The 70,407-nt window shown below is 49.6% G+C and overlaps 1 protein-coding gene and 1 pseudogene across 2 annotated transcripts; both read left to right on the forward strand.

Annotated features, from left to right (window-relative positions):
• Positions 1-1,829: 1,829 nt before the first annotated feature.
• Positions 1,830-57,994, forward strand: TCF20 (transcription factor 20). 2 transcript variants are annotated; one of them, XM_034987373.1, is made up of 5 exons: positions 1,830-7,747; positions 43,675-43,768; positions 51,178-51,227; positions 52,294-52,421; positions 57,774-57,994. In XM_034987373.1, the coding sequence occupies exons 1-4, from the start codon at positions 2,111-2,113 to the stop codon at positions 52,375-52,377; spliced, it is 5,865 nt and encodes a 1,954-aa protein (XP_034843264.1). In that variant the 5' UTR covers positions 1,830-2,110; the 3' UTR covers positions 52,378-52,421; positions 57,774-57,994. The 2 variants fall into 2 exon arrangements, with proteins under 2 accessions (XP_034843264.1, XP_034843265.1); XM_034987374.1 differs by lacking the exon at positions 52,294-52,421 and having other exon boundaries at positions 57,774-57,993.
• A 4,988-nt stretch (positions 57,995-62,982) lies between these two features.
• On the forward strand, positions 62,983-67,317 carry LOC117998497 (annotated as a pseudogene).
• Positions 67,318-70,407: the final 3,090 nt, after the last annotated feature.

Here is a 70,407-nt window from a genome sequence, read left to right on the forward strand (position 1 = left end):
GTTCTATTTTCTCTTCCTGCAACTCTCTCATCTCCCCGCCACAGCACCACCTCTGAGTAGGTACGTTCTAGCCTAGTTCTCTAAAGCCTAGTTCTTATACCATTTGCTGGTTCACAGAATGCCTGCCGTGTGCTCTTTACCATTTAATGACGTGAGGATTACAGCAAGGCACAAAGTCTCTGGCCTTTAGGAAGTTGGCATTCTAGTGGGGGAAGAGACAGATAGTACACAAGTAGTGTATCTGTGTCTGTTGGGGAAAAGCCCAGCCTCAGGTGTGGAGTTAGCTGTTTTGAATAGGATGGCCAGAAGAGGCCTTACCAGTCCGTTGACATTTGCCCAGAGACTGGAAGGAAGTAAGAGGGGCAAGCCATGCTGCGACAGGAGAAGCACATCGCAGGCTAGAGCAAAATTCCTCTGTAGAAATGCCTCTGGTGGTCGCGGGAGCAGGACCCAGCAGGACTAGAGCAGTGGGCGGCGGGAGAGGAGGTCAGGGAGGTAATGGGGTGGAGATAGGGACCCCCAGAGCAGCTTCACTTGAATGAGATGGGGAGCTCCCACTGGGCTGGGGGATAAGGAATCCAACTTACCTTTTAAAAGGATCACTGACTTTCCTGCCAGGAACTTTACTGTCTACTAGTTCCTGAGCAGGAACTAAGAAACTAGCTTAGTAAGCCATTGTAGGAAAACTTTGTCCTAACTTGCCCTAACCCATAGGTATTTCACAACTTTCTTTTGGGAGGGGGGGGGCGTGAGGGGGAAAGAGAATCTTAAGCAGGCTCCATGCCCAGCTCGGAGCCCAACATGGGGCTCGATCTCATGACCCTGAGATTATGACCTGAGCCGAAACCAAGAGTTGGACACTTAACTGACTGAGCCACACAGGCACCTCTTGCAACTTTGATTTGAAAGACTTTGGAGCAGTTTGGCCTTGTCTTACTCAGCTGACTGGGAGAAGGAGATAGGCCCAGGCAAAAGGCAATTATCTAAGAGGAGTGGTACATTACATGCTAATCACATGAGTGAAGGTAATGCAAGGTGTTGACCCAATCAGATGGCTTTGGGAAGAGTCTAGGTCCGAGCTTGACGGATTTTTATTTTCCTCTGTATCTTGTACTGTCCTCCAAAGTGACCGTTTCAATTCCCTCTTTCACAGTAATGGCCGGTAATAACTCTGTGAATATTAGATTGGGAAATAAAACATGACGTGGGTGTTAGAGGTGCTGGAACTTCTTGCAGACCTCCAAAAGAATCTGGAAGAATGGTCGCTGCTGCTTTGGCTTATGTTGCCTAGTCTTTTGTCCCTGGGAGTTAACGATAGATGGTTGAAGGGAGGAATGCCTTGCACACAGCTACCTGTCAAGAAAGAGATTAAGCCCTGGGTCTGTGCGGGTTGCTGCAGCAATAAGGAATCATATAGTGAGAAGAGTTGAGTGTCCTGGGGTCGCCAGTCATCACAGGTAGTTGGTAATTACAGGAAACCTGCACTAACGTGTATTTGGACATAAGAGACTGATTGCTGTTCTCGGGCCAGTTCTGTTTCTCAAAGTTGGGGAGGGCGGGAACAGCCAGTAGAGGGCTGCCTGGTGCTCATCATTATTTGAGACCTCAGTCCGGCGATCGGGCTAATAAAGGAAAGCAAATAGATGAAAGTGTTTTTTCTCACCCTCCCCAGCATAACTGGAAGACTGACTTAAAAATTGCTGGGTTTTTTTTAATTAACAGTAATAGCACAGCCCCATATTTTAGCCCAGTTGAATGTTGGGGGCTCATTTATGACTTTAATAACGAGGTGGGTTTTTTGTTGTTGTTTTTGTTTTCTGTACCAAATTTGTATTTACCCAGAATGTTTCTTTTCATACTCCGAGAGACTTCTGCCTCACCCTTGAGGCCATTTCTCTGCTTATTGGCATTTTCAGAAGTGGATGGGATAAGAAATAAAAGGAGGTGAAATTCAAGCCAGTTCCCTTCATCTGGGCATCTGAATTATCGAATCCCCTCCATCACCCAGACTTGATTTTCTTGGTGCGGAGGAGACGCGTGTCTGATATTGTTCTCTCTCCTCTTCCATTTCCAGGAGGGCTGTTGGCCTGCTGCCGTGCTGCTGAACAGTATGCAGTCCTTCCGGGAGCAAAGCAGTTACCACGGAGACCAGCAGAGCTACCCACAGGAGGTACACGGCTCATCCCGGATAGAGGAGTTCAGCCCGCGTCAGGCCCAGATGTTCCAGAATTTTGGGGGCACAGGCGGCGGCGGCGGCGGCGGCGGCAGCGGTGGTGGTGGTGGTGGGCGACGGGGAACGGCGGCGGCGGCAGCGATGGCTAGCGAAACCTCCGGCCATCAGGGCTACCAGGGTTTCAGGAAAGAGGCCGGAGACTTCTACTACATGGCAGGCAGCAAAGACCCCGTGACGACAGGAACCCCGCAGCCGCCTCAGCGAAGGCCTTCGGGGCCCGTGCAGAGCTACGGGCCCCCCCAGGGGAGCAGCTTTGGCAATCAGTACGGGAGCGAGGGCCACGTGGGCCAGTTTCAAGCACAGCACTCTGCCCTTGGTGGTGTGTCTCATTACCAGCAGGATTACACGGGCCCTTTCTCTCCAGGGAGCAGTGCTCAGTACCCGCAGCAGGCTTCCAGCCAGCAGCAGCAGCAGGTACAGCAGTTGAGACAGCAGCTTTACCAGTCCCATCAGCCTCTGCCGCAAGCCACCAGCCAGCCGGCGTCTGGGTCGTCCCATCTGCAGCCGATGCCGCGGCCCTCGACGCTGCCATCCTCCGCTGCCGGTTACCAGCTGCGCGTGGGTCAGTTCGGCCAACACTACCAGTCCTCCTCCGCCGCCGCCTCCTCCTCCTTCCCTTCTCCGCAGCGTTTCAGCCAGTCCGGCCAGAGCTACGACGGCAGTTACAGTGTGAACGCAGGCTCCCAGTACGAGGGCCACGGCGTGGGTTCTAACGCCCAGGCCTATGGAACACAGTCCAATTACAGCTATCAGCCTCAGTCTCTGAAAAGTTTCGAGCAGGCGAAGATGCCGCCGGGGCCGCAGCAGGGGCCGCAGCCCGCGCAGCAGCCGCCCCAGCACCCCCCCCAGCATGTGATGCAGTACGCCAACGCTGCCGCCAAGCTGCCCCTGCAGGCCCAGGTGGGGCAGTACAGCCAGCCTGAGGTTCCTGTGAGGTCCCCCATGCAGTTCCACCAGAACTTCAGCCCCATCTCGAACCCTTCCCCAGCGGCCTCTGTGGTTCAGTCTCCAAGCTGTAGCTCCACCCCGTCTCCTCTCATGCAGGGTGGGGAGAACCTCCAGTGTGGGCAAGGCAGCGTGCCCCTGGGCTCCAGGAACAGAATTTTACAGTTGATGCCCCAGCTCAGCCCGACCCCCTCAATGATGCCCAGTCCTAATTCTCATGCTGCGGGCTTCAAAGGGTTTGGACTAGAAGGAGTGCCGGAAAAGCGACTGACGGATCCCGGGCTGAGTAGTTTGAGCGCCCTGAGTACTCAAGTGGCCAATCTTCCAAATACTGTGCAGCACATGCTACTCTCCGATGCCCTGACCCCTCAGAAGAAGACCTCCAAGAGGCCCTCCTCCTCTTCTAAGAAAGCAGACAGCTGCACAAACTCCGAAGGCTCCTCACAGCCTGAAGAACAACTGAAGTCCCCCATGGCCGAGTCGCTGGATGGAGGCTGCTCCAGCAGCTCCGAGGACCAAGGCGAGCGGGTGAGGCAGTTAAGTGGCCAGAGCACCAGCTCCGACACCACGTACAAGGGCGGGGCCTCCGAGAAAGCTGGCTCCTCCCCGGCACAAGGCACTCAGAACGAAGCCCCTAGACTCAACGCCAGTCCCGCGGCCAGAGAAGAGGCTGCCTCGCCCGGTGCTAAGGACACACCGCTGTCGTCCGAGAGCAACCCCAAAGTCAATGAGAAGACCGTTGGGGTGATTGTCTCCCGGGAAGCCATGACAGGTCGGGTAGAAAAGCCTGGTGGGCAAGAGAAAGGCTCCCAAGAGGATGATCCCTCAGCCGCTCAGAGGCCCCCCAGCACTGGAGGGGCAAAGGAAACCAGTCACCCGTCAGTCCCACAGCAAGAGCCCCCCGGGGGAGGGAGCAAAGGAAACAAGAATGTAGATAATAACTCCAACCACAATGGAGAGGGAAACGGCCAGGGCGGGCACTCTGCGATGGGCCCCGGTTTTATAGGCAGGAGTGAGCCTAGCAAATCTCCTGGAAGCCTGCGCTATAGTTACAAAGATAGTTTCGGCTCAGCCGTGCCGAGAAACGTCAGTAGCTTTCCTCAGTATCCTACAGGACAAGATAAGGGGGATTTCTCTGGCCACGGGGAGCGAAAGGGGAGAAATGAGAAGTTCCCCAGCCTGCTGCAGGAAGTGCTTCAGGGTTACCACCACCATCCTGACCGGAGATATTCTAGGAGTACTCAGGAGCATCAGGGCATGGCTGGTGGCCTGGAAGGAGCCACGAGGCCTAACGTCTTGGTCAGTCAAACCAATGAGTTAGCTAGCAGGGGCCTTTTGAACAAAAGCATCGGGTCCCTATTAGAAAACCCACACTGGGGCCCTTGGGAGAGGAAGTCAAGCGGCACGGCTCCCGAAATGAAACAGATCAATTTGGCTGACTATCCAATTCCCAGAAAGTTTGAAATAGAGCCTCAGTCGTCGGCCCATGAGCCCGGGGGTTCCCTCTCTGAAAGAAGATCAGTGATCTGTGATATTTCTCCACTAAGACAGATTGTCAGGGACCCGGGGGCTCACTCACTGGGACACATGGGTGCCGACACCAGACTTGGGAGGAGTGAACGGCTCAATCCAAGTTTAAGTCAGTCAGTCATTCTTCCAGGTGGGTTGGTATCCATGGAAACAAAGCTGAAATCCCAGAGCGGGCAGATAAAAGAGGAAGACTTTGAACAATCCAAATCGCAAGCTAGTTTCAACAACAAGAAATCTGGAGACCACTGCCATCCTGCTGGCATCAAGCACGAGTCTTACCGAGGCAATGCTAGCCCTGGGGCAGCCCACGATTCCGTCTCAGACTATGGCCCCCAAGACAGCAGACCCACGCCAATGCGGCGGGCCCCTGGCAGAGTCAGTGGTCGGGAGGGCATGAGGGGTCGGTCCCCTTCGCAGTATCATGACTTCTCAGAAAAACTGAAGATGTCTCCTGGAAGGAGCAGAGGCCCAGGCGGAGACCCTCATCACATGAACCCGCACATGACCTTTTCAGAGAGGGCCAACCGGAGTTCTTTACACGCTCCCTTCTCTCCCAACTCGGAAAGCCTGGCCTCTGCTTACCACACCAACACTCGGGCTCATGCTTATGGGGACCCCAGTGCAGGCTTGAACTCTCAGCTCCATTACAAGAGACAGATGTACCAGCAGCAGCAAGAGGAATATAAAGACTGGAGCAGCAGTTCTGCTCAGGGAGTGATTGCCGCAGCACAGCACAGGCAGGAGGGACCGCGGAAGAGCCCAAGGCAGCAGCAGTTTCTTGACAGAGTGCGGAGCCCCCTGAAAAATGACAAAGATGGTATGATGTATGGCCCACCGATGGGCACTTACCATGACCCCAGCGGTCAGGAAGGGGGGCGCTGCCTCATGTCTAGTGATGGTCTGTCTAACAAAGGCATCGAATTGAAGCATGGCTCCCAGAAGTTGCAACAAGAATCTTGTTGGGATCTTTCTCGGCAGACTTCTCCAGCCAAAAGCAGCGGTCCTCCGGGAATGTCCAATCAGAAGAGGTATGGGCCGCCCCACGAGGCTGACGGACATGGGCTTACCGACATGCCACAGTCATCCAAACCCAGTAATGTTATGCTCAGGCTTCCAGGCCAAGAGGATCATTCGTCTCAAAACCCCTTAATCATGCGGAGGCGGGTGCGTTCCTTTATCTCTCCCATTCCCAGCAAGAGGCAGTCACAAGATGTGAAGAACAGTAACACCGAAGATAAAGGGCGCCTCCTTCACCCACCAAAAGAAGGCGCCGATAGAGCATTCAATTCCTATGCGCATCTTTCTCACAGTCAGGATGTCAAATCTGTCCCTAAGAGAGAATCCGCCAAGGACCTTCCAAGTCCAGATAGTAGAAACTGCCCCGCTGTTACCCTTACAAGTCCTGCTAAGACCAAAATACTGCCCCCCCGGAAAGGCCGGGGGTTGAAATTAGAAGCTATAGTTCAGAAGATCACATCCCCCAATATTAGGAGGAGTGCATCCTCGAACAGCGCAGAGGCTGGGGGAGACACGGTCACTCTCGATGACATACTGTCTTTGAAGAGCGGCCCTCCCGAAGGCGGGAGCGTTGCTGTTCAGGATGCCGAGATGGAGAAGAGAAAAGGTGAGCTGGTGTCTGACCTAGTGTGTCCAACAAGCCAGGAGTTGAACATTGAAAAGCCCCTGCCAAGGTCTGCAGAGGAGTGGCGCGGCAGTGGGGACGACAAAGTGAAGACAGAGACACACCCAGACACGGTCACTGCTGGAAAGGACCCCCCTGGCACCATGACATCTGCGACCTCACAGAAGCCTGGGAGTAACCAAGGGAGACCAGATGGTTCCCTTGGTGGGACTGCACCTTTAATCTTTCCTGACTCAAAGAATGTACCTCCCGCGGGCGTATCGGCCCCTGAGGCAAATCCCAAGGCTGAAGAGAAAGATGACACAGTGACGATTTCCCCCAAACAAGAGGGTTTCCCCCCGAAGGGGTACTTCCCCTCAGGAAAGAAGAAGGGGCGACCCATTGGTAGCGTGAATAAGCAAAAGAAGCAGCAACCACCGCCTCCACCCCCGCAGCCCCCCCAGATACCAGAGGCTTCCGCAGATGGAGAGCCAAAGCCAAAAAAGCAGAGGCAGAGGCGGGAGAGAAGGAAGCCTGGGGCGCAGCCGAGGAAGCGGAAAACCAAACAGGCAGTCCCCATCGTGGAGCCCCAAGAACCGGAGATCAAACTGAAGTATGCCACCCAGCCACTGGATAAAACCGATGCCAAGAACAAGTCTTTTTTCCCTTATATCCATGTAGTAAATAAGTGTGAACTTGGGGCCGTTTGTACAATCATCAATGCCGAAGAGGAAGAACAGACCAAATTGGTGAGGGGCCGGAAGGGGCAGAGGTCTCTGACCCCGCCACCCAGCAGCACTGAAAGCAAGGCGCTCCCAGCTTCGTCCTTCGTGCTGCAGGGCCCTGTTGTGACCGAGTCTTCTGTTATGGGGCACCTGGTTTGCTGTCTCTGTGGCAAGTGGGCCAGTTACCGGAACATGGGCGACCTCTTTGGACCCTTTTATCCGCAAGATTATGCAGCCACTCTCCCGAAGAACCCGCCTGCCAAGCGGGCCACAGAGATGCAGAGCAAAGTGAAGGTACGGCACAAAAGCGCTTCGAATGGCTGCAAGACGGACACTGAGGAGGAGGAGGAGCAGCTTCAGAAGGAGCAGAGGAGCCTGGCCGCCCACCCCAGGTTTAAGCGGCGACACCGCTCGGAAGACTGCGGCGGAGGCCCTCGGGCCCTGTCCCGGGGGCTCCCTTGTAAGAAAGCCACCGCCGAGGGCAGCAGCGAAAAGACTGCTTTGGACTCAAAGCCCTCCGTGCCCACCACTTCAGAAGGTGGCCCCGAGCTGGAGTTACAAATCCCTGAACTACCTCTTGACAGCAATGAATTTTGGGTCCATGAGGGTTGTATTCTCTGGGCCAATGGAATCTACCTGGTCTGCGGCCGGCTCTACGGCCTGCAGGAGGCGCTGGAAATAGCCAGAGAGATGGTGAGTATGGCGCCCCCTGCCGGGCTCGCTCTGCCTGTTTCTTCCTCCTTTACTCCGCCCAGCCTTGCTGTTTATTCTTCGCCATCACATGGTAATTCCTCCAGATTAGAGCCCCTGGGCCCACACGATGGACAGAAAATGGGGTAATTTGTATGATTTGTTTAACTTTGATTTTTATCGGGAATACGGGTCCCTAGGTTACAGAGTCGTGTTTGGGCAGCACCGCGTAGCAGAGCGAGCGTCCCTGCTCTACCCCTCCTCCAGCCTGCCTGCCGACTGCTCTGCTGCCGTCCTCGCTTTCTACACAATGAGCTTTTACTGCTCTTTGTTTTGTTTATTGATCCTTTCCCCCCATTTTTCAACATCTGACTCTGTAATGCTCACAAAGTGTGCTGTGATTCTATTGCCTTTCTTCTGAAACTCTTCATTTCCCTAGAATTATTAATTCATGTCGTTATGGCTTTTCTTGGACCACATCTCTCTAATCCAAACTTGACAACAGAATGTTCATTCTTTAGGTCGGTTTCATAACTGTTATCCTGGGGTGTTTGTTATCATTGTCACTCCCTTCTTTCCTCCAGCGAATGCTGTTTCCTGTACCCCGTGTCTCTGCCTTTCTTAGTCTGCGCCCTCATTTAACGCAGTGCATCATCCCCGAGGAGTTTCCCGGGATCTTGGCTTGTATGAGAATATGTCTCTATCCCATCCTCATGTTTACTTGAGGGTTGGTTGGGTATAGAATTCTAGATTTGAAACAGTTTTCTCTCACTGTCTTGGAGTCCTGGTTCCTGACTTGTCCTCGAGCTTCTGGCACAGCATTGGAGGGGACGGGAGCCGTGTGTGGTTTTCAGTCCTTAGTGTGAGTGTGTGTACCGCCTTTCTCCTCTGGAGGGTTAGAGGATCTTCTCGGTTTCCCTTGGGGTGGGTCTCTTCACTCGCTGTGCTGCTCCACTGGGAGATCTTGCCGTCTGTAAACTCCTGTCTCCCACTTGGCGAAGTTTGTCATGTGTTGTTTCTTGGATAATTTCCTTCCCTCTGTTTTCTCTGTTCTTTCTGGAATCCTGTGAATTAGGTACCTCCTGGATCGATCCTCTGGCTTTACCTTTTCTCTCCTGGGTTCTCTCTCTCTCTCTCTGCCTTTTTGTTCTAATTTCTCCATGCTCTCTTCAGCTGTACCATCTAACTATTTATTTATTTATCTTCATTTCTGATATTCTCAAAACATCTTTCTTCTCTGAACATCCGTGTTGTGGGGACTGCTAACTGCTTGAATTGGGCTGGGTTAAGGACCTAACTCCTCTTAAAATTTTGAGCTAATGACCTGGTTTCTGGCCCCACTTTCTGAGATACCTGCTTCCCAGGCTCTGTGCCACTCAGTGGCTGCTGTTCTTTTTTTTTTTTTTTTTTTTTTGCTGGTGTTCTTTCTAGTGGCCCCTCTCCTGCGCTCATTCCTCTCTGTGCCGTTCACACCGCTGGGTTGCGCCCTCTTTGTCTGATTGCCAGCGTCCGGAAATGGGGACATCTCTCGTGTGTGTTCCCTTTCCCGTTCTTGGTTGTCCTCGTGAAGTTGTCGTATAAGTTTATCCCTTTATCTTTGTGGGAAGGGAAAAGATGTGGAAATGTGTGTTCAGTCTATGATACTTAATTACGTAAGAATTTTTGTATTAATTTATATTTAGAATATACCATACTTGACAAATATACTGATGATTTTCAATTACAGTGAATAAGGATTGTATCAGCCTGGATCATGGTATTCTTGGATACTTTATACTGTTCTTTTGCTCGCCCCCTATACTTCCCCCCCCCCCAAAAGGCACTATATTTTATCATTGCCTTGTCTCCAGAATTTATAAGAGTGTCTGATAAAAAGGAAGTCAAGGCTATAAACTACAGTAAAAAATGTAGTTAATATGAAGTTTACATATATATTTTTTTATATTAGAACATTCTAATTCAGTCACACGAGGAGCTTGCTTTCCCTCTAAGACCCTCCCCCACCACGTGAGGTTTTTTCCTCCCTTCTTCCCTCTCCATCACTATGGTCACTCCCAATCCCCAGGTTTGGAATAGATTTGCTTCTTAGAGGGTGCCTGGGTGGCTCAGTTGGTTGAGCGACTGCCTTCGGCTCGGATCATGATCCCAGGGTCCTGGGATCGAGTCCCGCATCGGGCTCCCTGCTCTGCGGGGAGCCTGCTTCTCCCTCTCCCACTCCCCCTGCTTGTGTTCCCTCTCTCGCTGTGTCTCTCTCTGTCAAATAAATAAATAAAATCTTTAAAAAAAAAAAAAAAAAAAGATTTGCTTCTTAGACACGGTGACATTTTACAAGACGAAAGTCTTAAAGGGACATAACATTTAAGACCCTAAAGCACAAAATTCTTTAAATAGTCAATTTTGAGTACTCCCTAGTCTATCAGTCATCGTCTTGCCTCATTTGGTGGCCTGCCTGCCATATTTAGTGGTTTGTTTTGTTTGGTTTGTTATATTAGGTGTGTGTCCCTGCCCATCTGTCAGTGTTTTCTTTATTTCAACATAGAATATTATTAATATCTCTCAGAGTAACTTCTGTGTATAAACTGTTGAACATTCTGTAGCAGTAATTGGTAATCAGTAATCAGCAGGTTAACTTCTGCCCAGCAGATCCCTAAATCCTGTGTCTCAATCCAGGTCTAGTTTATAGAAAGTAGAAGGCACCTGAGAATGATATGACCACCCTAAGCCACAGGTGGTCCCTCTGTCCCAGAAAGGTTGATGACCCGCAGGCCTGCCTTTTAAAATTCCTAATCGGGAATCCGTGTCTTTAGAAAGTGACAATTTAGCTTACTACTTTTCAGCTTTGATCCCAAAGTAAAATCAGGCATGTTATATAATTAGAACAGATATGCTGAATATGATAAATCATTCTCTCTTGCCCATCCCCCCCCCCATCGTCCACTAGGTGGTTAAGATAACATGAAGCAATTTAGGTAGAGAATATTGAAAGTGTTTTTTGTTTTTTAAAATATTAATTTCAGCCTCAGCTATTTCAGAAGTACTTCAAATTAATCATATGTTCTAAGGGATAAAAGTTGGAATGCCTCATTTAAAGGTAAAAGGCATAAAAGCAGGTATTTTTGTCCCTAGGCTGCTTCTATATAGTAGAGGTTCTCTGGTTGGCTCCACCAGGGCTGCAAATGCCACCATCTCTTTTAATAACGGGTTTCAGAACCCAAACAGTGGACCAGTCTTTTTTTTTCAATTGAGATATAATTGACCTGTAACGTTATATTAGTTTCACGACAGATCTTAAATAAATCTGAGACTATAGCTTTATGCTTATTTCCTTATATTGTACTCACACAATGCCAGGGTCCTTTAAAAATACTAAACTTTTGGGGCACCTGGGTGGCTCAGTCCTTGGGCATCTGCCTTCGGCTCAGGTCATGATCCCAGGGTCCCGGGATCGAGCCCCTTCTTGGGCTCCCTGCTTCTCCCTCTCCCACTCCCCCTGCTTGTGTTCCCTCTCTCGCTGTCTCTGTCAAATAAATAAGTAAAATCTTTAAAAAAAAAAAAAAAAAAAAAAGGAATGCTTTAAGAAAAAAAATACTAGACTTTTCCCTCAATTCCATTTTGTTTATGTAACATCCCTGTTTTAGAATAGATGCTAGCTTTGTGTATTGAATTTAATTTCTCAGTACACTTCCACATCTGTTTTATTCCCACAAGCCACCCAGTGAGATGGGAAGGGAGACGGTACCATCCCATTACCCTCAAAATGAAGGATGACTTGGCTTTAGCGATACACGCTCGGGTGGTATAGCCCAGGGATGCGCTGATTTTAAAAATGGTTAAAAAAAAAAGTGCTGCTTTGGCTTTTTGAGCTGACTGATGTTCCACTATGACTACAAGATCTTTTTCTGTTTTATTTGCCCCCTTTATATTCTCCTTTTCCTGATGTACTTGAGAACAAATTAGAATTACACTAACTTGCCTTCTCTTATTTAATTTGATAGATGCTGTTTCAATTTGTCAAGGCCACTCTGACTCTGGTTTTGTCTTAGGTTTTAGCAGATGCTTTCAATTTCAGTCCGCTTAACAGGCATGCTCCCAATCCTATCATGTTGAGATAAGGCCACATATATTTCATTAGAGATCCATTTTGGCCCATGTATTTATCAGGTGTTTTGACAAGCATGATATTATAACAAAATAATATGAAGTCCTCGAGAGACAGTAGCTCCCTCCCTGTAAGTGTCATACTGTGAAAATTGTGGAAAACTGGAACATTCCTGTTCCAGCAGATGGCCTTCACTCCCCTTCCTTTTCTGAGGGTGGAACTTACTCCATTCATTTCTGCAAGTCCTCTTTGGTTTTGTCTGACTTTGACCTCTGCCTATTTATCTTGGTCTGATTGTATATGTGAGCCCACAGTGACCTCTGGTCTGATGTGGATGGTGATAGAGGCACTTGCCTCTTAAACAGACATACGTATAACTTGGTATATAAAAGTCATGTTTGCTACATTTAGGAATGTGAAGGCCTTCAGGGTTCAGGATTATGGCGGCAGACAGGGATCTCTAGTGTCCTCTGCTCTCAGGAGAGCTGGCCTGTGTTTATTCCTTTCCCTTCTTTCTACCACCACCTGGGCTGACAGCTCCCCTTCCAAACAGATTCTTTTTTTTTTTAAAGATTTTATTTATTTATCTGAGACAGAGAGAATGAGAGAAACAGAGAGCACATGAGAGGGGGGAGGGTCAGAGGGAGAAGCAGGCTCCCCGCGGAGCAGGGAGCCCGATGCGGGACTCGATCCCGGGACTCCAGGATCATGACCTGAGCCGAAGGCAGTCGCTTAACCAACTGAGCCACCCACGCGCCCCTTCCAAACAGATTCTTAACAGCCTCTGTGGGAATTTGTGTATGTTAACTGGATTTGGGTTAATTTTCTTTTGATCAGTATATTAAGGATTATATATAAAGGTTTTTTTTTTTTCAAGTTTTATTTATGTAATCTCTGCACCCAACGTGGGGCTCGAACTCACGACCCCTGAGATCAAGAGCCACATGCTCTTCTGACTGAGCCAGCCAGGTGCCCCTGAAGTTTGTTTGTTTGTTTGTTTGTTTGTTTGTTTGTTTGTTTAATAAAGATTTTCTTTATTTATTTGACAGGGAGAGACACAGCGAGAGAGTGAACACAAGCAGGGGGAATGGGAGAGGGAGAAGCAGGCTTCCCGCTGAGCAGGGAGCCTGATACGGGGCTTGATCCCAGGACCCTTGGGACCATGACCTGAGCCGAAGGCAGACGCTTAACGACTAAGCCCCCAGGCGCCCCCCTGAAGTTTATTTTTAACACAAGTTTAAGTAGATCCGTCTTCCATCTCTAATTTACTTTAGACTGTGACAAAAAACCTGATTTGGCAAGTGTAAAAGTATTAATATATCTATGACATTATAAAAATGTAACTGCATGTTAAAACATCAAAAACAGATCAGTTAGCCTCTCTGGTTATGTGTGAAATAAAGGCGTTATCCTATATGCTCCCTGAATTTCCATCTGTGCTCCCTAAGTTAGTAGTGGGCTGCCACCCACCCAAGGATGCTGCCACCCACCGAGGTCCTGCTGAAGCCTTCCCACGGAAACTCCTGGTCTCTGCTTTTGACTCTCCAGACACATGCCCCACAGTGACTGACCCTCCCCTGTACCCTCTCAAAAGCAGAGACCGACCCTCCCCTGTACCCTCTCCTCATCCTCCCTCCCTTTCCCCCTCCCCTGGCTTCCTTATGCTCTTTCCTTTCCTCTCCTGTCCCCTCTGGAAGCTGTCACTTGATCTTTGTTGCCGCAGCTCACACTGCTTTCCCAGCCTGACTGTATTAACACATTCAGGCACCAGGGTTCATTCATCCCTCTGTTCCTCTTTCAAAGTTGTATGATTATCTTATTACCTGTTTTTCTTTGTACTACCTGTGTGCTCTCTCTTTTATATCACATAGTGATGACCTTGAGACTAAACATGAAAAGGGTCATTTTGTCTCAGGATTTGGTTTTTCTAAGTCTAAAGAATATCATGAAATTTGCAGTTTTGGAATTTTATTGCTTATATAATGTTACAGAATAAATTGTGACAAATTGAAAGAGTTTTCCTACAGTCTATTTCTTTATTTCTTTTAGGGATGGAAGGATGATGAGAGAAGCTTTATACCTGATTTAAAAATAAAACTTATAGGAATGCATGGGTAGTACAGTCGGTTAAGCGTCTGACTCGATTTCGGCTCAGGTCATGATCTCAGGGTCTGAGGTCTCATGATCTCATGCTGGGCTGGGAATGGAGCCTGCTTAGGATTCTCTCTCTCCATCTCCTTCTGCACCTCTACCTCCCTCTTTCCCCATGCTCTCAAAATAAATAAATAAATAAAATGTATAAAGGATAGATTATTTGAAATGCTAAAGGGAAAGGACCATAAACAAGAACGTTGACAGGTTACTATATATACCAGGCCAAATAATTCATCCCTGAGATGTTATACTAGTTACTGATAATGTGTTAAAAGAGCTCACGTGATCAAATTGCATGCAAAAGTAGGTATTCATTTCAATTCAACAGCTGTCTGAGTCCTTGCTAGAAAACCACTACAAATCTGAAGTTAGAATGCTGTAAGGGCCCTTAGCTCCCTTCACAGGTCGGGGAGCCTTGGCCCCAAGTCCCACGGTTGTTGGCGTGTGAGGAACAGCACTTGGCAGCAAGGCTCCAGGACCTTGTCAGGAAGGTTTATGCGATTCACACAGAAAGTGATGCCTTGCCACACAGTTCCCGCATGAGAGCTTGAATTTTCCAGGACATACAGCTTCCTTTATTCCATACTGTTAAGAAAAGTTGAGCTTCCCCCCGCCCCCTGGCCTAACCTCTTACCCCAGTCCAAGGCCAATTTTGTAGGACCCTGAAGGCCACCAACTGCAGGCCCATTTTTTCCCCATCTTCCCATTTATTGAAAAGAAGTCCGATAAGGGGAAATCCATTCAGCTTAATCGTGCCCTCAGAGATCCTCCTCACCTTTCTGCCTTGGCCATTCTGCTCAGCAGCTGGGGAGGTGGGGGTTAGGTGAGAGTCCTGGAGTCACATTGCTTCATGTGAATTCCAGCACTTGGCATTTCCTAGCTGGTCACTTGCTCACGGTGCTTAGCCTCTGTGCTTCACTTTCTTGATCTATAAAATATGGAAACTGATAGTGCCTGTTGTAAAGAAGGTTGTCAGGAACATGAGTGACTCTTTGGAAGGTACATAGAGAAATGTTGGGCCAGTGCTGTGGGCCAGCATCTGTCCTAGGGTGGTGTCCTTATGTGTTCTAGTGAAGATGTGTTCCTGTTCGCCCACTTAGCTGTAGTTCAGGTAGCGTTCCAGGCCAGCATAACTAGCGCTTCTTCCAGGGAAGGGAAGTTGCCCTGCATAGGAAACGGCCATTTTCTTTGCATTTTTACTCTTGTGGGAACTCGGGTTTGTGGGGAGCAGGGTGTGTGGTATTTAGGGTGCAGTGTTAATTAGTATCTTATGATCTAGCAGCAACCCACACAGACGTTCTCGGGAGTTAGATCGTTCAAAGGAGAGGAGGCAGAAGGAAGGGAGTAAAATCTGCCTTGCACGTTAAGTAAAAGCATTAGTGTTCTTGGGAGTTGGTCATTTTTTGATAGTGATTACCTAAGGCCAAAGTAAAGAGTCTACCCAGTAATAAAGTTATTTTTTTAAGTAAACATTTCTGATGGGTCAGCGCTGTAAGGGAGGTCCAAAATAATTAAGAATTCATAGAATGATTCAGAGCAAGCACACTCCACCTCCCCCCTCACCCCCCTAAATAGCTAATACGTATATGAGGACTGCAGAGGGCTGTGTTGTAGCCTAAGGGTTGAGCCTTTAATTTATGGGCAGTGGGAAGCCACCAGCAGTGCTGGTGATCACAGGATCACGTTTGTGGCTTATAAAGGCAACTCGGGAGAAACGCGTCGGAGGGAAGAAGCAGGTCCACTGGTTGAGAGGCTGTGGCATTGATCTCTCTAGAGATGCTAAGGGCTGAAGAAGGGGCAGAGAAGGGAACCGGAAGGAGTGGACACATACTAGGATCGTTTTGGAATTTAAAGTGGATAGAATCCAGAAACCGATTAGGTGTGGCAGGTAAAGGGAAGTGAGGGATAAAGCTGAGGTTTCCCATTCAGCAGGCAGGTTGGCCGATGGGGTGGGCTGGGTAAGACACCAGTAACTGCAAAGAGGGGATTGAGGTCAAGGGAAGGGAGACCTTTATTTTGTAGCTAATGTGGAGCAGGCAGAAGAAACTACTAGGTGTGAAAGCAGTCCAACCAAATCTGCACGTTCAGGTCGTCGGCACTCTGGGTCTCTAGTACAGTACTTTTCATAAGGACTGGCTGGTTTTCATTTAGCTTTTTGCATAAATGTAAAACCAGGAAACTTAATCCGGGTTGCAAGAAAGTAGGAGGAAATAGGAAATCATGAGATCTTTTTTTTTTTTTTAGTCCCACATAGAGAACTCTGAAAAGCTATCAGAGACATCAAGCTACCATTATAATTATTGCCTGTAATATGGTTGGGAACGGGAGGGGGTACAGAAGAGGTCATTTGCTACTTTTGGCTTTCTAATAATTTTTCAAGACATTGACATTATTGACAACACAGTGGAATACGAAATTGCATTTAATTATGGTGAGAGAGCTGATATGAAACATTTACTTTCTGGGGCCTGGAAAAAGCTCTCTTGTGCATGGTAGCACCCCATTTTCTCGGAGTTTCAGGATGTAGCTTCAGGCCTCTCTGTGTTGAACTGAGACTACACAAAGTGCATGCACTTTACTTTGAGGTCAGATGGGTTCTGAGGTTCAGATTGTCACTATGCACGGATACTTATTTTTGGAGGGTCTGAGACAGTTCCACTCACACAAAGCAACAGGAAAGGACAGAAGAGCAGGCTTAACAGGCTGGCCACAGGGTTTAGAGGGGGCGCTGGGCACGTCCGTGGGCTGAGGCACAGTCTTAACTCCTGAGTCCTGAAAAGGTAAAATACCTTTTATGAGAGAATTACGTATTATTTACATAAGAGTAAATGATAACAATGTTACTCATACTGTAAAACTACTAGAACTATAGGTAGAAGAAAGCCACAATCCTGATAACCCAATAAATTTGCCTCTTTTCTAGATTTTGTCCATGTACTTGTTTTACTAGATATAGTAATAGTGTAGTAACAACTGCTAACATGAATTGAGTGCTTTCCAAGCACTGTGCGTGAATTCTCACATTTAAACCTCAAAGCAGCCCTCTGAGGTGGGCTTCCTCCTGGATGAAACTGAGTCAGGATCCAGACCCAGAGTCTCTGCCATTAACTAGAGACACAAGGCTGTATTGCTTTTTTCACTTAATTTTGTAATTTTAACCTGCATAGTAACTTACGGTATTTTGTTTTAACACGTATGTAATTTAGCCAAGTACTCCTGCACTGTTAGACATTGAGACTTCTGGTTACTATTTTTTATGCAGCAGTAGATATTTCTATTCATGGAGTTTAAGTTGAGGGGAAAATCTCCAGATGTTAAACTGCTAAGTCAGAAAGTGTGAATATTTTATGGGTTTTGATAGGCATTGTCTTGTGGTTTAACCAAAAAGGATCATACTGAGCTGCGATCATCCACAGATACATACAAGCCCATTATAACCTCAGCAACATTAGATATTTTTTAATTTTTAATTTCTTCCTTTAAATTTTATTTCTTGTATTAGTGATATTGCTGTTGTTCCCTATTAATTTTAATGTCCGTTGATCATTAATTGTTGTTCCCTATTAATTTTAATGTCCATTGATCATTAATTTGGAATTTTAATGTTTCCTTTCAATTTGTCATTTTTCTGTGCATAACTTCCCAAGTCTGAAAACTCAGTTATCTGGAAAGTGTGGATGTATGGAAGCCCTTTCTTCAGGAGTGTAACCTAAGTGAGGCATTTGGAGAGCTCTTAGATAAAGTTTTCTCATCTATAAATAGGATGGTGACAGAGGACTGTTAGGGGTAAAATTAACTTTGCTGGAGCTCAGGTAGCTTCCTTGGTGGACACTAAACGATTCCTAGAGGCTTTTGAGCTGAGGTGGTTTTAAAGGACGTAAGTGCTGTGAGCTGGTGTCGGTCCTGGAAGGTGTTCTCACTTGTTGTTTTAGTGGAGATGCGTCCCTGTCATTAAGCTCACTGGGTAGAAATCAAGCTGACGAGAAAGAAAGCAAGCCCCGGATGACCCCGTCCCGGTAAGCCAGGTACAGGGGAGTGATTTTGGCTGTGTGCGCTTCTGAGCTGACACTTGCATCCGAGTATGTTGGCAGCAGACTGCTGTCCAGGAATGTGCCTTGTGAGAATAGCACTGAAGAGCTGCCACATAAGCAGATGCATGGGACCAAGGTCAACACAATGACACGTTTCCGTCTGAAAGAACAAACTTCAAGATGGGAGTGGGACCCAGCTGCAGCGACATCAACTCTGGAGGCATTTCATTTCTTACTGGTTTTCACCAAGCGGCCCCTGGAAGACTTTCTAGTAAAATGTCTGTGTTCATTTAACTTGCAGGCGTACTCCTTGTGACTGGCCCCCGTGAGGTGCTGGCTGGTTCTAGACTTTGAAAATTGTGTCTGTGAGGTTTAAATCTTGGTTGAGACGTGTCAGGTCTCAGGTATAAGGCTTTGGTTCACTTGCAAGTTGTTTTTGTTGTTCAAAAACTACTTAAAGCTGGACACCTGGGTGGCTCAGATGGTTAAGCATCTGCCTTCAACTCAGGTCATGATCCCAGGGTCCTGGGATCGAATCCCGCGTCGAGCTCCCCGCTCAGCAGGGAACTTGCTTCTCCCTCTGCCTCTCTCGCTCTCTGTCTCTTATGAATAAATAAATAAAATCTTTAAAGATTTTATTTATTTATTTATTTGAGAGAGAGAAACACCATGAGAGGGGATAGGGTCAGAGGGAGAAGCAGGCTCCCTGCCGAGCCGGGAGCCTGATGCGGGACTCGATCCCAGGACTCTGGGATCATGACCTGAGCCGAAGGCAGTCGCCCAACCAACTGAGCCACCCAGGCGCCCAATAAATAAAATCTTTAAAAAAAAAAACTACTTAAAGCTGAGTTGGTGGGATAATAGTTCATTAACATAAGCAGCAGGAGAGTTGCCAGTTGGTTCTCTATGCTTGTTTCCTAGGTAGAGTTCCTTCTTTAAGAAATCAGAATGTATTAATGCTTTGAAAAGGCAGCGCCTCAAAAATGATCTATTTGTTTGCCAAAACAAGACTTTGCACCTCCCAGCAGGCCTGGGCATTTTAAACTGTTGTTCATGAAAAGCACATTTAAAACAAACCAGCTCACCTGTCACCTGGTTCCCCAGACAGCAAGTCCCCAGCACTCCCCTTACCCCAATTGTGCCACTTAGCACCGTGTATTGTGACTGTATTCCTGACTGAGCCACCGTAATGCCTGACACATGGCTGCTCAGTGCAGTGCGGGGTGAACCTGTAGCCAGCAGGCTCTCTTAAGAGATACGTAATGAGCAACAGATGTTTAGTGGTAGGACCTGGGCCTTTGGATACCACTTAAAGTACTTGTTTTAAAACATAAAATTAAGGGGTGCCTGAGTGGCTCAGTCGTTAAGCGCCTGCCTTCGGCTCAGGTCATGGTCCCAGGGTCCTGGGATCGAGCCCCGCATCAGGCTCCCTGCTCCGCGGGAAGCCTGCTTCTCCCTCTCCCGCTCCCTCTGCTTGTGTTCCCTCTTTCGCTGTGTCTCTCTCTGTCAAATACATAAATAAAATCTTAAATAAATAAATAAAACATAAAAGTGAAAATCAGTTATGAAAATACTGGTTAGAATTTTAACTTTGCATAAAAGAATTGAAGAGAGGAGTGAAAATGTGTTTTGGTAATGAGACTGAGTGACGGCTTTGTTCCATCCGCTACTTTATATCGTTTCTGGGAGAACATTAATGGGTGAGAGATGGATGGCCAGTCTGAATTGCTTGCCCCAGTAGCTCCTCATGGGGTGCGGTGTGCTGGGGGGACCATAGCCACGGGCTCTGCCCTCGGTAGAGGGCGTCGTGCATATGTCTCCGTGTGGGTGCCTCCTGAGACAAACACGCGACCTCCAGAGGGCAGTCACCTCGCGGTCCTGCCACTGGTGTTGCTTAGCCCAGCCCGACCGTCTAAAGGACAGCCTCCACTTCGAGAAGGGAGAATGCTTTCTGAATGCGAACATCACCTAATGGCACTTAGAACTCAGGTTTGAGAGCTGTCTATCCACCTGCCAGTGTCCTCACTCTAAACCAAAATATACAGACACCAGTGTCCCCTCACTGGTTCCATGCTGTCTTCTGCCCCAAACAGAAACCTTGGAGCCATACCAGACTCCCCTCCCCCCCCCTCCCCTCCCCTGTTACTCCCGTCCAGGCACTCCCTATATCCTGTTGTTTTTATTAACTAAGTCATTCAGATCTCTCTCGTATCTTCATTGTCACCACCTCCCTGCCCCGTCCAGACCATCATCTTTTCTCCAGTAGCATCATGATTGGTCTTGCTACCCTTTGGTCTGTCCTGTGCTCTGAAGTGATGTTTCTGAAACCCAAGTGTGGCCATGCCAGTGTGGGCTTCCAGCCCTAGTTACCGGCACCTTCCCCTTGTCCATTCGACCAGTATTAGTTGGTATCTGTTAGGTGCCAGCAACAAATCCATGCACGTAGTTAAAATAAGACAGTGTGATAGACAGTGATTGGGTAGCTGCGTTGTTGTTGTTATTATCATTATTATTATTTTAGAGTGTGCAAGTGGAGGGGGAGGCGCAGAGGGAGACGGAGAGAAAGAATCTTAAGCAGGCTCCGCACCTGGTGCGGAGCCCGACACGGGGCTCAGTGTTGCGACCCTGAGATCATGACCTGAGCCGAAATCAAAAGGCGGACGCTTCACTGGCTGAGTCACCCAGCCCCCTGGGGAGCTGCTTTAGATTGGGGATCCTGGGAAACTTCCCTGGGGGCTGAGGTGGGAGTGGTATGACCAGCCAGCCTTTGAGATCAGAGGGCATTTTAGACAGAGCGTACGGGGGCTGTCGGGGGCGGGGGGAACCAAGTCTGGTGGATGTGAGGAACAGAAGAAGCGGAGTGGCTACGGGGGGAGGGTAATGAGGTTGGGGAGGTGGGCAGGAGCGAGCTCCTATGGCCTGCGGGAGCGGGGTGGCAAAAGAGCAGTGAGATGAATGCGGCGCCATTTCTTGAAACTGGAAAGCCTGGAGGAGGAACAGGTTTGGTGGGGGAAGTCAGGTGTATTGTGTTCACATTAAGTCTGAGACGCCGCCTAGACATCCAAGTGAAGTGGGACCATTTCAGAATTAAGGAATTCTGCTCTTAGCTTCGCTGGCATTAGCACTCGTGTCAAGTGCTGTGAGGGTTGCAGGCTGTGTAGGCACCAAGAAGCTGCACCTGACCTGAGTCAGGGAGGCTCATGGTATGCCCGGACCTGCCAGTAGGTCAGAGTGACTCGGGGAATTTCAAGAGTGAGTGGGAGAGAAGTAGGCACAAATCAAGATCCACACCTTCCTCCTTTCCCGGGCCCTTTCCTCATGCCCTCAGAAACCCACGGTCCACTAGGCACACACTCTTCATTCTCTTCTCTGAGCAGCCCCTTCACTCAGCTCTCCTCCCTCATCTCGTCTCACGCTCCTGCCCCTCACAGGTGGCCACAGGCAGTAATTAGTGTTTAGCACACTCACCGTGGGCCGGACACCGTCCAAGAGAAGACTGTCTCCTCTGGGGTGACATGTCAGGCCAGGGTTGTATGCTAAGCATCCACAGTAGAGGTGGCAGAGCACTGTGCGAGGCAGCCATATGGTTGTGGGGAGGTATCTTTATAAACTGCTATTGCTTCGCCTCCCAGCAGGGCGAGGCTTTACAGTGCTGCGGACACCCTTTCTTCATGAAAGCAAGTCACTCCCAGTGTATTCTCTCTCCGCAAGGGCATTCCATTCTCCCAGACCCGCTGTATCCCACCCCCTCCTCTGGAAAAAAGTTCCATTTATAGTGAATATGCCAATAAGATTTTGTTGGTGAGTTTTAGGAGACTCTACATTCAGAATTAACTTCCAGATTAACTCTAGGGAACCCCAGGAAATCACACACACACACACACACACACCCCTACTTGGGCCCTCAAAGGCTCTGAGACCACCAGCAAACACCAGTTGTTGCCTTTAGCTCTTTGACTTGGGAATTCTGAAATGCCATAGTCATATATTTTCAAACAGTTTAAATAATTTTGCCAACACCATCCTGTGTGTGTCACCTTTGTATTCTTACTCCTGAAGGAGAACAACCCATGTGATGGAGCCACCTTTTATCGCATAACCACTGTGCACTGACCAGGCTGCCTAGAGCAAAAGGACCACAAGAAGAGCAAAAGGGGCTCTTGCATTTACCCAACAGAAGGTCTTTGAAAGGGGTCATGATTACCAACTCTTGTAGGTCTCATTTTATCCTTGAATTATTCATAAGAATTGGCTATTTGGAAAATTGTAATGGTAGACAAGTCATTGAGCCTCTCCTGGCCTAAATTTTTAACCCTTAAAATGGAGATAATAACTGGACTACCCTATCAGGTTGTTTTAAGGGATAAAATGAGATCAGTCTTAACAGTCAGTTGTCGTTTAAAAATGGGAGGTGGAGGAGGTACTTGTTGAATTTAGTCAGGATCTCTAATCTTGGTCATGTCAGTTACAAGTTTCCATTTTCGTCCTCTCTCAAAGTTAAGATTAGCCTTTTTGCTGAGCATCTTCTACTCTGGGATTAAGCTTCTAAAATCGAAAATAAAGAAGAAAATGTCCATATCCATGAAGCTGGATTGAGCCAATAGTTCTTAAACTTTCTTGGGGATATGAAACACCTGGGATGCTGCACGTTCAGTCTTTCTGGGTCGTGGCTATAGTCTGCATTGTTAACACATGCTTCGGGTGCCAGACTAAAATCGACTCCGAAAACTCGGAGTTTTTAGCTAGTCCACTAAAGCTAGGTTGAGAGCTAGTCAGTCAATTTTGGTAGCAGTTTCCACACTAGGTTTGGACCAACTTTTTCCTACCAGTGTAAGGTTTCCGGGAAGAAAGGCATGAGGGTTCAGTGAGGTGTCTCACACATGATCACCATATGAAGTGACCCCATAAAGCCCCCAGAGAGGGTTGTTGGGATCTGGCAGCCGGGTTTAGGGTGTGGGGACCCGCAGCCTGTGGAGAGTTGCATTGACGATAGTTTAAATATGCCAAAACCACCTCTTTCTTTCAGGTTCCTTTTTGCTGGAGCTCTGCCCCTGTATAAAAGTGCCTCCTCTGTCCCTTTTCAGGCTGGCCCTGCCCTTGAAGAACTTGCCACTTCAGGAGTGGGGCGGCTTTGCCCATAGGACTGGGACTTGTAACTACTTAGTCGTTCAGTTGAGAAGATGCCGGTGAGGACTGGCCAGGTGGAGGTCCGTCCGGGCAGGAAAGGATAAAGCAAACCAAGTGGGAAGAGAGGCAGGAAGAATAGGGAAGAAGGCCTCCAGAGCCAGGAGTTTGGAACTTCTGCAGAGATGGAAGTTCTGGCGTAGGCTGTGTGGGTTTGAGATCCCGTTAAAGGGGGCCTGTTGGGGCAGCACATTTGTCATCTCTGCCACTGAAATCGCCAACAGTTACGTGTAAGCATCTTGTGAACGAGCGGCTCCCCGTAACTGGCTTTCTGGAAGCATAAACTCAACTCCTGGGATGAGCCATGGAGAGGAGGAGGATTATACGGGGAGTCGCTTTCCTGGCAGGCAATTTTTTTTAAAAAGATGCCTTTCTAAACACAAAAGGTAATCATTTCTCCTTATAATCCAATCCAATGTTTGAGCCAAGGGGAAAATAAAATTAAGCTAGTACGTAGTCTTGTGCAACTTTAATTTCAGTGTTTCCAACTCTGTCCATAAGCATTTACCTCTATACTTCAAGAAAAGGCTATTCTCTTTCTTCTCGCTGGGCTGCTGGGGTTCCTGCTCCTGCTGGGTGCGGCCTTTTCTCAGGTTCTCAGCTGCCCTTCAGAGCAGAGGTGCTAATTACTGCTTTAAAAAACCTCCCGGACCTAAGCCCCTCCTTTCTAACTTCTTAAAGGGCACAAATCTCATTTCTTTTCAAAAGATTTGTGTAAAAATTCCCCTGAACAAAATATATAATGTTTTATCAAAGTCACGCTCTCTTCTCTGGCCATAAAAGAAACGCTCTGATTAGAATTATTTTAGTGGAGTATATGTACTTGTAGGTAAGATAAAATGGAAACTGTGTGTAGGATAAGATTGCAGAGTGGGGGAAACCAAGGTCTGGTTAGCCCAAAGAGGAATCCTTAGCAAAACCTGTGCAGACTTTTTGTTAAGTGGAATTAAGAAGAATATATATTAATATACATTTTGTGTAAGAGAAAAACAAACCAAACCTTTTTCCATAACACTTTAACATTCTAGAAAAGGGAAGGGATGGAGATTGGTTTTAACTTAAATTGTTGCAAGTGGTTGCATTTTATTAGGGAAATTGCTTTGTTTTGCCTGTATGTATTTATTATTGCTGAACCTGAAGACTGTAAACCCAGGAGAACTAGGGAATTACAGAACATTTATAACACACAGCAGGTGGCCAGTGTCTGCACCCGCCACATCCATAGTTGAGGTTCATTCCATGTGTGATCATTATAAACTGTCTCAGCTTTGTGGGCTCCCTGGCAGAAATAATCACTAGTACCTGTATTAGTGTTAGTACACGTTTAGAGAACATTATCATCAGTTAAGTGTTTATATTTAAGACACATAGTTGAGGGTGGGAATAAATAGGGGGTAAGTACCGTGCCTGACCTGTTGAAAATGTTGCAGTAAAAAGATAAATGTTCAGAACAAGTGTGCATAAGTAGCAACGTAGCTCTGTTGAAGTTTAATGGCTAGAGGTGGATTGTTTTAAAAGCCAGCCCTTCCCGGATGTCTGTGCTACTGCCCACCTCCAGCTTCCCGCGGCCTCTTGCACATGAGCCCAGAAGACTGGTTGTTCAGGGGGCCATCCACTCCATGTGGGATCACTGCTGGGACTTTTTTCCTTCCGTCTGTATACAGGGTGTCTTAGGAATACCCTACATGTCATTTCAAAAATACTCTTTTCCTTCATTATCAAACACATTCAGGATTTTGTTTGATTTAGGAATCCCCCCACCCCAATCCGTTTTCTTAAAAGATTCTCCACCCCCTTCCGCTTTTCCCCAGGGGTGTTTTATCCCCGATTTACTGTTGAGAAAATCGAGGCTTAAATGAATTATCGGGGCCGAGCTCATCTGGCTGGTGAGAGGCCGGGCCAGGGGTCAGTCTCCTGTCCTGTGCAGCCCCTGCTACAGTTCCCCCTCCATCTCCACATGAAGAACTACAAGGGTCTTTTCTCCACCCCGGCTTTCTCTCCATTTTTCTCATGTCACGTCTTTATTTCTTTTTAGACTTGCCAGTATTTGAGGCAGGAACCAAGATTCTCCACTGAATACAAGGAAGGCCAGTTGAGGAGATGCCAGCTAACTGGAACAGGTCTTTAAGTGGAATGTTCTTGTTTTCTCCTCCACTTTAAAATAAGAAAATGATAAGGAGGAACGCTTGCTAGCAGAGATTTATTTTTATTTTATTATTTTTTTTAAAGATTTATTTATTTGAGAGAGAGAGAGAGAGAGCACAAGCAGGGGGAGCGGCAGGCAGAGAGAGAAGCAGGCTCCCTGAGGAGCAGGGAGCCCGATGCGGGGCTCGATCCCAGGACCCTGGGATCATGACCTGAGCCGAAGCAGACACTCAACCAACTGAGCCACCCACGCGTCCCACAGAGATTTATTTTTAAAAGCAAATTTTAAGTTCTATCTTGGGGTCACTTTGATAAAGCCTAGTCTTTACCTAGTAGCTTCCAAGAATATTCCTAATAATGGAATCATCACTCTGAGGCAATAGAGATAATCAGTTTAATTCAGAACAGTGTAGACTAATGGGTTCCAGAAAGGGTTTCTAGCTTTACCTCCAGTTACCCCAGAAAGTGTCTTTTGAAATTAAACCCATTCCTGGTTATTCTAGTTGGGATTTTGCTCTAGGTCCAAAACATTCTATTCTGTAAATGGAACGTTTTAAAGAGTAAATAGCTTTTAGAGCTGGGGCTATGTGTGTCTTCTGCTCCTCAGAATCTTGCTGTGCACTGATGCCCAAAGGGCCCCCCTTCCACTTTGCCCACCCAGTGAAGGCACCACTTACACCACCACATACCAGGCCTCGCCGAGACACGGCTCACAGACCCCGTGTCTGTAGCTCATCACCACGCCCTACCTGTTCTCTCTCTGAGGTGTCTCTAAGTGCATCCTCTTGTATGCATTTCCCACACCCTCCTACACAAACATCCATGACATCCCTAAGCCGGCAATGATGTTGTCGGCCCCACCTTCCTGCTCCTGCCCCTTCAGGATCCTGCTCCGCCACATGCACCCTCTACACCCTGAGCGCTCGTTCTTACAAGGTGGTTTGCTCCCTCTGCTGTGGAAGGCTCCCCTGCCCGCTTTGCCTGAGTGGCTCCTACGCTTTCACAACTGCTCAAGCAGTACTCCCTCAAGAATGCCTTCCTGACCTTAAAGAGATTGGCATACTATCTCTAACCCTAGAGTCTTACATCATAACACATCACAGACTGTTCTGGACGTTCCCTGAGGGCAGACACCACCTGGACTTTGGATCCTCAGTTTGGGGCCCCTTTGCCTTGCCCATAGGCATGTAATAAAAATATGTTGAATGAGCAATAAAAAAGAATGATCTTTACATTTCTGAAGTTGATAGCATTTAAGAAAACCAAAATACCAAGCCAAGTCCCCTGAGGATCAAAGGCCCCTTGATCACAGGGTCTCTTCCAACCTTTAGAGAAACCAGTATGGTTATGTTCGAGGGAAGGTAAGGAGCAGAGAAAACAGCCCATAGAGACCAAGCAGATCCAGTTCCTTTTTTTTTTTTAATTTTTTTTTTTTAAAGATTTTATTTATTTATTTGAGAGAGAGAGAATGAGAGAGAGCACATGAGAGGGGGGAGGGTCGGAGGGAGAAGCAGACTCCCTGCAGAGCAGGGAGCCTGATGCGGGACTCGATCCAGGGACTCCAGGATCATGACCTGAGCCGAAGGCAGTCGCTTAACCAACTGAGCCACCCAGGCGCCCACAGATCCAGTTCTTAACTCATTTTCCTCCAACCCTTGTTTCCAGTTTCTGGACTTCGCGGTTTTGTGCTGTAGACTCAGAATGGACATACTAATGAGGCAAATTAAAAGTCCCAAGAACAGCTCATCAGGAATTCAAAGTCCTTTCTTCATATTCAGTAGAATAACTTGCATTGTGTGATCCTGTAAAGAAGCACCAGTCTGACTCTTCACCTTTTGGCCCATAGTTACCTTTCCATCTGATGGAGAGAAACAGATGTACCTTGTTTCCAGCACACTGACGTGTGAAAATCTGGATTTATCAAAGAACAACAACAAAAAAAGTATATATGATAGTGTCTTCTAGAGAAAAGACACCCTTGCCCAGTTGCCTATGAGACCTAATTTTACATTATTGGTTTGCTGAATGATAAAATGAACAAATCCGTTGTTTAGAAGCATGTGTACTCTAAATCTGTTCTTCATGTGCTCAAGGTTGTGGCTAAATCCTGGCCTCCTCTGTTTGGCAGATGAAGTGCAGAAAGACAGGGAAGGACATTGTTAATGAAGAGAAAAGAGTCCTTGAATCAGAAGCCCTCTGGCCTAATTCAAAGCATCATAACGTTACTGTAAATCCATCTGCAGGTACAAAGGCAGTAGGAGGGGTATTCAGGGAACAGACTCTCCTCGTGGATCAGGGATGTAACTAGGAGACTGCCAGAACAGCTGCATGTTGACTTTGACCTTGGTTGTGCTGTCCTGCATTTTGCTCCACCTCCAGGGCCAGCCACCCCTCAACCCTGATTCGGCCACAGAGACACTTAGTATAGGTTTATAGTGTGGTTTGAAAAGCTTTCCCAAAGAAACTAATAATTTCAGGGTCAGCAGCAGAACCACTTTTTGATTGGGGATTTTATGGGATGGAAGTGGGGGTCTAAATGGATACTTTTAATTCTAGATTCTTTTTATATCTGAAAGATAGTGATCAGATTAAGGAAGATTGTGCATGTGTGTTTTTTCTCCTGGTTTTGGTGGGAAGCAGATGATTGTCCCAGGGGACAGAGGTGAGCTCTTAGGCTCTAAGTGTTGGGAGGGTCGGTATCACCTTAGCTAGGCCTTAGCCCCTTGTGGCAGCAGGGGATCCAGAAGCAGCAGCAGAAATTATTCTAGATCATTCTAACGTGAGTGAGTGGGGATAGGCTGGGAGAACCGGGGCCAGGAGCACTGGCAGGCAGCCTAAGCCTGCTGTCCACAGAACAGGCAGCAGGGGGAAGGAGCTGCCGACATAGCCGACTGGCCTGCAGGGCACTTGTTCTCATCCTGGTTGTGCCTTTTTTGGGGTAGTTTTCAATGCTTTTGAGCTCCTGCAAGTGTTTAATTAGTACTTGATTGTGTGTAGTTTTATTCCTCCTCGTTTATTTAGTACCTTCCAGTGCAAAAGTGCTTCACAAAACACTGAAAATAATTGCCATTTTTTAAACATTTTTTTTAATTCTTATGTTAATCCCCATACATTACATCATTAGTTTTAGATGTAGTGTTCCGTGATTCACTGTTTGTGCATAACACCCAGTGCTCCATGCAGAATGTGCCCTCCTCAATACCCATCACCAGGCTAACCCATCCTCCCACCCCCCTCCCCTCTAGAACCCTCAGTTTATTTTTCAGAGTCCATCATCTCTCATGGTTCGTCTACCCCTCCGATTTCCCCCCCTTCATTCTTCCCCTCCTGCTAACTTCTTCTTCTTTTTTTTCTTAATATATATTAATTGCCATTATTTATAGCCAAAAGCTGAACATAACACACCCTCGGAAGTTGCGATGAGACCATGTGACAGATGTTCAGGCCCACCTAGGGTCTGCTTGTTTCAGGCAGGATTCTAAGGGGAACAATTTCAAAAAATAATTGTTTAACTTAGTTCGTCTTAATTTAATAGACTGTACTTGGTTTATGTTGGGTCTAATTTTGACATCAATAACTGCCAAAAATATGATGCGTTGTAGATGAAGATACATTTTATATATTTTTATAAGTCCTAATAATTACATAACTCTAAGACATTGCATACAGCAGCTTTATGAGGAAGGCCAATCAAATATTGTTGTCCCCATTTTACAGATGATAAAATTGATGTGCTGACTTATTTGGCTTTTATACAAGAGCTGACACCCTCAGGTTCTTTTTTCACTGGCCCTTGTATTGCTCCAGAGCTGGATAATATTGAAATTAAGCCATCCACATTTTTTCTGAAAAGCCAGTTCCAACCTGAAACTTTGTTTTCAGGTACACACAGTCTTTAGCCAGTGAGTGCTGCTAACATGACTGACTGGCATTTAAACTGGTATCATAATTTATTAAGAGGTGTATTTCATGGATTCAGTTTCTGCAATTGAGGAGTTTGCTAGAAAAGCTACAGGACACAAATGTACCTTTCAAACCCATTCACTACACCTCCTGCAGTGCCAGAGAACTAGGCATCTTTCTGGCCCTCCAGGGTTGGCTTTGAAACCTTGGTGCTCTGGGCTGTGGTGTGGGTTCCAGAGGCTGTTGCCAAGCCCATCCCTGGAATCTGAGAATGGCAAGCAGCGGCAAAATGCTCTGGCTGGTCACACGAGCTTTCGTGAGGGAACATAAGGAGATTATCTAGCTCTGAAGAAGCAAGGACCCAAAACATATAGGGTTCTATATGGATTGCTTTGGCCGACACCTTGAAGTGCTCTTGAAAGAAAATTGATGGGATGCAGAGTTGCATCAAAGAAAGATGCTTCGAGAGCCTTAAAGGGTAGCTCTTTGTACGTCAACCATGTCACTGCCACATAGCTAGAGTAGATTGGTGGCAGAGGCTTCTGTCCTAGATACAGGAGGCATAATTAAAAGGGGGAGAAAAGCTCTTGCTGGTGGCCAAAAATCAGCACATACCTTGTTCCACATTCTCCAGGCTCTACCAGCATCAGCCGTGTAATTCCTGTTGAAGAGTGGCCTTGTTAGTCTTCTCAAGCGCTTGATTTGTCAGACATTGTGTTCACTCCGTCAGCCCACGTTTACAGTTCCTACGGTGTGCTGGGCTCTGGGGACACAAGAGCAAGTCTCACAGTTTAGGGGAGGTGGACAAACATGAATAAGTAACTAACATGAGCATAAGCAGAAGTGTGTGCGTGCTAGATAAAAGCCATCTCAGACACAGTAGAGGCAGCGCGTGTGATCGTCAAGCCTCGAACAGAACTGATCATCATCAACACTAATAATACTCTGACCCAAATGCTTCGGCGCTCTGAGGCTACTTCAAGATGCTCCTTAAACAGAGCGATTATTCAGGTCGCTGATACATCTCAGAGGAAAGAGCCTTTCTGTGAATGAAGAGGCATGCAAAATTCTCCCTCGGAGCTTCCGTCAGATGTGGATTAAACTGCTCTTAGGTGATTTAGCTCTCGCGATTTGCCACCTCCAGTCAGCGAGCCCTGCCTCTGGGACAGTAACAAGGGCTGGTGAAAGGATCAGGGTGGGTGGGCAGCCACTTTCTGTTGTTTAAACATCTCTAAAAAGTAAGAATACATTTTATAATCAATTTCCCAAGATTACACTATCAGAAATGTCAGATTTCTTTTTTTTTTTTTTAAGGTTTTATTTATTTGTCAGAGAGCAAGCACAAATGGGGAGCGGCAAGCAGAGGGAGAAGCAGGCTCCCTGCTGAGCAAGGAGCCCGAAGCAGGACTCGATCCCAGAACCCTGGGATCATGACCTGAGCCGAAGGCAGACACTTAACCGACTGAGCCACCCAGGCGTCCCAAATGTCAGATTTCTTAAAAATAATCTATATTCCCTTCAATAATAAATGAAAATTTTACTGTTTAGAAGATCAGGCTATTGCTTGTTTGAAAAACATGCCTTGATTTAGAAGCCATGATTGAAGTCCCACTCTGTCTCATTTGTGTGGGGAGCAGTATTATGTGGACTTAACCTCAACTAACAGCAGTGTGGTCAAAAACAAAGGACATGTAGCTGTGCAGTGACTTTATTATATTATTAGCATTATAGGAGAATGATAGTGTAGTTTCTTCAGGTAAAAAGTAAACAAAAATCCAGTTGGAAATGGTATTAGCCTGGGTACTGATTTGGGGGTTAGAAGGGGAAAATAGAAACAGAATAGAGATAAGTTTTTATATTCTGTCTTTGGCACCTGCCATGTAGGAAGTACTTTTCAAATGTTGGATAGTTGAGTGAATGACGGGGACTAGCAGGCCATGTGGTCCGGTACAAAGGTCAAGCTTGGGGTGCGTCGAAGTGCTGGTACTTCTAGTTACGAGCTCTCCAGCAGGCCACGTTGCTTCTGTCTGTTTCCTGAACTTTCACAAGGGCACTGATGACAGACCCAGTGTCCCTTCTAGTTCCACTGTGACTGATGATGCCAGGACTTGCCTAATAAAGTGAGTAAAATTGTGGGTGTTTCCAGGAGGGAGAAATTTGTTACATTGAAGAATGTAAAAGGAAAATGTGAGATTTTCACAGGAAATCCACCCCCCACCCCCCCCCACTAGTCTCCCATCACTGCTGTAACACATACTATGAACTGGGTAGCTTAAAGCGCAAACTTGTTACCTTACAGTTCTGTCGGTCTCAGGTCCGCACAGGTCTCACTAGGCTCAGGCTGAGGTGTCAGCAGGGCTGAGTTCCTTTCTGGAGGTTCCAAGGAAGAATTTGGTTTCTTGTCTCATCCAGCTTCTAAAGGCCGTCCCCATTCTTGGCTCGTGGCCCCTTCTTCCATCTTCAAAACCAATGTTGCATCTCTCTGACCCAGCCCCCATCACCACATCTCCCTAAAAGCCCTCAACTCTCACTATCCCTGGGAGGGCCCATGTGACTGGATGGGAGCCACCTGGATAATCCAGTGTACTCTCTCCATCCTAGGGTCCTTGACTTAGTCATATCTGCAGAGTCCCTTTACCATGTAAGGTGGCAGGTCTTGGGGATGAGGTTGGACATCTTTGACATTTTGAGGGGCAGTTCTGCCTACCATGCCCTGTAATCTACATTGGTTAGTTGGGGACAGAAGTATAGGGAAGAAAGCAGTAAATCGCTCCCAGGACACCCGAAATCCTTGCTCAGCCAGTTGTTGTGTGTCTCTGGGTCTTTGTTTTCCTCACCTAAAAAGTTGGGGAGTTGAGATTGAACCAATGGTTCTCAAATTGTGTCATGCCTCAGAATTGCCTGGACACTTGTTACGGCACAGATTGAGATGGGCCTTGAGAATTTGCATTTCTTTCTTTTTTTATTGTGGTAAAATACACTTAACATGAAATTTACCACCTTAACCATTTTTTTAAGTACAAAGTTCAGTAATAGTAGATACATTCACATTGTTGTGTAAGTATCAACCACCATCCTTCTCCAGAACTCTTCATCTTGCAAAACTGAAACTATATACCCATGAGACACTCCCCGCTTTCTCCTCCACCCCAGATCAGGGCAACTACCCTTATGCTTTCTGTGTTTTAACTGTTCGAAGTACCTCACATAAGTGGACTAATCAGTATTTGTCTTTTTCGGACTGGCTTCATTCACGTAGCATAATGGCCTCCACAGGGTTCCCCTCTCGTAGCCGCTGGCCGACTTTCCTTCTTTTTAAGGTTGAATGGTATTCCATTGTATGTATGTGCCACATTTTGCTTATCTATTCATCTGTCAACGTACACTTGAGTTGCTTCCACATTTTAGCTTTTGTAACTAATGCTGCTGTAAACACAGGTGTGCAAATGAGACCCTGCTTTCATTTCTGGGAATATATAATGTTTTGAGGAACTGCCATCCTGTTTTCCTCAGTGGCTATACATTTTACATTCACACCAACGGTGCCCAAGGATTCCAGTTCCTCCACATCCTTATCATACTTGTTGTTTTAGGGGTTTTTTTTGTAGCAGCTATTCTATTGGGTATGAGGTGGTATCTCATTGTAGTTTTGAATTGCATTTCCCTAGTGATGAGTGATGTTGAGCATCCCTTCAGGTGCTCATTGGCCATTTGTATGTATGTCTTCAGGAGAAATGTCTATTCAGGGCCTGAAACAGGTTGTTTTGTTGTTGAGTTTTATTTATTTACTTATTCTGTATAAGATTTGCAAATATTTTCTCCCATTCTGTAAATCACCTTTTTACTCTGTCCATGGTGTCTTTTGGTGCACAAAATATTTTAATTTTCATGAAGTCCAGTTTGTCTCTTTTTTCTTTTGTTTCAAGTGGGCCTTGGGTGTCATAACCCAAAAATCACTGCCAAACCCAGTGTCATGAAGCCTGCTTGCTTGCTTGCTTGCTTGCTTTCTCTTTCTTTCTTCTTTTTCTTCCTTCCTTCCTCTCTTTCTTTCTTTCTTTCTTTCTTTCTTCTTTCTTTCTTTCTTTCTTTCCTCTCTCTCCCTTCCTTCCTTCCTTTCTTTTTTAAATTAACATATACTGTATTATTTGTTTCACGGGTACAGGTCTGTGATTCATCAGTCTTAACACAATTCACAGTGCTCACCATAGCACATACCCTCCCCAAAGTCTATCACCCAGTCACCCCATCCCTCCCACCCCCCTCGACTCCAGCAACCTTCGGTTTGTTTCCTGAGATTAAGAGAGTGTCTTATGGTTTGTCTCCCTCTCTGGTTTCATCTTGTTTCATTTTTCCCTCCCTTCCCCTATGATCCTCTGTCTTGTTTCTCAAATTCCTCATATCAGTGAGATCATATGATAATTGTCTTTCTCTGATTGACTTATTTCGCTTAGCATAATACCTTCTAGTTCCATCCACGTCGTTGCAAATGTCAAGATTTTGGGGGTTTTTGATGGCTGCATAATATTCCATTGTGTATATGAACCACATCTTTATCCATTCATCTGTTGATGGACATCTAGGCTCTTTCCATAGTATTGGCTATTGTGGACATTAATGCTATAAACATTGGGGTGCATGTGCCCCTTCGGATCACTACATTTGTATCTTTGGGGTAAATACCCAATAGTGCAATTGCCTGGTTGTAGGGTAGCTCTATTTTCAACTTTCTGAGGAACCTCCATACTGTTTTCCAGAGTGAAGAGTTTGATTGTTTTGGTCTTATGTTTAGGTTCTTGATCCATTTAAGTTAATTTTTGTAAATGGTGTTAGGAAGGGCTCAACTTCATTCTTTTGCATGTTGATATTTAATTTTCCTGACACCATTTGTTGAAGAGACTGTCCTTTCCTCCACTGAAGAATAGTCTTGGCACCCTTGTCAAAAATCATTTGACTATAGATGTAAGAGTTTACTTCTGGGCTCTCTGTTCTATTCTCTTGGTCTGTATCCCTGTTTTTATGCCAGGACCACACTGTCGATTACTATAGGTTTGTAGTAAGTTTTGAAATCGGGAAATATGAATCTTCCAGTTTTCTTCTTTTCCAAGATTATTTTGGCTCTTTGTGGTCCCTTAAGATTCCAAATGAATATCAGGATTGGTGTTTCTATTTCTGTAAAAAAAAAAAAAAAAAAAGTTATTGGGGTTTTGATAGTGACTGCATTGAATATGTACGTCACTTTGCATAGTATTCGTACCTTAATATTAAGTCTTCTAATCCATGAAAATGGGATGGGTTTCCATGTTTCCATTTATTCGTGTCATCTTTAATTTCTTTCAGCAGTGTTTTGTAGTTTTGTAGTTTGTAGTATTTGTAGTTGTAAAGATTGCACAAGTCTTTCACTTCCTTAGTTAATTCCTAAATATTTTATTCTGTTTGATGCTATTGAAAATCAAAAGTATTTGTGTAATTTCCTTTTCACATTGTTTATTGTTTGTATATAGAAGTGCAACTGGTATTTTGTGTAGTGATTTTGTATCTTGCTATTTAGCTGAATTCATTTATTAGTTCTAACAGGTTTTTGGTGGACTCCTGAGGGTTTTCTACGTATAAGATCGTATCATCTACAAACAGATAATTTTACTTCTTCCTTTTCAGTTTGGACTTACTTCTTTTTTCTTTCCTAATTGTTCTGGTTAGAACTTCCTCTAATATATTGAATAGAAGTGGTGAAAGCCAGCATCCTTACCTTGTTCCTCATCTTAGAGGAGAGGAAGTGCTTTCATCTTTCACCATTAGGTATGATAATCCCTGTGGGTTTTTCATATATGTCTTTTGTTATGTTATGTTGAAGTAGCTTCTTTCTTTTCCTAGTTTGTTGAATGTTTTTATCATAAAAAGAGTGTTGAATTTTGTTGGATCCTTTTTCTGCCTCAATTGAGATGACCATCTGGTTATTTCCTTCATACTGTTGAGGTAATGTATTACACTGAGCATTTTTCTTGTGTTGAACCATCCTTGCATTCCAGAAATAAATCCCACTTGGTCATGGCATGCAATCCTTTTAATGTGCTGCTGAATTCTGTTGGCTAGTATTTATGTTAAGGATTCTTCTATCAGTATTCATAAAGAATATTGGTAGTTTTTTTTTTTTTTTTTCTTGTAGTGTCTTTGTCTGACTTTGGTATCAAGTAATTTTGGCCTCAGAATAATTTTGGGAAATGTTCCCTCCTCTAATTTGGGGGGAAGTTTCACAAGGATTGGTATTAGTTCAAATAGTTCAGTCAGTGTTCAAATAGTTCAGATGTTTGGTAGAATTCACCAGTGAAGCCATCAGGTCCAGGGCTTTTCTTTTGGGGGGAGATTTTTTACTACTGATTCAATTTCCTTAGTAGTTATAGGTGTATTCAGATATTTTATTTCTTCATGATTTAATCTTGGTAGGTTTTGTGTTTCTGCAATGGGTCCATGTCACCTAGATTATCCAACTTGTTGGTGTATGGTTGCTCATAGTACTCTCTTATCCCTTTTATTTCTTTTATTTTTAAAAAGATTTTATTTGAGAGGCAGCTGGTTGGCTGTCTACCTTTGGCTCAGGTCATGATCACCGAGTCCTGGAATGGAGCCCCACATTGGGCTCCCTGCTCAGCAGAAGGTCTGCTTCTCCCTCTACCTCTGCTTCTCCCCCTGCTCATGCTCTTTCTCTCTAGCTCTCTTTCTCAAGTAAATAAATAAAATCTTTAAAAAAAAATTATTTTTAATTTATTTAGAGGGAGAGAGAAAGAGAGTGAGTGCACAAGCAGGGGGAGGGGCAGAGGGAGACAGAGAAGCAGACTCTCCCATGAGCAGGGAGCCTGAGGCAGGGCTCAATCCCAGGACCCTAGGATCATGACTTGAGCCAAAAGCAGAAGCTTAACCAACTGAGCCACCCAGGCACCCTTAGTCCTTTTTATTTCTGTAGAATCAATAGTAATGCCCCATTTTCATTTCTGATTCTAGTAATTTGAGTCTTCTGTCTTTCCTTTTTTCTTCTTTCCATCCATCTAAAAGTTTGTTGATTTTGTTGAACTTTGCAAAGAACCAACTTTTGGGTTCACTGATTTTTTTCTCTACTCCTTGCCTATTCTCGGTTTCACTTATCTCCACTTGAATCCTTTTTATTTCCTTCCTTCCACTAGCTTTGGGTTTAGTTTGTTCTTCTTTCTGTAGTTCCTTAAGTTGTAAAGTTAGGTTGTTGCTTTGAGATCCTTCTTATTTTTAATGTAAGTGTTTATAGCTATAAATTTTCCCTTTAGCACAACTTTTATTGCATCCCAAAAGTTTTGGTATATTGTGGTTTTCTTTTCATCCATCTCTAAATATTTTTTATTTCCCTTGTGATTTCTTCTTTGATCCATTTTTTGTTTCAAAGTATGTTGTTTAGGGATGCCTACATGGCACAGTTGGTTAAGCATGAGACTCTTGGTTTCAGCTCAGGTCATGATCTCAGGGTCATGAGATTGAGCCCCATATCAGGCTCCCTGCTCAGCACAGAGTCTGCTTGAATCTCTGTCTCCCTTTCCCCCTGCGTGCACATGCATGCATATGCAGGCGCCCTCTCTCTCTAAAATGAATAAATAAATCATAAAAAAAAAAAAAGGATGTTGTTTAGATGCACCTGGGTGGCTCAGTCGATTGGTGGGGAGTCTCCTTGGGATTCTCTCTCTCCCTCTGTCCCTCTCCCCCACTCGCTCACACTCTCTCTCAAATAAATAAATCTTTTTTTTAAAGTATGTTGTTTAATTTCCACAGTTTTGTGAATTTTCTACTTTTCCTTTGGTTACTCATTTCTGACTTTATCTCATTGTTGTCAAAGAAGATACTTTGTATGGTATCTTCTTAAATCTATTGAGACTTAATTTGTGGCCTAACATGTAGTCTGTCCTGGAAGATGTCCATGTACACTTGAAAGAATATGTACTCTGTTGTTGGGTGGTATGTTCTGTATATGTCTGTTAGACGGGTTGCTTTGTAGTATAAAATCCTCTATTTCCTTCCTTCTGTTTTTTTTTATCCATAAAGTCTATTTTTTCTGGTATTAGGATAGCCACTCCTCTCTTCTGGTTACTATTTGCATGGAATATCTCTTTCTGTCCTTTCACTTTGTCTATTTGTGTTTAATGTAAATCTCTTGTACATAACATATAGCTGAATCATAAGTTTGTATCCATTCTGCCAGTCACCGTTTTTTGATTGGAGAGTTTAATCCATTTACATTTAAAGTAATTATGATAATGGGCACCTTCTGTCATTTCGCTATTTTGTTTCTAGATGTCTTTTAAAGTTTTCTATCCCTCATTTCCTGCATTACTGTCTTTTTCTGTGTTCAGTTAACTTTTTATAGGGAAAAGTTTAAATTCCTTTCTCATTTCTTTTTCTATATATTTAATAGTGATTTTCTTTATGGTCACCATGGGGCTGTAACATCTTAACATTATAACACCTTAATTTGAATGTATACCAACTTAATTTCAGTAACATACAAAAACTCTGCTCCTTTGCAGCTCCAACCTTTCAGGTGTTGATGTCACAAAATTACATCTTCATACATTGTGTACCCCAAAACCTAAGCTAATAACGTTTTAAATGTAGTGTTCTCTTAAATTATGTAGAAAACAAGATTTGTAGTCACAAACCAAAGTTATAGTAATACTAGCTTTTACACTAATAATTGTTCTTTTTAATTTAATGTATTAGTCTTAAATCATGTAGAAAACAAAAAATGCATTTATGGGGGCACCTGGGTGGCTCAGTTGGTTAAGCAACTGCCTTTGGCTCAGGTCATGATCCTGGAGTCCCGGGATCGAGTCCTGCATCGGGCTCCCTGCTCAGCGGGGAGTCTGCTTCTCCCTCTGACCCTCCCCCCTCTCATGCTCTATCTCATTCTCTTTCTCAAATAAATAAAATCTTTAAAAATAAAAATAAATAAATAAAAACAGTAGTATTAAATTCAAAAATAAAACCCAAATGGCAACTAGGTCAGCATCTCTACCCAGCCCCTTGTAAACGCCATCAGCTCCGGGGGAGAGGGGGAGAGGGATGGGGTATTTGGGCCGGGCTGGGGTGGGGGTGCCCACCAGGGGAGGGGTGTTAGGTCTCCCTGATGGAAAACTGATGTTTGAATACAAAATGGCTTTCAGAGAAACAGTTACGGGAACATTAAGGAGAGCTATTTGCCACAGGGCGCCTGGGTGGCTCAGTTGTTAAACGTCTGCCTTTGGCTCGGGTCATGATCCCAGGGTCCTGAGATCGAGCCCCGCATCGGGCTCCCTGCTCAGCGGGGAGCCTGCTTCTCCCTCCGCCCTCTTCCCTCTCCTGCTCTCTGTCTCTCATTCTCTCTCTCTCAAAAAAAAAAAAAAAAAAAGCATTTATGAGCCATTGCTACAATAGCACTTGCTTTTCTAACTGCCCATGTGTTTACCTTTATTAAGATTTTTATTTCTCTGTATAGCTTCACCTGCAGACTCCCTTGAGCATATTTGCAGAGGAAGTCTAGTGGTCATGAACTCCCTCAGCTTTGGTTTGTTTGGCAATGTCTTAATTTCTCCTTCATTCTTAAAGCACAGCTTTGTCGGGTATAGGATTCTTGGTTCATAGTTTTTTCTTTTAGCCCTTTGAATATGTCAACCCACTGTTTGCTGTCCCCAAAGTTTCTGATGAGAAACCTGCAAATAATCTTTTTTTTTTTTTTTAAGATTTTATTTATTTGTTAGCGAGAGAGAGCACAAGCAGGGGGAGCAGCAGACAGAGGGACAAGCAGGCTCCCCGCTGAGCAGGGAGCCCGATGCGGGGCTCAATCCCAGAACCTTGGGCTCATGAGCTGAGCCGAAGGCAGACACTTAACCGACTGAGCCACCCAGGCGCCCAAACCTGCAAATAATCTTATAGAGAGGACTGCTTGTGACAATTCACTTCTCCCAACATTCTCTCTTTGGCTTTGGAAAATTTGGGTATAATGTGTCTCACTGCAAATCTCTGAATTCATCTTTCTTGGAGTTCATTGAGCTTCTTGGATGTTTATATTCTTGTCTTTCATCAAAGTTAGGAAGTTTTCAGCCATTCCAAAATTGTCTCTGCCCCTTTCTCTCTCTTCTCCTTCTGGGACTCCCCCAGTGCATATGTTGGTCTACTTAATGGTTTCACTTAGGCTCTGTTCACTTTTCTTTGGCTTTTTTTTTTTTTCCCCTATTCCTCAGACTCAATAATTTCCATTGCCCTGTCTTCATTGATTCTTTCTCCAGCTTGATCCAGTCTCTTTGAATCCCTTTAATGAATTTTAAAATTTCAGTTATTTAAGAATTTCTTTTGGTATCTTTTTAGGTTTTCTTTTCTTCTTTAATGGTATTTTTATTTGTTCACACATTGTGTTCTTGACTATCTGCATCTCTCTTTAATTCTTTGAGCATTTTTAAGACAGTTCTTTTAAAGTTTTTGTCTAGTGTACCTGCCGTTAGGTCTTTTTCAGGGAAGGTTTCTGCTGATTTCTTTATTTCCTTTGAATAGGCCATGCTTTCCTGTCTCTGCATATGCCTTGTGAGTCTTTGTTAAACACTAGAAATTTGAATTTAATAATGTGATAACTCTTGGGGCGCCTGGATGGCTCATTAAGTGTCTGACTTTTGGTTTTGGCTCAGGTCATGAGCTCAGGCTCCTGAGATCAAGTACTCTGTCAGGCTCAGTGTGAAGTCTGTTTGAGATTCTCTCCCTCCCCCTGCTCGTGCGTGCGTGCTCTCTCTTTCTCTCTCATGTAAATGAATGAATGAATGAATGAATGAATGAATGAATAATAGGATAACTCTGAAAATTAGATTCTCCTCCTTCCCCAAGCATTGCTTTTTGGGGGGTTGGGTTTTGTGTTGTTGTGTTTTTTGTTTTTGTTTTTACTCTTGTATGCTGTCTCTGTGCCTAGGATCAGCTTGAGGTGTCAACTTGAAGTCTTCTCAGGTCTTTTCTGAGTCTTTCCCCACGATGGGGACATGGGTCACTTTCTTATTGTACCCATATACGTAGTTGTTTTTTTAACATCCTACTCTTTAATGTCTAGCTCTCAAAAGAGAAAAAAGCAGAAAGTGGTGGGGAGAGGGTGCCAGCCTTTTAAATTCCCCAGAAGTCATTTCAAAGCTTGAGGGGGAGGGGCTTGCAGCAGTGGGGGCAGGTACAACAGCAGTGGCTGCCCACTGGGTTTGCACCTCTGTGATCAGAAGCAATAATCAGCAGTCAGAGCAGAGATCCCTCCCGATACCTGGAGGACAGGGTTCTCTTTGCCCACCCTGGCTCCCACAAGCCGTGTGCAGGCTGCTCCAGGAGCGCGTGCGCAGCTGCTGGCACTTGGCTGGGAGTGGGAGATGGGTAGCTGCTATTGTGCTCCTAGGAGCTGAAATTGACCAGATTAGCTGCCGTTTACCACCCAAGTCTTCCCCTGGAAGTTGCACACCTACAACAGGTTCCAGAGTTCCAGAATAGTTGTATCAGACAGATTATGCCAATGCAGTTGTTGTCCAGGAGGGGGACAGATTCCTGGTACTGCCTACTCCCCCATCTTCCCAGAATCCCAAAATTTCCATTTCTAATGAGTTCCAAGGTGATGCTGGTGTTGCTGGTCCAAGGATTGCACTGTGAGAACCACTGAACTGAATTCTTTAATGTCCTTTCTCCAAGACCCGAGTATACCATACAGGGTCTTTCTCCTCTGGATGCAGTATAGTAAATTAATTGTGCTTTTTAACTGAAAGAAGCAAGCATTATTTTATTGTGATGTAATTTCTTGGTGAGGGGTGAGTTTGCTTTCTTTATGCAAAAGATGGGACCTTTGGCCTGTGGGCTGGTTCAGGGCAGGGAGCATTAAGAAGCCCTGCAGGGGACAAAGGCATGTGTTGAGGTAGGAAGGAAATGGACCTTGTTCAGATCTGAGCTTGGTTGTTTCTCTTTCCTGTCTGTGAACTTAGGTGATGACAAGGCCCTGCTCTGCAGGTTGTTTTTCATAGGTGGTCTGTGTCACATTTACCGAGCGCTTTTGATCCAGACACTGTCTTAAGCCTGGATTCACACGTTTAACCCTCACAACATCTCTGTGAGGTAGATAGTACTGTTAGTTAGGTTCATGTTTGCAGGTTAAGGAAACAAAGGTTAGGAATTGGCCAAGAACACATATAGGACACAGTGGGAGCATTTACCAGGGAGTTATTTAGGTTCCAGAGCCTACACACTTGACCTTATACTGCAGTGCCTCAAATATTAGGTCCCTTTGTATATCAGTTGTGACTGTGAGTTACAAAATTAAGAAGTGATTTTTTTTTTTTAAGTGTCCTCTCGCTTAACAGTCTGGAGATGGGGTGGTCCAGGACCTGGTTAATACAGTCCTCAGCAGTGTCACAGAGGGTCCAGGTTCCCTCTGTCCTGTCACTCTGCTGTCCTCAACAGCTTGGGCTTTGTCTTCAGAGCTCATGGTGATAAGGGGATTGCAACAGATCTCACCATCCCACCCCAACCAGCTGAGTGAGCAAGCCCGTTCCTGCCTCTCGTCCCTTTTGAAGAGGGGTGAAACTTTCCCAGAAGCTCCTTAACCTGTGGACTTTCCTGCCGGGAATGCTTGCTACACCCCTTCGTAAATGGCCACCATTGATAGGTAGGCCCCCCACCCCGGGGGCGCAGAGGGCTTGCAGCACAAGCCCTGGGGGGTCGCCTACCGGGCTCCTTTGTAAGAAGGGCCTCCAGCAGGAACTGGAGGGTAGGCTACTGACAGATCAGCCACAGGCGTCCCCTCCAGTTAGCATCTAGACCTTGGTTCTGAACGGGCTCTGCTGCAGTGACAAGGTAGGTACGGCCTGGGGCTCCTCAGAATGCTGCCAGCGGTCCTTGGTTTACTCCAGGCCACGTAATCTTTTGTTTCTTGGCAAGGTAAACGTTTGCTGAGCCTCAGCACCCAGAAGGATGTTGGTCTTCTGAGAGGAAGGCAGAGCTCTCCACGGACCTGGCTTACAGCCCCATTCCTGCCCCATTGTCTTTGGCGGCTGCAGGGGTGGTCAGTTCAGATCAGCTCTGACTGCAGCAAGTACTTCCCCTTCTGGTGCCTGAGGCACCTCACCTGTGGAGTGGGAAGGTGACGGGACTGAATGAGTGGGCATATGTCTGGGGCAGACACCTGTTGCACGGTGAAGCCCCGAGGCAGTGCTGTGGCTGGTACTGGTGTGATTTTAGCCTCGGCACTAGGGAAACTGGATCGATCCAGCTCCCTGTCATCCTGTGCGCCCTGCCTCTGTGTGTTGGGGTGTCCTTCCATTCCGTGGCACCATCCAGGTGAGCTTCACTCCCACTGGCATTCCTGACTGCAGATCTGTAACCACTGACTCCTGAGAGGCTGCCACCTGGGGTCTGCCTTTGCAGGAGAAAAGGGGGAGAAGGGCACCCTTTAGTCACTTTGTCCCCAGGAGAGTGCCACCCTGTCCCACGTGGGGAGGCATTCTCCACAAGTGTAACTGCTGAGGGTACACTTTCATGTTATTTTTCCTAGAATCAGGAACCAGTAAGTGTCTGTATCATTCAGGTAGCCTCATCCGGGTGTGCCTTGGCCACCAGAAGAATCAGCATCTTTCCTCAGTAGGGCCAGTTTGGTTGAATTTTACAAATAATGATTATTGTTGCTAGGTCACATTTCATATGCCGACAGGATTGAGTGATCACAGGGATGATAGAGATGTGCCCCACTTTAAGAAAACCTGCCCATATAAGGAGGAGCATCTCAATTACAGAATAATGTCTCACTTAGCCAGAAATTTGTGGCAGGTTTCCTAGTGCATTTAAAATAGGATTTGTGTATAAAAATACCATTTGCACACAGGAACCCATCTTTTTTGAAAAGAGAAATATACTTGTATTGGGCATTTGGGATAAGTAGAATAAAAATAAAATCTTACAAATACAAGAACTAGAAACCAAATTCCACTTTTAATTCTAAAAGGTTTATATATAACTCTACTATCCTACCCTCTCTTCCTACCCCAGGCTTCCACAGCAGAAATAAACAGGCAAGAGTTGACATTTTAAGATGCGGGAGGAATGAGGAAAGGACGGGCAAGCATGTGTGTGGGCGGGTGGACAACAGGAGCACCAGGGACAACTCTGGGTGCCCCACCCCACCCCACTGCCTTGTTCTGTTTGATCTGTTTGTGGACGTTTATGAGGCCTGGCCTAACACGTCACTGCTGGATCCTTTCCACGGTGCAGTCGGTGAGTGGCGGTTAGCAACTGACCGGCCCAGCCTCCCACCACCGACCTGTAACCACAGAGATGAGCTGAGGTATGACAGATGGGGCTTAGGGAAGGCCTGGATGAGCGGGGTGAATCTGGGATGCTGACATGCTCAACTTCTTTCTTTTCAGAAATGTTCCCACTGCCAGGAGGCAGGTGCCACCTTGGGCTGTTACAACAAAGGCTGCTCCTTCCGATATCACTACCCGTGTGCCATTGACGCAGGTAAGATGGGACCACAGCCCTTGTCCAGAGCATCTGAAGGCTTTGACGGACACTTTGATTCTCTGCCTTCTTTCCTTTCTTTGTTGTTCTTTTTGTCTCTTCTGACCCTGTTCTGTTTGTAAATTCTAAAAGAATGCAGAAAGGATAATAAAAAGGAGTGCAACAGGGTCATAATAACAGTTTTATTCATATAATTCACCCATGATTCACTATTTAAGTGTACAATTCAGGGGTTTTTAGTATACTCACAGAGTTGTGCAACCATCATCACAGTCAATTTTAGGACATTTTCATCACCTCGTAAATTCCTGCCCCTTAGTGGTCACTCCCCTCCACCCACCCTAGCCCCTGGCAACCACTGATCTACTTTCTATCTTGATGGATTTGCCTATTCTGGACATTTTATATAAGTGGACTCATACAATATGTGCTCTTTATAACTGACGTCTGTCACTTAGCGTAGTGTTTTTCAGGTTTATCCATGTTAAAGCATGTATCAGTATTTCATTTTTATTGCCAAACCATATCTTTAGGATATGCCATATTTTGTCGTTCATCAGTTGATGCGCATTTAGATTGTTTTCCACTTTTTGATTATTATGAATAATGCTGCAGTGAACACTCACAAGTCTTCATGTAGATTTAATGTTTTCACTTCTCTTGGATTTAAACCTAGGAGTGGAATTACTGGATTATATGGTAACTCTACATTTAGCCTTTGGAAGGACGGTCAGACTTCTCCAAAGTGGCTAAATCCTTTTACACCCTTCCAGCACTATATGAGGGCTTCAGTTTCTCCATACCCTCACTGACCCTTGTTGTTATCTGCCTGTTGTATTCTAGCCATCCCAGTGGGTAGGAAGCGGCATCTCATTGTGATTTTGAGCATTTCCCTGATGGCTAATGATGTCTAACATCTTCATGAAGTTCAGTTTGTCCATTTTTTCTTTTGTTCGTTTTGCTTTTTGTGGCTTGTTCTTTTTTCTTCTAAGAAACTGTTGCCTAATCCAGAATCACAAAGATTTATGCCTATGTTTTCTCCTAAGAATTTAGCTCTTACACAGGTCTTTGATCCACTTTGAGTTAATTTTTATATATGACGTGAAGTAGGAGTCCAGTTCACTCTTTTGTGTGTGGATTCCAGTTGTCTTAGCGCCATTTGTAGAAAAGACTGTGATTTCCTCGGTGAATGATCTTGGTACCTTTGTCGAAAACCAGTTGACCATAGCTATATGGGCTTATTTCTGGACTTTCTCCAGTCCCACACTGTCTTGATTAACTTTGTAGTAGATTCTGAAATTGGGAAGTATGAGTCCTCTGATTATTCCTTTTTTCAAGAATGTTTTGGCTATTCTGGGTCCTTGGCTACTTGATACGAATTTTAAGATGAGCTGGTTTATTTTTATTTAAAAAAAAAAAAAAACAGCCATTAAAACTCTAATGATTGCAACTGAATCTGCAGGTACAGCTGGGGAGTTTTGCCATCTTAACAATAGTGTCTTCCAACCCATGGCCAGGCAATGTCTCTGCATTTGTCTCATTCTTCAGTTTCTATCAATGGTGTTTTGTAGTTTTCAGAGTATACGTTTTTATTGTTGTTGTTGTTGTTTTAAAGGTTTTATTTGTTTACTTGACAGAGAGAGACGCAGAGAGAGAGGGAACATAAGCAGGGGGAGTGGGAGAGGGAGAAGCAGGCTTCCCGCAGAGCAAGGAGCCCGATGGTGAGCTTGATCCCGACCCTGAGATCATGACCTGAGCCGAAGGCAGACGCTTAACAACTGAGCCACCCAGGCGCCCCTAGAGTATAAGTTTTGCACTTGTTTGTTAAATTTATTCCTAAGTATTTTATTATTTTTAGTGTGACTGTAAATGCAGTTGTTTTCCTAATTTAATTTTCAGATTGTTTGTTGTGAACATATAGAAACACAATTGATTTTGTATATTGATCTTGTATCCTGCAACTTTGCGCAGCTCATCGATTAGCTCTAATAGTTTTTTTTAATGGATTTCTATGTACAAGATATGTCATCTGCAGATGGGTAGTTTTACTTCTTCCTTTCCAGTCAGATGCCTTTTATTTCTTTCTCTTGCCTGATTGCCCTGGCTAGAACTTCTAGCAGAATGTGGGGTAAGAGTGGCAAGAGCTGACATCCTTGCCTTGTTTCTGACCCATTAAGTGTGATGATAGCTGTAGGGTTTTCATAGATGTTCTTGACGCAGCTGAGGAAGTTCCCTTGTATTCCTAGTTTGTTGAGTGTTTTTATCACTCAGCAAGGGATTTTGCATTTTACCATTTTTTCCGTGTCTGTTGAGATGATCAGAGTAGTGTTTTGCAGTGTCATAACTGTTGAAAGAAGGGGGAACTTTAGTCCATGAAGTTCCATCCAGTGAGTGATGCAGGAGCCTTAAATTTTGACTCTGAACTTTAGCCTGGGAAAGTCCTCTCTCTTCATCTAGACCCTTGTCCTTTCAGTGGACGTTTCACCAGTTACTTTCTGAGCATATGTCTAAGACCTTCCCCTCACCAGCCCTCATAGGGCTTTCATTCGGGATGGAGGGGGAGAAAAATGGGAAGATCAGCGAGGGTGCGGCAAGTGGCAGGGTGCTGGTTATCTCTGCGTGCTTGAGAGGGAGGAGGGGAGGGCATGGCTGACCAGGTGGTGGAAGCAGGCACAGGGACATGAAGCAGAGTGGGATCTGACCGGTGTGGGGAGGAGTCCAAGCTCATCTGGACCACCCTTCCTTCCCCGGAAGTTGTTTGAGCTACATGCCCCCTACCTTGCAGGTCCTTCTTATCCTCTTTTCCCTCCCTCAAGTTTCCATAGGAGGCACAGCTGAAGAACCAGAAAGATACAGAAGGATAATGTTTATTATGCCACAGTTAGATTCTCATAAAAATGTGTGTTTGCACTTGCTGAAAGGTGGCCAGTGGCCAGGGCACTGTTTGACCAGAGGGAGTAAGAAGAGAGCCTTGAAATGTCAGTTCAGGGAGTTTGGGTTTTAGTCTGTCCCTTTCCGTTCTCTTTCTTCCCTTACATGTTTCTGTGTTGAGTCTGAGCTGTAATTCACCCTGAGTCGTAGTCTGGCACATTCCATAGTAAAGCCTCTTAGTCCTCTCTCTCTCTCAAGAGCCAGCCGTTGCCGTTTCTCATTTTCATGATATTGCCCCTAAATTCTTTTTTCTAGTTTAAGCTTCATGATTTTTAAATGAAGATGTTTAAGTATTAAGTTTATGGCAGTTACTTATAATTTTATGCGGGGAGTACTGTATTGCAAGACTTGGTTCTCCCAGTCAGTGGCCTGGTAAGAGGTGGTCTCCTTTGCTTAGAAACATCCAGTGAGCAGCAGGCAGGTGACCTCATCTCATGCACACACCCCCCCCCCCCCCCCCGGCATGAGTGTACCCCCTGTCTGCATGCTGGGGCACCAGCCAAGTTAGGGACCAGGCTCCTGGCAGTTTCTTGAGGGATTAAGCAGGGCTGCTCAGGAGGACTTTCTGACATGATGGGAATGTTCTAGATCTGCACTCTCCAGCACAGTAGCCACAAGCCTTATGTACCACTGAGTGCTGAAAATGTGGCTAGTTGGGAACGAGGGACTGGATTTTTATTTGACTTCATTGTATTTAAACTTAAATTTATGTGTCCATGCGTGGCTAGCAGCTGGAAAGCACCGGCTTAGCCTGGCCTTGGTCAAGCTCAGGTGGTAGGGTTGGGGTTCTCTGGGAAGTGCACAGGGCTCGTCCTCCTCTCCAGAGGAGGCTTGCTCAGTCATCTGCCCTGCGGCGAAGCTGGGGTTGCTTTACCAGCTGAGGGTTAGGAAGTAAATGATTTTGGTCACTGTCTGTTTGAGCCTGTCTTGTGTGGCCGGCCCAGAGAAGTTGGTAACATGTATTCGGCAGAAGTTGGTGGCTACATATCCAGTGAGAGGGAGGCTGCCTGGGTCGGGGTGGCCCAGGTGCGGCCTTGACCCCCGGGCTTTGCTTTTCCAGCTGCCACATGCTCTGCTGCTCCATATAGAGATCTAGGACCAAAGAAGCAGCATCACAAGGTGACCGTGTCTATCTTTTGATGACCTGAGTCAGTGACCCAGCAGCCTGTACTGCTCTGTGGGGATGGATGCTTATGTTTATCCCACAGGGTCTGCTCGGGAATTCCGTTCTCTATGTGATGGATCTTTGTGTCCAGGAAAGGCGTTCATTGATTGACTTCCTTAAAAAATGAATAAATGAGTCCCTGAGTTGGAGAGTTCCTCATCTCTGCATGAGTAAAGAACAGATTAACACTTTCATCTTTGCTTTCCTGTTAACCACCCAAACCTCACAGAGCTGTTCATGTCTTCGGGAGAGCTTTGATTGCTGGGGACGTCTCCACTGAAACAGAATCTTTTTTTGCGGAGGGTCTGTGGCTGCTGCAGCTTCCCCCCACCTGTTGTTGGTCCTGCACCTGTGACGTCATGGTTAGCGGTCCTGAGCTGCTTGTTGGGTCACAGGTGCAGGCTGAGGCTCCAGGGGCTGCAGTAACAAGAACATGAACACTGGTTTAAAGAAAGTAATGTCTCACTGCAATGAGCTGCAACCACTAAGACCAAAGGAGAAAAGAGCTGCATTAGCACATTAGCAGCTACTGTGCATAAAGGCCGGAGGGGGTTTTCCTCTTACCCGGCAGGAGGAGGCCCAGCTGGGACGTGCTGTCTGCAGCCAGCCCTGCAGCAGACTCTGGTCTTGACGCAGTGGGCTCAGGCCCCCGGTGGTTATGAAAGGACTGGTGTCTGGCCCTTCCCCGGAGAGACCCTGCTCTGCACCCCAGAACCAGTGCCAGGGCTTGCCCTGCCCCGACAGTCCCGTCCTCGGGCCCAGGAGCCCCTCAGCAAGGCGGGTGAGGCTGGCAGCTCCCTGAGTCCCAGGCTGATTGGGCCAATCTGAGCACCAGCTGTAGCTCTGAGGGAGATTGCGGCCAAGCTGGAGATGACGTCGGGGGGCTGCCAGATCCGAATGACAGCAGCCCTCCCCTCTCCTTTTCCCCCTCTTCAGGTTTAGAGTCTTCGGCCGGGGTGGATGTGGCCGCACGTGGGTGCAGGTAGCTCCAAGTAGCTTGTTGTGAGGAGCTCAGTAAAGTCCACTCTGCATTTAAACTAAGTGTAGAGAGAAGTGAAAGCGGATCCTCTTCTGGGGCGTCGTGTTTGTGTCTGGAAGCCATCTTGTTGACTGGACAACCTTGTGAGTCTTTTCCAGCGTGTGTGATGATCCGGCACGCCATTTACTTTGACTTCACTGTGTGGAAGTGCTGACCAGGCCCTCTGGCCAGTGTGGGAAATTGCCAGGGGCTTAAGGAAAACAAATTGAGAGGCTGGCTGGCCATTTAGGGCGGGTGCCTGTTGAGACACCCCAGCAGGGGCCCCACCGAACCTCTCACCTGGCTCTTTGCTCTCCTCGCAGCAGGGGCTGGGTCAAGGCAGCCAAGAAGAGGCTCCCTGGGCCCTTGGGGGTGGCTAAGCTCTCTGGCCGTGGTTCTCGTCCCTGCCAGGAGCGTGGATTGCGGTTCCTGATGGCCTGTGCACACTACAAGGACAGATGAGAGCATTTGTCTGCAGTCTTCCTGCATGGGAGGCATTGCCAAAGGTGGACGTGGTCTCTGGCAGATTTGTGTAGGAGACTCCCGTTTCCAGAAGTACCTGACATTAGCTCCAGTTGCCTTCAGTGTGTACTTACATTGTCTTATTTCTTTTCTGCTTTTTAACTTAGAGGGCATGTTTCCTAACTTCAGACATGTTTTACTAATGGTCTGTCACAGCTGGTGACTCCTCCATGGCTGGGAGGGGGAGTGAGCCGCCGCTGCCTTTCTGATGGCACCTTTTCCAGCTAATATGGTCCCCCTTCCTCATTTCTCTAAACTCCTGTGGCATAAAGGTGGCCGAGCCCCACGGGGGCTATGCTGTTTCTCTGGCCCAAACTAGAGACTGCCAGCAAGCAGTGCTGCCAAAGCCCAGGTAAGGAGAAAGTGCTTCCCCTGAGCCCCAGTTGTCTGTCTCCTCCTGTTCCTAAGCTCTCTGGCAGATTGGAGCAGCAGGGGCCTTGGTCACGCCATGTATTTGTGGGCTTTAAATTAACACATTTCATTTACTGCCATGCTATTTGCTTGCAGGGGGAGGGCTCGGAGGTTAGCCGGACTTGCTGAGCTGTGCCCGGAGGCTGGCTCCGGGAGCAGAGGGGCTGCCTGCCCACTCCTGGGTATTCAGGGGCTCCAGAGGGAGGCAGTGATGGGACAGGCCCAGCCCAATTATGAAAGAGTCTTTTTCTGTTTGTTTAAGATACAAAGGACCTTAGAAGTTTTCGTTTGTGTGTTCCCTTGCGTATTATTATTTCATGTGAAATCTGTGGGTACACAGGCTGCTAATCTGGACCTCAGTTTAAACTTGAGTTAAATCATACATTTAACAAGGCTAAGTACCATGGCTGCTTCCTGCCACGGTGCCCGGGAGCTCTCTGAGAATGTGTGATCAATATTTATTAACATTCTGCCACCGCATCTTGCACCAGTGACCTGGCTGTCGGTCTCCGGGAGCTGTGGTGTGCAGAGTGAATTCATTAATTAGATTTCCTCGCCCTGCTCCACACACTACCCTTGTGCCTCGGAGCTCAACTCACCTGGAGGCAAATGCGTGTCCTTGCTGTCAGCGAGGATGCTGTCAGCATGTTAAAAGTTGGAATGAATCATTTTCCTCCAAGGATTAGTAACCCCCTCGTGGGATTTCACTTTCCCCTGAAGCATTTAGTGTGGATTATGTGGCTCGTGTCGGGAACTTCTCCTGTGTCTCCGTGGGTTGTGCGGCAAAGGTGATAGCAGGGCTCTGGACAGGGGAGAAGGGTGCCTCCCGATTGGCGGTGTCTTCACGAGGAAGCTTTGGCTTGGGCCTGTTGGAATGGGCTTAGCCTAGAATGAGGGATTTTAAAAATAACGTTTATTGGAGATTGTTTCTGATTATGAAAATAATGTAATTGTGGAAATACATTAAAAAAATAAAATCACCTATAGTCTTGCTACCCAAAGAGAACCACTGTTACATTTTGGTAAGTTTCCTTTGTCTTGTTTTTAATGCATATGACACATTTTGATAAAATTAGGATTGTACTTCTATATTTACGTATCCTGGTTTTTCAAGCCATTTTGTGTCATGAGTGTGTCCCCGTACCATTAACTGTTTTGAAACATTAAAATTTTAAGTGGCTGATACTCCACCATGTTGCGGTCCCATAGTTTATTTGGGGGTGTCTCTAATGTTTCAGAAATCACAGTGTGGGGACCACTTATCTCCGTGTCTGGCACTGTCAGTCCTGGCTAGTGTGCCCCCACTTACCCTGGGCTGTACCACCCGCTGGCTCGGTCTGACTGTCCCTTTCTGTCTTGTAGATTGTTTGCTACATGAGGAGAACTTCTCGGTGAGGTGCCCCAAGCACAAGGTGAGTCAGAGCGTGTGCCCCCAGAGGGGCTGGGGGAAGGGGGTGTTCCTCCCAATCTGCAGACCCGACATTGGAGGCTGCACCTGCTCCTGGCCCCGGGAGGGTGGGGAGGCCCGGTGCTGGGGGGGGGACCTGTGCCCCAGGCTGGCCCCCCCATGTGCTGTGGGAGGCTGGGAGAAACGCGGCGGGGGGGAGCGGAACGTATTTGATCGTTAAGAGAAATTCAAAGATCAAACTTAATAAAACTACTGATTCCCATTTTAGTTTAGTGGAACCCCAGTTCCCAGGTGGCGCGAGGTAAGATTGGTTGTAGGCCTTGATACATAGCAGAGGCACTTTCCCAGACTAAAAGAAATCAGAACTGACTCCAGGGCTTTGGGGGGAAACTCCGTCTTTTTACCTCGGCAGAAGCGACTGGTGGTGCAGTTGGTGGCCCGCCGCCGCCGCCGCCTCATTTCCCGAATAATTCAAGAGGCGGTCTCTTGGTGTGGCCCTTTTTAGGGAAGGATGGAAGATAAGGGGCGCCTGGGCTGTTGCTGAGCTAGCGGGTGTGTTGGGGGCATGGAGGGCGCGGAGAAGGAAGCCCAGGGGAGGACGGGCCGCCCAGCCGATCGGGCGCCACCTGGCGTTTCCCGCGGTGGCCGCGCGCTCCTCTGGCTGAGGTCACACTGACACCTGGTGGTCACGACGCTCGCAGGCGCGGTCTCCGACTAGGGCTGAAATGAACCCGAAAGAGGTCCTCCTGACAGGTCTGCCCTCAAAACGCTACTGAAAGATGCTTGCTTATGCTTTTCTTTAAAAATTATTTTCAGAGATGGACCACAGGATCTTATAGTATTCTCTTTTAGTTAATTTACGTGTTTTTATTTTTAAAACTTCTCTTTTTTAATGGTCACATTTTGCCTCAGAAAGCCCTGTCTGAATATCTCCTGTTTGTCATTCAATACTGACTCTCTGCTTTTTCTTTCCTTTTCCATGTGCCATTCCTCTCCTCGCTTCTGCCCTCCCGACCCCCACACTGTTCTTCGGTCCCTCCTGTCTTGTCTCCTTGGCTTTGCCGGCTCAGCCTCCCCTCCCATTCCCCCTCCCCCCCTTGCAGAACAAGACAGCGAAAGGCAGCCTCAGCACAGAGCAGTCGGAGCGGGGGTGAGGGGGGCAGTGTGCTCGTGGGAATGGAAAGTACAGCAAGCACAGGTGAGTCGGGGCCGGCACCCCTGCCAGAGTCCCGGTGGGTGTCGGGGCCTCTGCCCTCCTGCTCGCCCCAGGCCAGCTGCGCCGCTGGCCTTTAAGCGCGTGGACTGCCGACACCGGGTGGATAAATCGTTTCTCCGACTGTCGTTCAGCTCCCCGAATGTCCGTGGAGAGGTGCTGGAGGCTTTAACACTGTCCCGTGGCCTCTCGGAGTTCACGGCGACTGAGCTGAAGGCAGGCCTTGTGTGTGGTGCTCCCGAAGGCTTCGGGACAGACCCGGCCAGCAGCCCACCCCGTCCCTGGCTCAGAGATGCTTGCAGCCAGGGGGCCGTCCTTTTTAACTTACTCCCTATCTGTAAAGCTTACGGTGGCGTTTCCTTTGAAAAACAAAAAATTCCCCAGTTTTGTTCTTTGAAATCTTTTCCCCCAAGTACTGTGAAGTGTTCCTTTGCACAGAAGTACAGAGGGAAGGAAAATCCCCTCAAAGATTTAAGGGACTTTAGCATCCGATTTAATTTTACTCTTAAAAACCTCAAGAGATTGAGTTGTGCTTTTGTGTGTCTGGGCTCGTGGTCAGGGCGGCAGCGGCGCCGCGCATCTGTGGAAACGGGATTAGTGGACTAACGTCCCCAGAGGCGGTGGGCCTCCCCTGCTCCCCGCTTTCTCACCCCCTGCCGCCCCTCCATGGAGTCACAAGGGCTGAGGAAAATAGACCGTAAAGAGAAGGGGGAAAAAAGCCAAAATGTAACTTGAGGTACTTGCTCCTACAAGATAGAGAGGGGGGCCAGTTGTCTCAGAAATGTTCATGAGGGGATTAGTTCTCTTCAAATGGGGGGCTTCCGTGTTGATGCCGGGTGCCTGAAGGCCACACACAGGTGCGCCAGAGTCTGTGGCCCGTTCCCTCCCCCCGGGACGGCCGGCAGGTTCCACCTTTCTCGGGAATACCTAACAGTAGTTTGGGGAAAAACTAGAATTCATCTCAGACAGTGGCAGTTTTCCTCCTTTGAGAGTCCTGCGTTTCTTAGGTGGGTCCTGGTACCGAATTCCAGAGAAGCCCCCTCTGCTCTGCTGTGTGCGGCCCTGGGGCTGTAGAGGCCTGCCGTGCTCTCTCGAGGGGGCTGTCGAGTGAGGCCTCCGCAGTCGTGCCTTCCTTTTCTCTCTGCCTCTTCCAGGGAGAGGGGCTCGGAGTGGAGCCACAGGTGCTCTGGTCACAGGAGTCAAGTGAGCGAACTGGCGGCGGCGGCAGCCGCCACTGGATCTCTGGAACAGAGCGGGGCCCACCGGCTCCTGCACTCCTTTGCCCCTGAGCAGCCCTCGGTGCAAGACCGCAGTCTGGATGGTTTTCCAGCCTGTGTCTCTTGGCCTTTGTTCTGTGCCTGGGCTCTGCCTTCTTCCTGGCAGTTCCTCTGCCTGGCCGATGGGTAGAGCCGCGCGCTCTAGGGGCCACGAGGAACATTCCTGGCAGTGTCCTGGACGGCCCCGTTAGGGAAAGAACCATTTGTTGTCCGGTGCCTTTTGTTTTTGTCCTGGAACTCCAGCGTGTGTTGGGGAATTTTCATCTTGTTCATCATGTCCTTCCACTGCTCCCAGCCGTGGGCGCTGCTGGAGGACTGCCCTCGGCTCGCACGTGGAGCAGTGAGCTGCGACATTCCGACCTCAGCCACGGTTGGCGTGTGCTGTCTGTGTGGACGGAAGACGCGCGCGGAGTGGGGAAGCGGCTGACGCATCAGTGTAGGGTGGTTTCCAGTCTGTTGAGGTCAGACTGTTCACCTCTTAGAGGGAAGGGATGGGCATACTGCCTCCAGCCATGTCCGCCTGAAATGATTTTCTGCGTACGCTGTCCCCACAGGGCGGGACCCTTGTCCTGGTTGCTCAGTTCAGCTGTCACGTTGAGGGCGGTGGCCGTCTGCAGATTGTATGGAAACCCCAGTGATTGGGATGGAGAACATTCCATCTCGGGGGCTGTTCTCGGGACAGAGAGCTACTGTCCCTGGGGATCCTGACATGGCAGGGAGGGGGCATGAGTACATGAATCCTGCTTCTTGGTGCCCCATTTTCTCACACAAAAGTGCAGTGTAACCAGGGGCAGTGCACTTACTGTTTCTGCTTCTGTTTCTTCTGTAAAGAGAGGAATAACAATGGCCGACCTTGTGAGGATTCAGTTAAGAGATGTCTCTGAGGTGTCCGCGCGGCCTGGCGTGGGGCGAAGCTTGTGCAAGTCCTGGGGCGCTGGTTCTCACGGCCTGCTGGCCCGCCGGGCCCTGCAGGAGCTGGAGGGGTCAAGGCTGGACCCTGCTACCGCCCTGTCTGGCAGAAAACTGGGGGCTGGGAGATGGGAGATTTAATCCCCCCAGCGTCCCCCCAGTATCTGAGGTGTCTGCACTTGTCCCACAGCAGGCCAGCAGTGCCAGAGAGGAAAAGTCCTTGGGCAGCCATCCATCCGGCAGGCTGCTTCCTCCCCGTGTCTGAGCAGGGTGGCAGGCCCGTGGGTGCCCGCCTCCTCCCTGTGCTGACTCCTAACCACGCCTCCACAAAGGCCTGTGGACGTGTCTGGCGAGCTCCTCAGAGGCCGGACTTCCTCCCTGTAGGCTTTGGCACTTGCCCTTCCCTGGGCCTGGGTGCTCTGCCTCCCATCTTTTGTGACAGGCTCCCTCTCCTCTCTGGGTCTTGGCTTCAGTGTCCCTTCCTCATGAGGCCTTCCCTTCTGAGTCCCTGTCTGCCTCCTTCCCACGCTGCAGCTTTCCTGTGCCAATTTGGAATCATTCGTTTGTTTGCTTATGTGCTTCTCCACGAGACTGTGCACTCAGTGAGGACAGGAACCAGGTCTGGCCCCGGCCGCTGGGCTCTAGGCTGGAGCGTGCGCACGGCGGGGCCGGCAGAGGCTGCTAGAGAGGGCATGCACCCCAGAAAGGAACGCGCTCACCACCCTGCCGGAGCCTGGATAGGTACAGGTGAGGGCCCCACCACGCAGCCCCCACCGACAGGTGGGAACTGGCCGGGCAGGGCAGGCAGAGGTGGTGGATTCTTGCTGCTCTGGGAGAAGGCCGGAGAAGGTCCCGCTAGTTCGGGCCCTGGAGGGGCCGCTGAAGGGGAAGGAAGGTGGGAGCGTGACGAGTAGAGGGAGTCCTGGAAGGCTGTGGCCCCAGGTGAAACCCTGCTCACCGGCAGCCGGACATCAAGATGCCTTTCCAAGAGAGTATTGAAAACCCCCGGCACAGAGTGGCTGCCTGCTCGCTGTGCTCTCACTGGCTGCGGCTGGCCCTGCGTCGGCCCCTGGCTCCCTGCTGGGGAGCACTCCCTGCTGGGGAGCACGCCGTCTCAGCAGCATCCCATGCAGACAAGACCACACTGTGACTGAGGCTCGAAGGCAGAGTCCCGGGGGGCCCAGGCAGAGGGCTTTGCTGGACGGGAGCCCCAGTCCCACCCCTCAGCAGCCCTGTGGCTTTGGGTCCCTCCGCTTCAGCTTTGTCCTCTCTTGAGATGGGGGGTCAGGCCTTGGTGTCATCATGCGGTAGCTTCTGTGAAATCCTAGCACAGCGCCTGGCACACGGATTTTCTGCCCAAGCTCCCTGTTGAAGGAACAGTTCTTGAGAAGTGACTCTGAGAAGTTCGGGTCCCCTGACCTTCAAGGTGTGTGAGGTCAGACCCTGGGGAAAGGTCCCGTTAGGAAGACTGGAAGACAGAGCCACAGTGGGGGGGCTGCTGTCAAGGCCATAGCTGCCCAGACTACCAGGCGCACCCGGGGCCCCAGGTTGGCAGCCCACAGAGCGCCCCCAGCCGGGCAGGCCTGGGGTGCCGAGCATGCTTCACTCTGAGGTTGGGGGCTGGGGTGGGGCCTTTCCTTCTGAGCAGTTAGCAGGCTAGGGGTACAGGCCCGACACTGCCAAGCCCTGGGGAGGGCAAACCCTACCCTGTCTCCCTCCGCAAGCAGAGCCTTACAAGGTGTGCCTGGACATCTGTCCTCTGCGCGCACGTTCCCACATCCCCAGCCAGACTTGGCCCCTCTGGTTGTTGCTTGAGGCATCACATTAGCTCTGCCCTTGTCATCACATGTACCAAAGGCCTTTGGTTCCTGGGGTGGTATCGGGAGGCTGCTTCTCTCCCCTCTCCTGGCAAGCGGCCTTAACCTCAGGGAAACCAGAGGGCGGGACTGGCGAGTCTCCCTGGGCTGGAGGCAGACTGGAGCATGGGCCGGGAGGGCTAGGGCGACTTCTGGGGCCCAGAGCCACCTTCAGAACAGGGAAGCCACGCTGTCACCATGGACATCCTGAGCAGGGGGACATTGTCCTGCTGTCTCTGCAGAAGGTCTTCCTGCCATGTTTTCTGCCAAGCAGTTACACGTCTCTTTTTGGTGAAGGCTGGTATATATATATTATATATATATATATATAATATATATATAATATATATATATATGGGTGCTTTTAAATAGAAGGTTCTTAGCTCCTGCACACAGACCAGCCTTCTGAACGATTTTGCCTATTAGTAGCATGAGAACAGAAGAGGGATGGTGCCGCCTGGGCTTTCCCGAGGGTTATTTGTTGGAGGAGGGCAGCAGAGGGGGTCTGGGGAAGAAGGGAGCGCTCGGACTGGCAGGAAGAAGGTAGGGGGAGGCCACCACTCCCGGCTTCTGCTCTGATTGTTCTGCACTGATCCTTGGAAGAAACCGCTGTCTCTCTCTGAGACCTCTGCATACATAATGACCCATGAAGTACTCGGAGGAGACCGTGGCACAAGCCCACCGCCCCACGTGTTCATCAGGATCGTCTCCCTGAGCCCGGAGCCCGGGCTGGAAGAGGAGCCAGTGCAGGGGACGCCTGGGGAGCCTCAGAGGGGGGCCCTGCCCTCCCCGACAGAGCTGGCTGAAGAGCGTTCTTTGTTGAGTGTGAGGAGTGCGCTCTGTCCCTGCCAGCGCTGTGACGGGGTCCTGAGCACTGCTTCCGCAGGTCTGCGTGCTCAGCCACCTCTGTGAGCACCGCTCCCTGCCACCGAAGTGCCCAGCTCCACCGGAGGCCGCTGGTGGTGGGGTCCTGAGCTGGGGCGCCCCCTCCAGGGTGTCGGAGAGCTCTTTCCTGGTCTCCGTTCCTTCCACGCACTGGGGAGGCCACCGCGCCGCGAGGGGCACAGAGTCCATTCGCAGCGCAGCTGGCCACGTCGCTGCCGCCCTTCACCGTGGTCCCAGCCCAGCGCCACATGGTCTGGGTCACATGGTGGCTCCACCCCTGGCCTTGGGGGTCTCCCGCCACGTCAGCACACTTGCGGGGGGTCTGCAGCTGCTGGACCCCCGGAGCGGGGGCTGTCAGCTCCTGGGCCGCGCGGAGGTTCCCAGCACCCAGTGTCGGTTCTGTCTTCCAGGTGAGACTGTGGAGATGAGAGGTGGTGGACACTCGCGGTGGAAGGAACCGTCCTGCTGTGCGGCCCCGCCCTGCCCCGCCCGCCCCACCAGCACCTTCCCAAGTCCTTACATCACACCCAAACCGTGACACCACAGGAAAGAAAGACCCAAGAAGTTGGAATGGCTGTTTCCATGGACACAATCTCCATAGTGACAATGTGGGGGGAGGGGGGAGGGGTGGGATGATGGGAAGGGGGGGTGAAAAGGGTGGGATAAAAATATATATATATAAATCTATTTTTAGTCTGGAAAGACTTTGTTTAAATGAAAGGTGCGCTATCCCTTTTGATTCTATTTTAAAATTCTCTAGTTAAAGAACTCCAAATTTGTTCCAATAACAGTGAAATTTAAGTGTGAAATTGAACAAGCTGGTCTCATAAAGGACGGGATGTGGTTTTGATCTTTAGCCTGCCTCACACCAGTTCAGAGAGCTGCAGACCCAGGGTTGAAAGAGCAGACAAACCACACCAGAACCATCCTTTGTCATTAATTTGTCAAAGTGGGAAAGTTGCGGGGGAGGGGTGCGGGGCGGGGGATGTGGGGACGGTCCGTGTTTTCAAGAGTGGGGGAATGATGTTTAAACACAAAAATAAATTTTTTTCATCTCCAGAAACACTATTTATTTATTATTTTTAAAATTTTTATCTTTTTGGGGGGTGAAATTGGCAGATGTCCCAAGGTCACAGCTCTGTCCTGGATCACTGTGGCCAGTGAGAACCTTGAGTGCCCCACTAAGTGAGCACGGCAGGCAGGGTCAGGGGGTGGCCCGCCTCTGGGCGCGCATTCCTGGCAGCTGAGTCCTGGCGCCCCCCCCCCCCCCCCCAGGACGGAAGGACAGGACAGGAAATCTAAGCTGTAGGAATTGACACTGGGGGGAGGGACTGTGTCGAGTGTGATCAGTGTGGGTTACGCTGACCAGGAACACCCAGTTAACCCTTTTTTTTTTTTTGCTTTCATTTTTATAAAGGAAAAGGGGGCCTGTCAGGTGAGCAGCCCCACCCTACATGATTCTTTATGTTGTATTGTTTTGTTTTGTTTTGTAAATTGTATAATTTTTAAATATCTGAGTTTTAAAAAAAGAAGAAAAAAGTACAAAAAAAAATCTTGTTAAGGCCTTAAGAAGGGGTTAGTGCATCTTTCAGGGGTCACTCTGCCGTGGGGATAAAATAGCTGTTTCACAAACAGTTTTATTTAAAAAAAAAAAAAAAAAAAATCAAAAAATAATAAACTTCATTTTAACCTTGTTTCCTTTTTTGTTTAATATAAAGCAAACGCGTCTCTTCCTCCTCCCATTCCAGCCCCCAAAGGTGGTTTTGCTGCACTGCAGAGAAGGCCGCCCTCTGACTGTCCAGCTGAGCCCCAGTGTGTCGTCGTCCGTCCCCCCCACCCCCACCCCACCCGGTGGCTCTCGCAGCAGGGCCTGGAATGAAGCAAAACCAAGGGCTCCTCTCTGCGGCTCCTCCTTGGTGGGTGGAACTCAGCCAGTGTGTGGGGACGGTGAGATTTACTTAAGTTGGTATGAGGACATATTTCCAATCAACATTAATTTTAAAGGTTATAAAAAAATAATGCAATGTTAATGGACTTTTTTAGAGAACAGAAATACTGGAAGGAATGTTGTGAAGTAGAAATAAGCAATTATAAATGAGTTCCTGCGTGCTCATCAATTTGGGGCTGCAGAAATGGCAGATTAATTCTGTTCTAATGGTTCCATCAAGCGGTGCAGCCCATTTCTCATTTCGCTCACCAGGATGGAGGCGTGGGTGGGCATGCTGCGCGGGCCATGGGACCTGCATAGAAATGACGGCTTTTTGAGCTGTGTGGCTTTCCGTCTAGTCTGGGCTTGGCATTAACACAGTTCATATGAATTTGATAGACTTCAAGTGTCAGGAGCTAAACCGCAAAACTTGAAAAATTTGTATCTTGAGGAAAATATTTTCCTGACGGCAAATGATTCTTTGTCATTTTGCTTTTCTTCTTCTGTCCCCTTTTGACTTGCTGATGATCCTTGAGCAAGGCACTTGTGATGATTCTAGGTCTTTCCTCAAACTGGCTTCTGACATGACCATTGCGCCACACTCCCCTCCTGGCTCCAGCTTTCCGGCTTCTGCAGGAAACCTCCACTCATGTGCATTTCAGCTCCCACTGCTTTTAAGTTCTATGTATTTTTTTCCATACACTTTTTTAGAGCAAGTTTAAGTTCATAGCAGTATTCAGAAGTTATAGAACATTCCTATAATACCCCCTGCCCCCCATACGTGGCCTTCCCCAGCGGAGCGCTGTTTTTGTGACAGCCGGTGATCCTACTGCGCTGACACATCATTGTCCCCCAAAGCCCATAGTTGACATTAGGGTTCATTCTTGGTGTTGCACATTCTGTGGGTTTGGACAAACAGTTCCATATCACACAGTAGTGAGTAGTCTCATTGCCCTAAAAATCCTCTGTGCTCGGCCTGTCCTGCCTCCCTCCTCCCAGCCCCTGGGCTTTTTACTATCTCTATAGTTTTGCCTTTTCTAGAATGTCCTATGGTTGGAATCCTACAGTATGCAGCCCTGTCAGATTGGCTTCCTTCACTTAGTGATAATGCATTTAAGGTTCCTCCACATCTTTTCGTGGCTTGGTAGCTCATTTCTTTTTAGTACTGAAGAATATTCCATTGGATGTACTACTTACCACCTACCGAAAGACATCTTGGTTGCTTCCGAGTTTTGGCAATGATGAATAAAGCTGCTATAAATATCTGTGTGCAGGTTTTTGTGTGAACGTCAGTTCTCAACTCCTTTGGGTCAATAATCAAGGAGCTCGCTGGATCTTATGGTAAGGTTTCCTTTTGTAAGGAACGGTGGAACTGACTCGCGCAGCAGCTGAACCATTTTGCGGTCCTACCAGCAACGTATGAAGGTTGCTCCACAGGCTCGCCAGTCTTTGGTGTCGTCAGTGTTCTGGATTTTGACCATTTTAATAGGTACGCAATGGTGATTTTTATATATGTTTTCAAGTTATGGTTAAAAACATAAAATTTACTGTCTTAACCAGTAAGTGCAGTTTAGTAGTGTTAAGTATATTCACGTTGTCATGCGACGGATCTCCAGAACTTTTCGTCTGCCGATTGGACACCCTGTACCCTTAAAACACCGCCCCCACCTGCCTGCTGCCCCTGGCAAGCTGGATGCGGGGGTCCGCTTTTCCTTTCTGCCCGCAGGAAGGAGTGGGAACTGGGGGGGCTTCCTCCGTGGGCGGGCCCGTGCCTCGGGGAGGGGGCGGGGGCAAGGCAAGGCGAGCGAAATGCCACCCTCGCTGGGTGCCCAGGCCCCCTACCCACTTTCTAGAGCCCCGCCCAGGACTGCGCTCTGCATCGCGTGGGGGGCCCCGGGCCGGCACTTCCCAGTCCCCGTGTTGCTGGCGTCCCTCCCCTGCGCTGAAAACCCTCCCCTGCGCTGAACACCCCTGACCCGGAGGGCCCCTGGGAGCGCTCACACTTACCCCAGCTTCACCAGAGCAGCTTCACCACCGTAGGGGTGGGGGGAGCAGAGTGTTTCTAAATCAATCTCAGTAACGTGCTGGCCCTTGGAAAAGTTCACTTTCAGTGTAGACATAACTCCGAGCATGCGTTTGGAATGGGCCCTGATGCCGCTCTAGGACTTTGACCTCCTGACGTGACCTGAGATTCCTTCTCCTCGGTGCTTGGGGACCACGAAGCTGCAATTGCCCAGTGATGGCAAAAGGCCACAGGCCTCATGACGGCCGGTTTCCTCACGGCCACCCGGTCCTGGACAGCAGGCCCCTAGGACGGGGAGGCCACTGCCCTTCATGACGCCATTAAGGCGACCACTTGGGGAAGGCGACCAAAATGACCGGCAGATAAAGGCAGTGCTTCCAGGGCCAGTGGGTGACAGCACGCTTGGGCCGTCCTGCCCACTTCGTGCTGCTCTCCGGGACGCTCAGCCGAGGCAGATGAGAGGCCCCAGCGTGCCCTTGGGTCTCGCCCTCCTGGTCTGTTGAGTGGCCTCCAAAGTGGGCTCCCGGCCTCCCGGAAGCCCCGAGACCCCGGTTTCCCACAGTCTAGTCCTCAGCCCGACCTGCAAAGCCCCCTCGCACTGCCCCCACACCCACCGTGTACGAGGCCTTGCAGCGGGGCTTTGGCCCTGCCGCCAGGTCACCTTGGCTTGTGGTTCAAGCCAGCCAAGGTCCTCCAAGAAGTGTTCCCGGCACGTCCTGTCCCAGCCTGGGGGCAATGTCCCCATGACCCTGAAGGCGGTCCCCACACTGCTGACCGGGCCTGGCCGCTCTCTGGCTCCCCACGCCTCCTCTGGGCCATGAGCGCGTTGGAGCAGGACTCACCATGGTCCTCCCACTGGGTTGCCGTACTTAGCCCAGCACCCAGCACAGGGCACCTCCAGCGTCCGAGTGTGTGTGTGTGTAAGTGGTGTGTGCATGGTCTTGTGGGTGTGTAAATGCCTGTGATTGTCAGTATGTGAGCACGTAGGTAGTGTCTGTGAATGTGTGAGCGGTTGGTGATTGTGGGGTTCTGTGTGTGGAGTGAACTGGGGTGAAGGGAGGGGACGCTGAGAGCTTCATTTCCACGCTGCCCCCTCCCCCTGCACATGGTCCCTCTGATCACTGCGACCTCCCTACAGCGCTGGGCAAGCGCCAGTAACAAACTCGGGCGGCGAAAACCACTTGGGAGGAGGCAGGTAACGTGATCGGGCACGGATGTGTTCTGGGGCCAAGGCTGTGACCACACTACAGGGTGTGACCCAATATGACGGGTGGGTGGCAGGACCAAGTCCAGTGACCCCTGGCTTTTCCTCGGAGCCTGTAGCAGAGCTGGAGAATCCGGCTGAAGGGGGGGCTTCATCATCTCTCCCCTACCCCGACCCCACTACCCTGGGTAGGCACCCGGAGAGGCCAGGAGGGACAGGACTCTTGGGGTCATCCCTGCACCTGACCTTGCCCGGCCCCTCCCTGCACCTCTGGCAGCACAGTCGCCCTGACATGTTGACTCGGGGCAGAGGGCAAGGGCCGGTCTCGGCTCCCTTTAGAAAGCGGGGCCAGGCTGGATGAGCTCCCCGAGTGTGGTGAGAGCACCCTTTCTGGCTGGTCCTAGGGCCCTGGTGTGGTGAGGGACACCCGTGTGCCAGAGGAGGCCAGGGGGCGCGGAGGCAGCCATGGGGCTGCTGACTGGGGATACGCTGGGGTCCCTGGCCGTGGCCGTGGCCATCTTCCTGCTCCTGGTGGACCTGATGCACAGGCGCAGATGCTGGGCTGCCCCTGCGGGGCAACCTGCTGCAGATGGACTTCCAGAACACACTCTGCTACTTTGGCCAGGTAACGAAGGTAGGGGGGTGGCAGCAGAGATCCTGGGGACCCCACCTGGCAGCAGACAGCGGCTGGTGGGTGAAGCCACAAGGCTGCGCAAGGAGATGGGCTGAGAAGAGGCAGGTTTGCAGGGCTAACTGCGGGAGGGCCTTTGTGCAGGGCCTGAAGGACACGTTGGGTTTTCCAAAGGTCAGCGAGAGCGAAGGCCCGGAGTGGAGTGCGGACTTGGCAGTGGATTTGAGATCCAGTTGCATAGCACTTAAATTACGTGACCTGGGTCCCTTCTGATGACATCAGGAGGAAAGGTCTTGAGAATGGGGGAGGAATCTGGACATGAGCCCCATTTAAATCAGGAAACCGAGGCTGAGATCGGTAGAGTGACAGGTTCAACTCTTTTGCTGCTGTGGGTCTTTGGGCCTCAGTGCTCACCTCTGTGAACCTGAGTTTCTATCACCTGTGGGCTAGGATCCTAACTTGGCCTACTGACAATTTTGGTGACCTTTGCAAAGTCATAGCTGAGAGGTGTGATCCAGCGCCAGCCCCTCCTCCAGAGAGAATGTGACCCCCACGGTCACGAGGCCGATCTCGCCCTTGCACCCCAGTGCTGCTGGTGGCCCAGGGGTGCCCCAAGCCTAGCGCCACGAGACTGAGGCCTGCAGCCTGGTGGGCACCCGGCTTGACGAACGCCCTCGACCCTTGGCCTGCAGCTGCGGCGCGGCTTCGGGAACGTGTTCAGCCTGCAGCTGGTCTGGACGCCCGTGGTCGTGCTCAGTGGCCTGGACGCCGTGCGCGAGGCACTGGTGTACCACAGCGAGGACACAGCCCACCGGCCGCCTATGCGGGTCTGTGAGCCCCCGGGTTTCCGGCCGCCCTCCCAAGGCAAGCGGAGGATGGGGGCAGACCGAGGCCTGGCCGGGACTGGGCCAGCAGTGACTCAAGCTCCGGCAGGCCCACGCGGGGGCAGGATCGGGGACGTGCAGTGCAGGGAAGAGGTAGCAAGTTTGGAGGGGCTCCAGGCGGAGGAAGGAGTTGGTGCCAAGTGCCTGAGGGGGACGCGGGAGGATGCGGGCGGGGCCTGCCCAAGACGGGGTGGGCCCAGGGCTCGCGGAGCAGGGACAGGATGCCCAGGGTGGGCGGGAATGAGGAGGACGGAATCCGTGTGGGCGAGGCAGGGGGCGGGCCAGGACTTTCCCTGACTGAGAAGGAGTCAAGGTGGGCAGAGCGGAGTGGGGCCAGCACCTGCCTCCGGCTGGCGAGCCAAGCGGGCAGGCAGAGCGACGTGTGCCCGGCGGGAAGTGGGTGTCACAGTGGGCGCGCTTTACTGGGGGTGGGGAGCAAGGTTGGTATGGGCGGGCAGGGGGCCGGGCCTGTATCGCAGGGGGCGGGACTGTGAACGGGGCAGGGGCGGGGCGGACACGCCAGAGCCCCGCCCCCACGTGTGATTCTGGCGCGCTGCCCGCGCGAGTGGCGCGAGCCGCGGCGCTTCTCCGTGTCCACCCTGCGCAACTTCGGCCCGGGAAGAAGTCACTGGAGCAGTGGGCGACCGAGGAGGCCTCGGGCCTCTGTGAAGCCTTCGCCGACCATGCTGGTGGGAGTTGCGGCTGAGGGACCCCGGGGACAGGGATGGATGGAGGGGCCCAGGAAGAGGTGATGGAGGCGAGCCTTCAGCCCCGGCGCCCGCGTGGATAAAGCGGTGAGCAACGTGATCTCCGCCCTCACCTACGGGCGCCGCTTCGAGTACGACGACCGGCCCCTTCCTCCAGCTGCTGGAACGACTGCAGGCGGGAGTGGAGGAGGACCAGGGCTTCCTGCGCGAGGTGCGGGGCCGAGGCGCCAAGGAGCCCCGCGGAGCGAGCTCGCCCTAAAATGGGCCTCCCGGAGGAGGGGGTGGGCGGAGGCGCGGGGGAGAAAAGGCCTTCCGAGACGGGAGGCGTGGAGGTGGGGAAATCCCAAACGAGGGAGCTGGCAGAGGCGGGCCCGGGGAGCCGGCTAAGGAATCTTAGCACCTCCTTCACTGGAAGCCACCAGAGCCCATGAGATCTAGATTTTAGATCTATCCTTCTGGTCCCCGGGCCAGGAAGGAGGATCAAGGACGAACTTAGGGAGGAACCATGTCAATGGTGGGGACACTCTGGAGGCCGCGGGACCTGACTGATCAAGACGAACACGCGAGCACAGGAAGGTCCCCCATCTGTGGTCCACGCACATCCTGAACGCCATCCCCATGCTCTTGCGCATCCCGGGACTGGCCAACAAGGTCTTCTCAGCACAGAAGACCCTCATGATCCTAATAGATGAGCTAATACAGGAACACAGGATGACCCGGGACCCAACCCAGCCACCCTGAGACCTGACTGATGCCTTCCTGGATGAGGTGGAAAAGGTGAGGTGTCAGGGACAATGGTTGTGGGTTGAAGGCCCCATGAATCAAGGCCCAGGATGGTGGGGCCCGTATATCAGCCAGTGGTCAGTGATTACTGATGGATGCGGGGGTGGGAGGCCATTTGGGGGCTCCTTCCCTCTGCCCCAGAGCTCACCCTCTGTCTCGGCGTGGCCCAGGCCAAGGGGAGCCCCGAGAGCAGCTTCAATGATGAGAACCTGGGCATGATGACATCTGACCTTTTCGCTGCTGGGATAGTGTCCACCTCAGCCACGCTGACCTGGGCCCTCCTGCTCATGATCCTGCACCCGGACGTGCAGTGTGAGCCCACCCTGGGGGCCGGGTGGGATGGATGAGGGAGGAGAGGGACAGGCTGGGGCCCCTTGAGCTTGATTTGGCCCCCAGAAGGTCCGAGCAGAGGCTGGGCCCTAGCTCGGAGGTAAGAGCTGCCTCCACGTGGGCAAAGCCCCCCACAAGAGTCAGGCAGAGGTTGGAGCCCAGACTCCTGGGTTCTGACCACTGTGGGGATGCCTGTCTGTCCAGGATGTGTCCAACAGGAGATAGATGAGGTGATAGGGCGGGTGCAGGGACCAGAGATGGGGGACCAGACCCACATGCCCTTCACCATGGCCGTGGTCCATGAGGTGCAGCGTTTTGGGGACATCATCCCACTGGGCTTGCTTCATATAACGTCCCGAGACACTGAAGTGCAGGGCTTCCCCGTCCCCAAGGTAGGTCTGCGGGCCTCCCTCACCCGTGTGCAGCGCCACCTCCGGCCTGGCAGCCCCGGCACGGCTAATGCCCGGGAGGGCCCGGGCCCCCAGTCCGCGTTTCTGCAGGCGCCGGCTACCCCGGGGGCCGCGGGGGGGGCGAGCATCAGCAGGGCCAGCCCTGTCCCTTCAGAGCCCCAGTCCCTGGGGAGGACAAACTGAAATCTGCCACAAGGTGTTGAAGGAGCCGGTGCGCAGGGGTGGGTGGCAGCGTGGGTGCCCATGGGTGGTGAGGCACTCGGCCCCGCCGTGCGGACAGAGGGTGCCGAGAAGCTTCTCGGGCTGAGGTGTTACTTGAATGAGGCTGGGTGTGTGCCAAGCAGAGTGTGCGCCCGTAGACGTTCGGCAGTGGGGGTCTGGGCGTCCTGTAGCCTGGACCCCACTCATGCCAGGCATCTCCTGCCAGGGGACAAGACTTATCACCCACCCATCGTCAGTGCTGAAGGACGAGAAGGTCTGGAAGAAGGCCTTCCGTTTCCACCCCGAGCACTTCCTGGATGCCCAGGGCCGATTCGTCAAGCAGGAGGCCTTCGTGCCCTTCTCCGCAGGTGCCTGGGGTGCCCAACTCACTGGCCCCTCCTGAGGCGCACCCCCGGACCCCCCCACAGGCCGCCGCATCTGCCTCGGGGAGCCCCTGGCCCGCATGGAGCTCTTCCTCTTCTTCACCTGCCTCCTGCAGCGCTTAGCTTCTCCGTGCCTACCGGACAGCCCCGGCCCAGCGACCACAGGGTCTTCTCCTTCCTGGTGACCCGAGCCCCCTCCCAGCTCCGTGCTGTGCCTCGCTAGAGGGAGGAAGCATCCCCCTGCCCCACCAGCTCCTCAGCAGGGGCCTGATGGGCCAGTAAACCAGTTGGGTGGCTCCATCCTGGCTTCTGAGTCCCCTCAGGGCCCCCTGAGCAGCCCCTGCCATGATGGGGCCTTAGCAGCCTCCCCAGGGCCAGCCCCTACCCCTGCCTGAGCCATCCTTACTTTGCATTTGATCCCATTTGAGAGATGGGGAGACAGCTTACCCCTAGTCACCCACAGGGACCCAGTACTGGCAACTTGGGTTAGTGACAATGTCTGTACTTAGGTCCTGGCTCATGGCAGGAAGAGCTAGAACAAGCTGCTGAGAGCTCTCAGCCGGACCCTGGTGAGGGGGGCAGGCCCCACTCAGCCTGGACACCCACATGTCAGGTCCAACGCCACCCACCCCACCCCACCCCACGGGCCAGCAGCTCCGCCAGCACCACCAGCTCTTCTGTCCCACTGCATCTACGACTCCCCCAAAGGTGGGGACTTCAGGGATGGCCATGAGGGGATGTGCCAGGTTAACACCCAGGGCTCAGTCCACAGGTGCCAGAACTTTCCCTGGGAAGCCTTTGGCAGTCCAGGAGTGAGCCACCTCCCTAAGTCAGTCACCCCAAGCTAGGTGGGACCCCTTTCCCAGCCCCTCAGGGATGCCTGTGTCCAGGCGCCTGCCTAGAAGTTGCCACTCACGGCCAGGCTAGAGTAGGAGGAGGCCACTCATCAGGGCTCCAACCTAGGGCACAGTCCTCTGAGTGGCTGGGTCAAGCTGGGCTCTAGGAGACTTGACCAGGGGAAGGCAGTGAGACCTGTGGGCCCCAGGTTACCCTCGGGACAGGGGCCAGCCTTGGACCCATGTGACAGTGGAATGGCCAGAGGAGGCGGCGGCCACGTGGAGACTTTGGAGGAGGACACCCTGGCTTTCACCCTTGCTCTGCCGGGATACTGTGTGACCCTGGGCCGGTTCCTCCCTGCCCTGGGCTTCTGTTTCCCCCTCAGCCAGTGAGATGGTTGCACCAGATGGCTGCTGGGGCCGGCGGTCCTGCTCTGACTTCTGGGGCCGTGACCCTGTTAGCCTGGAGCCCTGGCCGAGAGCAGGACCGCTGTCCTCCCCTGTGCCCACGCCCACAATTGGCTGGTTCTGGACTGAGCAGCTGGGCAGCACCCCCTTAGCCAGGTCTTGGACAGACCCCCTGGTGCATTTAAGGAACAGTATGGGGACCAGAGACAGGTCAGAGGCGCCTCACTCCCCCAGGTCTCTTTTGCCAGAGGACACCCCTCCAGCCCAGACCCAAGAGCATCCCTGACAGAGGTCCCACCAGCACCTTCTAAATGCGCTCACAACATGGAGCTCCCCAGCTCTCCGCATTCGGGGAACTCGCTCTGCCCCTCAGCATGGGGTGGGGGGGCCTCTCCGAGTACCAGCTGCTGTGGCGGGGCTCAGGCGCAGCTTGTCAGGGCAGGGAGTGTGGACGGGGCCCCCCTGAGTTTCGACGAAGCCCCTGAAAGGAAGCAGCTGGGTCTGCAGAAGCAGCAAGTCTCTGGGTTTATTGGCTCTTCGGTCATTCGTGCTTCTGCGTCTTTGGGATGTCAGCGGCTGGGACCCAGTGCAGCCAGAGCTTCCTCAGGAGCCGGGGGACCCAGCCCCCAGGCCTCTCGTCCTTGCTCCCCACCGCAGAGGCCTCTGCAAAGCACAGACAGGCAAGCCCTGCGGGTCCCTTGCAGGGAGGACCCTTCCCCAGGGCGGGGGGGAACAGGCCGGCGCTGACCAAACGCTCGCCTCAAGGGTCTGCCGACCAGGAAGGAAGCAGGAGGCGGCGGAGACATTCGGGGAGGACGGGGCGCCTGGCTACCTGGGCTCCTTCCCCCCGCCCCCCGGCCCAGGGCCCGCGAGAGGCTGCGCCATCCGTAAGCCCCCCAGGGGCGGGCTGTGCTGTCTTACCAGAAGGGTGTACCGCCACCTCCTTTTGGACCTTCGTGTTCTCCTGGGAAGAAAGACGGGGCACGGTGGTGACACACGACAGTCACATTACCCAGACGGGCAGGCGGCGGTGGCGGGCGGGGGAGGCAGGGTCCGGCCCACTCTCCGCCCCACAGGGCTCCTTGCGCCACCGGGACAGCAGTTTGGCCCAGTGTCCTTGCGGGTGCCCCATGCCCCCCAACACTGCCCTCCTCCCCCCGCAGTGCTCTGGGGCTTCCCAGTAGCACTGGGAACCCTAGAGGTGCTGGGGATGATCCTCACCTCCCAGCCTGGGGTCCCTGCCGCCTCTTCCTCAGCCACCTCCTTCACAGCGGGGCCGGCGGCTTCCGCCCCTGGGGGCCTCACCTCCCCCTCCTGCTGAGACTGGAGCTCAGTCTCCTCCTTGGGGGCAACACCGCTCAGTCCTCCCGTTGCCTTGGGGGCCATGGCCTGCAGGGAGGGGCGGGAGGGCGGACGTGGGCAGAAAGGCCCGCAGAGCCCTCATCCTCCTGGCCCGTCTCCACACCTGCACTGTGTATCGTTCTTCATTTTCCCAAGGAAGGCCTTCCCTTCTCAGCGAGTTGCAAGTTTCCCGGGGGAGGGAGGGGAAGGGGGGGGCCCTGCCACCATCCCTGGGACTCCCCTGCCACGAGCTGGGCTGTCTCTGCGTCACATGGAGCTCTGACAGAAGCGAGCCTCACTTACCTTGGCTTGCTTCTTCTCGATCTTGACTCTGCGTCTCTACAGAGGGAAATAGAAGTGACTTCCAGCTGGGAGGGGCCGTCCTCTGTACCTGCCCAGGGTGCCCACTCCAGGGGAAGTGGGGTCCCCAGCCCTTACCTACCTGAGTGGTCACAGGGTAGCACTTATCCATTGGCCCCCACACCGGCCTCAAGGTCTCCCCTATGAGCTGCACGACAAGGAGAGAGCGGAGGGAGGGAAGGCTGAGGTGACACACTAATTCACTAATTCACTGTCAGGGCCTGCATACACAGACACCTAAGAACTACCTGTCTTGAGAAAGCTAAAACCTGGCATTTGTGAAACAAGAATAAAACAGAATATGTTGAAAAAACCTCTTAATTCTTGAAAACAAAAATATGATAGAATAATGGGAATGAGAAATCCAATCGAAGTGTAGGAGGTAAAGTTAAAAAAAATTTTTCCCAGAAAGAACAGAGAGAAGAGATCAGGAGCTCCCACAGATAACTCATAGATCTTTCTGAGACAGGGAACAGACAACAGACTGAGGTGGCAGGGAGAGATACCAGATAAATACGGCCCTGTTTTATCAAGACATGATAAGGGACATGAGTTTGCAGAAGAGAAGGAATCACCAAGTGTCCAGGACAATGGATGATAGAGATTCACCCCAGAT

The sequence above is a fragment of the Mirounga leonina genome, unplaced genomic scaffold (genome assembly GCF_011800145.1).
Source record: "Mirounga leonina isolate KUSES-001 unplaced genomic scaffold, KU_Mleo_1.0 Mir_418, whole genome shotgun sequence".
Classification (NCBI taxonomy): domain Eukaryota; kingdom Metazoa; phylum Chordata; class Mammalia; order Carnivora; family Phocidae; genus Mirounga; species Mirounga leonina.

Bases quoted from the DNA above. Each gene is read 5' to 3' on its own strand.
- TCF20 (XM_034987373.1), top strand. From the start codon at position 2,111: ATGCAGTCCTTCCGGGAGCAAAGCAGTTACCACGGAGACCAGCAGAGC. The intron at 7,748-43,674 runs GTGAGTATGGCG...CTTTCTTTTCAG, and splicing joins TGGAAATAGCCAGAGAGATG to AAATGTTCCCACTGCCAGGA. The intron at 51,228-52,293 runs GTGAGTCAGAGC...TTGCCGGCTCAG, and splicing joins TGAGGTGCCCCAAGCACAAG to CCTCCCCTCCCATTCCCCCT.